Below are 72,089 nucleotides of genomic sequence, written 5' to 3' on the forward strand. Positions count from 1 at the left end.
TCTGACTCCATCTCACCCCTGGCCAATTACTGAGGCTGAAACAGATGAGTCACATCTATGATGATCCCTTTAGCCACGAGCTGATTGCTGACATCATATCCTGACCAGTTTTAATTTTAACTATCAACACCTGTAGAATATAATTCACTGGTTCATCCCTTCTGCTATTTGAACTTTGAGCTATGAAATACAGTCTTAATGAAGCCAATAATCTGCTGCTGACTCTCTCAGCTTCAAACCTGCTAAAGCAAATCTGAGTCCGATACTCCCTGGCTTGTATCTAAACGCAGACGGTGTCTGGGATGGTTCTGTGAGGCAGATTCACAATTTGAAGTAACTAGTCATTTCAACTGATCTGGCAATAATTTTCAAGAATCTGGAAATAATGAATATTTCCATTTTTGTGATTGGACCCACCATTGTCTCACTTCTCCAATTACTCCCACTCCTCTGTCTCCTTATCCATATTTTCACAACATGTTATCAGTTAATTCATTGTTTGTTTTTCTGTACCTTTCCCTGGTGTTGATTTTTTGGGTCCCGAATATATCACGTGTTGGTATTGTGAAGCTCAGAAACAATGAAATGGTATGTGTCAGGCTGTTGCTCCATGTTGTGTAATGGGGTCCAGCAGCTTTGAGACATGCCTTTGAAACTTATCTGTGCCTGTCCACTGAAAGCCTGTTTGTCCCTCTCAGATGATCGTGTGGTCAGTACATGAGGAAACCCCTCGGGTATTATTGCAAACGACCAGGCGTCTAACTTGTAGCTGAGGGGTCCTGACTGGCTCCTGTTACAGAAACGTTAGTGGAGGTGCTGCGGATGGTTCGCTGGAAGTTCTGCTGTGAGCTGCCTCAGACATTCAGGGAGACCTGAGGATTTTGTGACACAACTCTGGATGGAGTAAGGAGAGTGTAGTGACAGCATCTGAGCCTGTAACATGAACAACAAAAGGAGCAGTGAGGAGAAGCTCTAAAATTATGGTGTGAGTGTGTGTGGAGAAGTGAATCTGCCAAATCTGTCTGTGTTTTAACTCCCCCTTAAATACACCCATGCACTCTCTCCCTCTCCTCCCCGCACACAAACACACTCCCTCTCTCTCACATGCACATGCACATACTCCCCTCTCTCACACGTATGCACACCATGTCTCTCTCCCCCTCACGCAGACACGACACCTCGCACTCAAACACACATATCGGCGTGTACGCAAACACACATGCACACATAAATCTGGGGTGAATTTGCATTTGCCGATTTGTAGTTGCACATCCATTATATTTTGCCAAAATATGTATAATTTGTATACAGTCAGTCAATGCGGTATTTTATAAACTCCTACTTTGGAAATGAAATCAGACTGAATCCAGGTGAAGACACAAACAGACTCCAAACAAGACCTCACCGTAAAATACATTGCCTGACCGGAGGGGTCACCTCCTTTACATCGATAATACCTGAAGGTGTCTCCAGGCAGTGATTTGAAATAAATTCTCGGATTTGTATATTAATCAATCAAAATTTTCATCTCCATTCTAACTAATTAATGATTTAGGAGCCATCTTTGATGTATTCAATTCATGCATGTGAGTTGTACAACCCTTTGATCTTTCCTCATAAATTCTGTTTTTAAGGTATTCTCTCTCTATCACCTGATGAAGGAGCAGCGCTATGGAAGCTTGTGTTATGAAATAAACCCGTTGGACTATAACCTGGTGCCGAGTGATGTTTGACCTTGTCCAACCCAGTCCAAAGCCAGCACTTCCATATCATGCTTTTTTATTGGTTAGCGAATATTTTCGCCAAGCAAATACATTTTCCGAACCCCATATGCTCTTGTATTTGTTATTAATCTTTTGTAAGGCACTTTATGCATTGCCTTCTAAAAGTCCAGATATAATACATCATTCGGATCCCATTTGTTCATCTTGCTTGTTGCATTTTAAAAAAAAGCAAATCATTTAAACATGATTTACCCTTAATAAAACCATGTCGACTGTGATGGATTGTGCTTTTACTTTGAAAGTCTCCCGTTAATTTCTTTATAGCTAAAATAAACAATTTGCCTTCAGTCCCAATCGTTTACTCATAACTTTTCATTTCCGAGTGAAGTTGGTTATTCGAAGTTATTCCCTTTCTATAACCTCGACGTTCCCTTTCACAATTCCTGTGTGACAAGCACGAGGCTGTAAAAGATCTGCTCCAATTGCTGTGCAACAAGCATGGGTGGCTGATGGGACTCAATCTGTTCCTGCTTTACACACTCGATGGGCTGAATGTCCTCCTGGTGTTCTGACATTATAAACTCGATGGCTTGCATGACCTGTGCCTATTCCTGGCCAAACCACTCAAGATCTAAATGTCCTCCTCCTGTTGCTCAATGACAGGTTTGAGATGTATGGAAGCACCCTGCTGTTATGCCACGTTTCGAGGGTTGAACTGCGTAGGCAAGCTGCATTGCCCACAGAGGTAGCTCAGTGGTTAGCACTGCTGCCTCCCAGCACCAGATATTTGGGTTCAATTTCAGTCTCGGTAACTGTCTGTGTGGAGTTTGCACATTCTCCCCGTGCTTGCAAGGGTTACGATCGGGTACTCCAGTTTCCTCCCACAGTCCCAAGATGTGCAGGCTAAGTGGAATAGTTATGGAGAATGTCAGGTTGCAGAGACTGGGTTGGGGGGATTGGGGTTTGCATGTGATGGTTTTCAGCGTATCAGTGTGGAGTCGATGGGTCAAATGGTCTGCTTCTACACTATAGCGATTCTATGCATAACACCTTTGTTGCAGAAATCATTTGAGGTAATAATCTCTGAGTTAATTTCAATGTCGTTTCCTCAATGAGGAGATTAAATCTAAGCACATTACTCCAGATGTGATCTCACTAACTTCCTGTACAGCAACAGCAAAACATTACCAGCCTTCTGTAATGTTCCCACTAAGGTTAGAGCAGGCTTAGTTGTCTGGGGTAATACATAGCATTGTTGAAAACATATGGTGTGTTGACCTTCACTTCAATCGGATTTGAGTCCAGGAGTAAGTGTGTCTTACTACAGTCGTACATGGCCTTGGCGTGACCCAATCTCGAACATTGTGCAGTATTGTGTGCAGTTTTGGTCTCCCCTTACCTAATAAAGGTCAAACCTGACATTGAGGGGGAAAATGAAGAGTGACCAGACTGATCTCTGGGATGATAGGCTTGTTGTGGGAGCAGAATTGAGTTGACTGGGCCTGTATTCCATACGGTTTAGGAACATGGTGAACTATGTACATCTCCGACAGGGCGAGACAGTATGGAAGCAAGGATGATAATTCCCTGACTGGGATGGCTAAAACGAGGACCCACATCGTTAGGTACAGACAGTCCAAACTGCACTGAGATGAGAATAAATATCTGAAATCAGAGACGGTGAACCTGGGGAATCCTCGACCACATTAAGCTGTGGAAGCCGAGGCGCTGAATATAAATAAGGATTTCTAGACACTAAAGGAATAGGAAGAGAGCTGGAGTATCGTGTGGCGATAGAGGATCAACGGTCATTACAGGTACTTCTCCGATTATGCGGCATCTGCAATCCTGTGAAACACTGTATTATAGAAAACGATGCAGTATAAACAAGGAGACCAATTGGAAATAGAGGGTATGCTGCGAACATCCAATAATATCAGTAAAAATCAAAACAAAAATAATAGTCAGTCTAACACAAACGATAGCACAGTCTACATAAATCTTTAAAACATATATTGTAATGAATTAGTTCAGTAAATGTAACAAATTAACACGACAGTCACTGACTGCAGCAATGTACCTTTCGAGGAGAAAGTGAGGACTACAGATGCTGGAGATCAGAGTTGAAAATGTGTTGCTGGAAAAGCGCAGCAGGTCAGGCAGCATCCAAGGAACAGGAGAATCGACGTTTCGGGCAAAAGCCCTTCTTCTGGAATGAGGAAAGTCACTTCCATATCAGCCACAACTTCATCTGCACCTCTACACACATCATCTATTGCATCCGCTGCACCCGATGTGGCCTCCTCTATATTGGGGAGACAGGCCGCCTACTTGAGGAACGTTTCAGAGAACACCTCTGGGACACCCGGACCAACCAAGCCAACCGCCCCGTAGCCCAACACTTCAACTCCCCCTCCCACTCCACCAAGGACGTGCAGGTCCTTGGACTCCTCCATCGCCAGACCATGGCAACACGACGGTTGGAGGAAGAGCGCCTCATCTTCTGCCTGGGAAGCCTCCAACCACAAGGGATGAACTCAGATTTCTCCAGTTTTCTCATTTCCCCTCCCCCCATCTTGTCCAAGTCAAATCCCTCGAACTCAGCACCGCCTTCCTAACCTGCAATCTTCTTCCTGACCTCTCCGCCCCCACTCCACTCCGGTCTATCACCCTCACCTTGACCTCCCTCCACCTATCGCATTCCCAACGCCCCTCCCCCAAGTCCCTCCTCCCTACCTTTTATCTTAGCCTGCTGGACACACTTTCCTCATTCCTGAAGAAGGGCTAATGCCCGAAACGTCGATTCTCCTGTTCCTTGGATGCTGCCTGACCTGCTGCGCTTTTCCAGCAACACATTTTCAGCTCAGCAATGTACCTTTCACCAAGCTCTTCACCAGAAAGCGCGCGAGTTGACTGACCACGTGATGCCGACGCAGAATTCCAGTTCTCTCCAAGATTCTCTCCCCGTTTGAAATAAAGTCCCTACTAAATGTTGACTACAAATCCCACTTTCAGGCTCAAGTTCAAGGCTTGCAGACTGGATTACATTCCTGTTTTAGCTGAACTCACTGAGGGTGCATTTTGCAGAAAGAGGATCCTGAGGCAGGAGTTTGCTGTTCAGCTGGTGCCGGGGATGGCATCACGTCACAGTGAGCAGGAGTTCACTTTATGAAGAAAGATGCGCAATGAAGGAGGCTCAGTTTGCTGAATAATCTGCTCCTTTCCCGATGTTTCTGTGCAGTCTGTGGGAAAGCTCTGTCGATGTTGCCACCAGCTCTCAGATGTTAGCAAGAAGGCCTCTGCAGGGTCAACAGGACTGTATTTTCGTTCTGATACTGAGGCTGGGGCCAAGTGGTCTGTCCGGTTTTACCCTTTTTGACCTTGGAGCAGTTTGATAAATTGAGTGTCTTGCTTGGCCATTTCAGGGATCATTAATTATTTATCAAATGTCTGTGCGTCTGGAGTCACCTTTAGGCCAGAGCAGGAAAACATGGGAGATTCACTTCCTGAAAGTACGCTGGGGAAGGAAATTGATGTTTATAATCGACATTGGCTTCAAGGTCACTATTACTGACACCAGATTTTAGATCTCGATATTTTATTAATTGTTTTTAACTTCCACCAGCTTCCAAAGCATTAGCCTGGTCTGGATTAGTAATCCAGTGACATTTCCACAGCAGCACCATCTCCACATGGGGACCTATTGGAAACCACACTGAGCTGGTTATTTCTGTGCTGTTTGACAGCTCTGTCAAAAAGAACTCCAACCAATTTGACTGTCGCGATGGGACTGAGGAGGTGGTAATTGGTCAGATTGTAATTATTCCTCTCTTAGGGAACTGGACAAAGTTGAGTAATTTTCCACATTGACAGGGAGATGTCAGAGTTGGAGCTGGAAAGAAACAGCTTCCCAGGGGCATGGCTTGTTGTGCAGCACAAGTCTTCAGTCCTACTGCAGGAATGGTGTCAGGGACCATTGCCTTTGTCGTATCTATTGTGTTCAGCTGTTTCTTCATGACATATACAGTGAATCAGATTGATTAAAGACTGGCATCTGTGATTCTGTGGGCATCATGGCGAGAGTGAGGTGGATCATCAACTCAACACCCTTCTCTTTTTCACTGATGTAAGGGCTGTTCTATTAAGTAGGATAGCGATATTTGTGGAGTCCACTCCTCCAGTGAGTTGTTTAATAGTCCATCGACATTTATGTCTGAATGTGGCAGAACTGCAGAGCTTCGATATGATCTCGGGATCATTCCGCCTTCTGTATCAGATGTTAGTTCTGCTGTTTGGAATGTAACCAGTTAAGTGCGGTAGATTTAATGGGTTGTCATCAGGATTCGGTACAAATGGCTCTGACCGTGGCATGTTCACCCACACTCGTCACTGAACCATAGATTGGCTTGATGGTCATGGTAGACTGAGTGTTGCCCTGGGGGAATAGTTACAGATTGTGATTGAATACAGTTCTGCTGCTGCTGTGATTCTACAGTACCACATGAATGCCCAGTTTGAGCTCCAATATGTGCAATTCAATTCTACTGACTATCCCCCTGTTCACATCAAGAACCATTCACCCATTAGCACTGTACTTAGTGACCTAACCTGATTTCTGATGTGGTAACACTTCCAGTTTCATATTCTCATTCTGCTCAGCAATCTCCCAGGTGTCAGGCCTCCAATTCGTTACATTACTCAAGCCTTTAACATATTTATCTGGTCACACTCATTTCTGAAATGCCATCATCTGAGTTTGAAGTGAATGTGTTTCCCTCTGTTTCTCTCCCTGACCATGATTAAGAGCTTTGTAGTCTCAATGGTGCCACCCTTACATATTTTCAGAGCCAATGAATGTGTGTACTTTGTGTTATCATTTACGTCCCGGTGTCAGCTGCTCCGTATTGGGCGAGACGTTTCAGCAGCTTTGACACACGCCAGTGGAATTTGTTCAAAAACAGAAATTGCTGAAGAAACTAAGCAGGTCTGGCAGCATCCTGTGATGTAAAAGCAGAATTAATCTTTCAGGTGCAGTGACCCTTCCAGAATGCTCCTAGTTTATCAAGCCATATCTGTATTTTCATTTCCAGTATCCAGAGTTATTCGTTTAATTGTAAATTTGTTCTGTGCCCATTCATTTCTGGAAAAACTCAGCAGGTGTGGCAGCATCTGCAGAGACAGAGAAACAGAGTTAGCGTTTCATGTCCAGTGTGACACTTCTTCAGAACTGAAATGGATTGCAAACTGAGCTTTTCAATCCCTTGACGGAGGTGGGGAGTGGGTGACGGGGAAATGAGAATGTTGCAAAATATAAACGAGCTTTGAGGAGTGGTGAACGAGATGATGTGAAATGGCTTTAAATTAAGATGTGAATGGGGGAAAGAGTTTCACCTCTATTGAGTGCAAGATAAAGAAGACACAATCACACAAGGTCATAGAGAGGCCAAGAGGGAGAATGCATGAAAAATGAAGAACTGCCATAATAAGGTCAGGCTGTGAAGTTATGGAATTGTATATTAACCCCTACAGGCTGGAACATACAAAAGTATAAAGTGAGGGTTCTGTAAAGTGAGCTTGGGTTGTGCTGCATTGGAACATTGCAGCAACCCAGGACTGAAATGATAGCATGACAGCAAGGTATGTTATTGGAATGGGAAGCAATGTGAGGGTCAGGGTTATTCATGCAGACAGAGTGGGAATGATCCTCAAAGCAATTTCTTCTTCGGTTCCTCCCAGTGTAAAGGAGGCTGCATTCGAGCAGGAATGATAAGAGACTGTTTAGAAAAAGTACAAGTGAAATGCTGCTTCACCTGGAAGGTGTGATTGGGGCCTTGGACAATGAGAGGGAAGAGGTGAATAGACAAGTGTTGCAGCTTCTGCAATTGCATGGGAAGGTACCATGAGATGAGTGGGGAAGTGTTCAGGACGGTATCACAGAGGGAATGGTCGCTGTGAAATGCTAACAGTGGACGGGAAGGGAAGATGTGTTTGATGGTGCTGTCCTGCTGGAGATGATGGAAGTGGCAGAGGATGATTTTGTGAATGTGCATTCTAGTGCAGTAGGAAGTGAGGACAAGGGGAGGTAAATCTTTGTTCGAGGAAGGAGGGGACGGAGTAATAGCAGAAGCAAGGGAGATGGGACAGCCACAGCTGAAGGATCAGTCCATTAGAGTTAGACGATTTCTCGTTTGAGAGGAAAGGTGTTAATGCATGAAGCTTCCCACTGGAATGTTGTATCATCGAACAGAAATGATAGAGACAGGGAAACTGTGAGAATGGCATCAATCTCAGTTGATCATGTGTTCAGCCACATACGTAGGTCCCCCCAAATGATTGAAAAGAGCAAGGCATTTCAATTGTAGAATTCTGTCTTATATCTGGTCAAAAACAGAATGTGAAAATAGACCCAGTTGAAGGTCAGTAGATGTGTGGGGGAGACATGTAAGCAGATACTTCATAACGCTCAGCATTGATGGACTCTGGTCAAAAAGAAGATGGTATGAAGATGTGAAGATGAACCACCCGTGATGCACTTAGTCTGTGAAGGATAACTAATTAATCACAAGCTAACGAATTCAGATTGGTAAGCTCTAGCATCGGCCACATTTGGGATGTTTAGTTTTGGAACCCGAAGCAGTTAGTGTAAAGCAAAATGTGAACAAAAATATTCCAAAACTGGCAAGAAATATTTCTTTTTTAAAACTAGCCGCAATAGTTTTTCCAAATTGATTTAAAAACACGTTCATGATGTGTGTGTGACCCTTGGAAGAAAGGCAGGAAATTATATGCGGGACACCTGTAGGATGTGACTGGGGAATTGATTTCAGGGTACAGGCAGAGAATGTAAAACAGTATTTTACATCGTTCCTCACAGGGGAAATCAAAATGAGTTTCAATATTATAAACAATATTGTAGTCGGATGGAAGTGCTTGCACTGTATCTAACAAAACGAACAAGGCTTTTCACAAACAGATAAGACCAAAGGTAAGTCGGTCATTAGCGATTCATAGCAGGTTTTAATAGAAGTGGTTACAGAGTGACTGGTGGCACGGTGTGAAATATTCCATACCTCTGTGGATTACTGGAGTGTTCCAGCAAAACTGGAGAATTTCCAAATTGGCGTCTGTCTTCAAGAAGAGATGAGCCTTCAAATGTTTATGTGCTATCTTTATCTGAATAATATAGCATATTTGATAGGCTTAATGACCTCATGATGCACTTTCAACCTGAGTATTAAAAAAACAATTCTGCTCCTTCCCCTGATGCGTTACACACGGGGTGACGAACATTTTGCTGAAGTTCGTAATTATTTTGAATATTATCTGGAATATTGTACAAACGACATCATCCAGAGAATTGTAGAAACAGCATTCTCCAGAACATTTTCTAAACATGTAGGGGTATTGCGTAGGTGTGTGTGGGAGAGAGAGAGACAGAGAGAGAGAGAGAGAGAGAGAGAGAGAAGGTGCTGTATGCAGTAATGAGAGTGATGGAGCCTTATTCGGGGGAAGGAGCTATAACAGATATTCAGTGAGTGTGAGGGAACAGAGAGAATACGGCGATCTTTATCGTTCCAGAGTGGAGAAGGTTATTGATGCTTGTCCTGTATTGCAGGACATTTCTTCAGTCTGCAGAAATTGCACTGAGCTGGGTGGTGAACTCAGACCATGTTTGGTGGGTCTGGTGCTGTGGCCCCCTCTGGGAAGAGAATGGTACTCCTCTCTACTCGCCCAGCCACCAGGGCCTCCGTGCCTCTGTCGACACACTGTGGTGTAGTTGCCCCTTATCTGCCATGCTCGGGATAAACTGTGCAGGGCAGCTCCGAACTGAGAAAGCTCAACCGTGTGCCCATTGGCCTGTTAAAGTTGGAACCAGTGCCAGGTATCATGGAATATCCAAGGTCATCTGTGAGTGCCTCCAGCCATGATGGGTGGGAGAATCGGGCTGGCATTGAATGAGAGGGATACATTGGGGTGGGGTGGGTAGCTAATGAGGTGAGTTCGATAAGATAGCACCAGGAAACTAGCTCAGCTTCGTGCAGACAATCCCTCTGTCACACTCAATGAAAATGGCACTAAGACAAATTATTACTAGTTTCAGCCCAATGAGTCGAAGATTGTGCTGACCCTGCTTCCAGTTATACAGCTGCAGAACGAATACTCATCCAAAACTGTCCATCATCTTAACTAACACCAATATCCAGTTCACCCATCATTCATGGAAACAGTGACCCATATTGCAAGATGTTTTCGAAACGTTTTCATTTCACAGTTTTTAAGCTACCATCAGATACTTCTCTGAAATTCTCTCTCAATCTCCACCTTATTTTACCAAGCTCCTCCCATTTGGTGGCATTTCAGCTGATTCATGGCCGCTTTCTGGCTGTGATTTTCACGCCCACAGCACACCGTTGTCATGGCACAATGGAGATATGGAGCTGTAAATGGATGGGAGCCGCACATCCTGTCACTTCCAGCATTGGCTGCAAGTTTCCCCACACTGGGCAGGGATGTAACACTGTGTCACTCAGCAATGCAGTGGTTGGTGTGGACAGCTGTACATGCTGGGAAGGTAACTGCTGTAGATTACTGGATAACTTCATTGCTGTTCACTGCAGAGTTCCCCATGCTGGAAAGATACCCAGTCCTTGTTTATAGAACAATGCACTTGTGTGTTCTGCAGGTTTATATATCAATGCACTGTTCGACGGCTAAGAAGTGGACTGGTGAGCTCTGAACATTGTTCGATCCTGGACGTATTGCTGAGCAATACACTGGCCTTGTTTACGCTTAATGATGAGCTGATATCTCATCTGGGCTGATACGTGTGTGGGCGTGATCTTTGAGGTAGATTGAGTATCCAATATAATTCCTGATATAACTATCACTCCTTCAGCTCGGCCCATTTCGTTATTTAACCCCATATATCTGCAACATTTTGCCGATTAAGTTATTACCAAGTGAAACGTGAATATGTGTCGCTCTTGTTATGAAAATGGAGAAGGTGACTTGGACCGATTTTCTTTTTAATACTTTAAATCTAAATGTGAGGGGCTGTGTTTCAGATACAATTCGCTTGGTCAAGATATTCAAATTAAGCAAAACACAATTTACTCAAACACTGTTTGGTTGAAAGGACCACAAGGAATGGACCGTATCTACACTGTCTATGACACTGTAGGAGCCTCTCAAAAATGCCTAACCCCACCTAAGCCGTTAAATTATGTATGATAAATGTCAAATTAAACATAAATAAATCAAACAAAAGGATGCAACAGGCCTGGTGATCAGACACAAATTACCTCGAGACCCCAGCAATTTCTACCTTGCCAAAACACAGTAGAATCATCAAGCTTGTGAAGAGAAAGCATCATCTCTCTCCCTTAGCTCTATTTTTACAACTGGAGATGTGCCAATAACTCAATAGTCAGCGATGGCAACATCCCAAGTAGTATTGTGTTATATCAGGGTAATCGTGAAAGGGGTTAACTGGAGCTGTTTGTTCAGTGACTGTGATTAATATCAGTCTTCCTGGACCTAACTGTGTCACTGGAGGGCTTCCCTTTTCCATAATTAGGGCTTCTTTCAACTTGTTATACCATAGTATTTGGGGCAGTCTAATCCTCAACACGATTGGAATCAGCAGCTGCAGAGAGAGGCAGAGATCATAATCTGAAAACATTCGAATGTTCCAACAATGGATCAGAGTCTGAGAACATTAGACTGGAATGTCCCAACAATGAACAGGAGTTTAACCTCGGGTCTTTACTGGCTTTCTCAGGATTGGTCATGGCTAGAGTTGCGGATACAAGCCGTACTGATGATTATTCAAGCCGGGTACTATCCCATCCTCGCTATTATTGGTGTTCCTGGTAAGCCTATCTCTGTCAATTCTACAAACGATGGTGAAGATTATTGCTATTCCAGTTAATTATGCTTTACAAATATATGAAATTTTAGTCAAAAATTCCACTTCCTTTGCATGCATTTCCAAACTCTTCACTCACAAACATCTAAGAAGGAACAAGACTGTTCGGAAACTTGAATCTCTTTTTTGCCCTGAACTGTTTTATGTCTCTATATTCTCTCTGTCATCAAATCCGCCGACACCCCAGTCTCCAGCTATGCCTCAGTGCCGTTGCTGAATTGGCTATCATTTACCCCTTCGTTAATGATTTTACGGCTCCAGTTCTCTTCTGACCACTTTTCCAGTTACAAATATTTTGACCACAAGCTTCTTCTTGTCTCTACAGTTACTTCACAACAGGGACACTGCATCAGAGTAGTAGTGTCACTGACCGTGTAATTCAGAGGCATAGGTTATGACTCTAAAACATGGTTTGAAATCCGACCACAGCCGATGTCTAAACATAAATGCGAATGACAAAGGTTGGAATGAAACCTAATTTCACTCATGGCAACCATAAACCATCAGGATTTCTTTTCTTATTTTAATGATAACCTTTGGTAAAGAAACTTAAGTTTTTGCCCTGTTTGGACAAGGTGTGGTTTCAAACCCACAACAACGTAGTTGGCTCCATATTGCCTTCACAAATGTCCACGTGGTCAAGGGCAGATACTGATGGCCAACAAATGCTGCCCTTGCCAGTGATGCTTGCATCCCGGGAAACAACAACATTAAAGGCGGCATTACCATAGAAAAGTGGATGCTGGAGTTCTGAAATACCATTCTCCAGCGTCTGAAAGAATGTTGGAGATTCTCAGCAGGTATGGCAGTCTGTCGGAATGGAGAAAAACAGATAACGTTTAGACTTCACTGAACATATCAAAACTAAATGCAACTAATAAAGAATATTATTTATATCGGGGATGGTTGGAAGGGTGAATGGGAGGTTTGTGTTGAGTGGGTGGAGAAATGTCCAGCATGAGGGGGGAGAGAGAGAGAGAGAGAGAGAGAGAGAGAGAGAGAGGGAGGCTGATGATGGACTGGAAGGAAAATAGGATGGGAGGTTATTTGAACCTTTCCCCTTTTCCCATATTCCTAAATATGACTTCCAGCTCGGGATGTCCCTGCTTGAATTGAGTAATGTTCCCCGTGTCTCTCTTCTCTGAGTATGGTAATCAACTCCATCGGCAATACTCGTGCTGAGATACAGAGAAACACAATCTTATATTGTCAAAAGTTTCTTTGGAATTTGGAACTGTTACTGTGGGACTGTGTAGAGATGCAACGGCTTTCTCAGCTAGGAAGAGAAACTGAGGTGACAGAGGCATTTTCAACACTGAATGGGTGCACCACTGAATGGAATTGACTTGCTGCTGTCATTGGATAGTCAGTGGTGTTTCTGTGGATGGTGTTCTCAGGTTTGTATTGTCAGTTGCTGCGTTCATTCATGGAGACCCGAGGACCTGTTGACACCACTCTGGACACTGCACTTTCAGTGTATCTGGGTCCATGGTAAAGAAATGGAGCTGAGACTACAGAGAAGGGAAGCTGTGTGAACAGGGTGGTGCTGGGCACTGCACATTCCTCCCTGGGATTTCCAGGAACATTTATCTAAGTTGGACCCATTCCAATGAAAAGTGCGAAACCAGTTTGTTTCAAAACTGAGGTGGTCACTAAACTGTGTCCCCTCCTTCATTATAACCTGTAGCCTCACACCAGCGACAGGACTGTACGGGCTATCACCATGAAGTGAACTGGATTGATTCTGGAACATTCCAGGCAGGAGTGGGTAATACATCCACCATCTCTGAAGTGCAGTCCTCTGATATATTCACGAGCTGTCAGAAACCACCTGCCTGCTGAGAGGAATTCATTGGTTCCATCTCCACTGTGGAAGGTACAGAAACTAACTTCCAGAAATACTAGGGAACGGGGCACTAGTAAAAATGAGAAACTGCAAGAAATTAGAACTAATGAAGAGTATGTTTTTTGAAAATCTAAATGAATTGAAGTTTCATGAGTTACTGAATCTGATGAGCTGCATCCCAGAGTATTGAGGAGGTGACAATAGAGCTAGTGAAATAATTACTGAGTATTTTTCAAAGCTGAAAAGGATCCTGCAGACTGGAAAGCAGCTCTTGTAAACATAAAACAGGATGGAGAGGGCAAACAGAAAACTAAATAGCTTGATGTCAGCTATGAGAAAATTATTGTAACCTTTTATAAGGAATGTGACAACGAGACACTTTGGGAATAGTGACCTGATTTGGTAGAGTCGGCCTAGATTCAGGAAAGGGAAATGATCTTTGATAAACTTCTTGGAATTTGTGGAGATTGTCCGCTGTGACATCGACAAATGAAAACCAATGGGAATGGAGTATTTAAATTTTCAGCAGAGTTTTGACATATTTGAATACAGTTGAGTGGGGAATGTTAAGTTCATTGGGTATGTAGCAGTGAAATATATACCATATGTATTAAAAATTGGATATTGGAGATAATGAAGGGAGTAGAATCTTTCTCTGGACTGAAGGCATGTTGGATATCAGAAGGATCAGTGTTTGGGCAATAGCTGTTCACAAGGCATAAAAACTGAATCAGAAGTAGAACAAATATTTTCGTTCACATTTACTTTTTTTTCAATGGTGAGAGATCTGGAAGTGCTGTTGTTGAAAAGGACCTGGATAACCTTGGTCATAAGTCACCAACGTTGTAGGAAGTAAGTTTGGCTTTTCATGCAAAATGATTGATGTACTAGAGTTGGTATATCTTTCCCAATGATAGTGTTTTGTTGAGAGAGTATTTGGTGCATTGTCTACAGATTTGGCCTGTTTTATAAATAATGATCTCTTTGTCACAGAGAGAGTGCAAAGGAGTTTCACCAGACTAAACCCTGGCATGATGGTCTCATGAGGAGAAAGTGCAGGATCTATGTGTTTAATTTGTAGCGCTGTGAGAGAATGAGAAGTTGAAACTTGATGGTTACGGACGGACAGTCATTACATCCCAAACAGCTGAATAATGTCAAAATTCCATACTATTCATTGGGTGTTTGATTCCCAATATTTATATGCCTCTGCAGAGCCCCCATTTCGATTAGCAGAAAGATACAGGCTCTGAACGAACTCTGGACACTTGAATGCACAGTTACTGTGTGACACTGTACTGAATGTCACTTGGTACACAATCCTGTCAGCAGTCACAGTACCTTCATTCTGAAAGAGTTAACAATTCTGCACCAGCTTCTGATCTCCATAGAGACTCTGGGTCTGCTTTCTTGAAGATGGAAGACATCTTGGAGAATGGTTAATAAAGTTGGCGTCGTTCCTACTAACGGAATGCCATGTGAAAGTAGAACATAGGTAGTATGAGTAATTAAGCCATGTGAACCAGGTTGGAACAGTCCATTGTTCAGTCACTGCTCCATTTGTTTGTGATGTTGGAGCATCTCTGAACCTTCCTGTTCCTGTATTAGTGACTTGAGAAGCTGAATGACGTCTTCCTGTTCCTTATGTAAGTGACTCCGGGTGTGAAATGGTCCCTTTCTGATCCTATTTAAGTGATGTGTGGGAGTGAGCAGATTCTTTCTCCTCCTGTGCAATAGGCAGGAGGGACTGAATGAGCTACCACGCGTCCTGTCCAATAGTTTGATGGGCTAAATAACTTCCCCATATTCTTGTGAACACAGATTGTGGTGCTGAATGTGCACCTCCGTTTACTGGGGAAATGTGCAGTGTCTGCCATTGCTGTTACTTGAATGTTACCCAGGCTTTAAAAGCATGAACTTGAATGGTGTCCAGTTCTAGTTGCACATGAACACTGACTACTTCAAGAGCTGAGTAGGGACAACTTGTTCTGAACATGATGTAAACTTCTGCAAATATCCCCATTTCTGCTCGGTTTGGACTCAATGGGCTGAATGGGCTCCTCCCATACTGTAGGTATTCTATAATGGCAGACTAGAGATGCCTGGGCTGAGGGAGCTATCTTGAGGATCTCCTACAAATGTGTCCCATGGCTGGGATGACTGATGTCCGCTGGTGATAACTATCTTCCCTTGTGCTGTGAATGACTCCAAACAGTGGAGAGGTCACAATCGGTTCTCATTAAGTGCGATTTTGCTCAGGCTCCTTGATGCCATCTTCAGTCTAATACTGCCTTGAGTTCAGGGCCAGTCTCTCTACCTGAGCCCATGTGTTCTCTCTTCTGTTCATATCAATAGGTCATGGTGTAGAAGCAGAGAATGTTTTCTTCAAACAGAGGGTAGTGAATGTCAGGAATTCTCTTACACAGAGAGTTAGGGGAGCTAAATCACTGAAAGGTTCCAGTGGTGTTCTGCAGGGATCAGTTCTGGGACTTCTGCTCGTTGTGACTTTTATAAATGACTTGGATGAGGAAGTGGAAGGGTGGGGTAGCAGGTTTGCTGATAACACGAATGTTTATAGAGTGGTACATAGTGTGGAGTGCTGTTGTAAGTTGCAATGCTACATTGAATAATGCCGAGCTGGGCTAAGAAGCGGCAGGTGGAGTTCAAATTGGAAAAGTGAATTTGAATGCAGAATACAGGGTTATAGGCAGGATTCTTGGCAGTGTGGAGGAATAGATGGATCTTGGGTTCCATATCCTTCGATCCTTCAAAGTTGCGACCTACATTGACTGGGTTGTTAAGAGGGCGAATAGTGTGTTAGCTTTCATTAACAGGAGGATTGTTTTTAAGAGCTGCGGTGTTATGCTGCAGCTCTATATAGCCCTGGTTAGACCACACTTGACATATTGTATCCAGTTCTGGTCACACAATTATAGGAAGGATACGGAAAATTTAGAAAGGGTGCATTGGAAATTTACTAGAATGCTGCCTGGACTGGAGGGTAGGCCTTATGAAGAAAGGTTGACAGAGTTATGGCTTTTATCATTGGCGTGAAGAAGGCTGAGAGGTGACTTGATATAGATAAACAAGATTATATATATATATATATATATATATATATATATATATGTGTGTGTGTGTGTGTGTGTGTGTGTGTATGTATATGTATGTGTATTTATATATTTAAAAAAATAGCCAGAGACTTTTTCCCAAGGCAGAAATGGCTGTCAGGAGGGTGCATCATTTGGAGCAAAGTTTTACGGAGATCTCAGAGGTCGGTTCCTTACACGGAGATTGGTGGGTGCATGAAATGCACTGCCAGTAGTGTATTTTGTCAGGTATATTAGGAACATGTAAGCGACTCTTACATAGGCACATGGGAGGATAGTACAATGTCGTGTATGTAGGCTAACCTGATCTGAGAGTAGGATAAAAGCACGATGCAACGTCGAGGGCAGAGGTGCCTGTACTGTCCTGTAATGTTCTATGTTCTATCTTCTATGAAACTATTTAAAGAGTGGGGTAGATGAATTTTGACCTGTCAGAGAGGTGAGAGCTATGAGGAATCGGGCATTAATGAGGATTTGAGACATAGAGCAGATCAGCCATGATCTTAGTGAAGGGCAAGGCAGAATTGGGATTTGAACGATTTGCTCCTGTTTCTGATGTACTCCCATTCTGTTATTGGAAGGTTAGTGAGTGTTACTTTCCTGGAAGGTTTGTTATTGAATATTGCAGTCAGGCAAACCAGAGGATTCTGCAAGCCATCTTTAGGTGAGTTCTGGGGGCTGTATTCACAGTGAATCTGGGTCTACAACATGAACAAGGAATGGGGCACAAGTTGCAGAGAGGGGAAGCTCTGTAAAGAGAGATGAGGGGTGTCTTTCATATCCAGTATGCGTTTTCCAGTTGTATTTTCCAAATCTCCCAAACCGTGTGGTGCTGAATGGTATAACTTGTTCCTGTGTACTAGGTTAGAGCAGTAAGTGGAAATCAACTATTCCTGTCTAGCAGGTTTTAGGGGCTGAATGGAACCAGAGACATGGGACTGAGGAGCAGGAGTGGGTGATTAGACACGCTGAGACTTCTCCACCAGACACAAAGATTGTGGCTGATCAGGTTGTGGTCTCAGCCCCACCTTCCTCTCTATATCCCATTATTACTTCTCTACTAACTCAGCTTTGAATAAATTTAAATAAAGAGGAATGTCAAACTTCTGGGGAAGGGAATTCCCACTTGAAAGGTCATTTTAGAATTTTCCCCATCCTTCTGATAGAATCAGAGAGTCATACAGCATGGAAACAGATCCTTTGTTCAGCTTACCCATGCCGACCAGTTATCCCAACCTTACCTAGTCCCATTTGCCATCATTTTCTCCATATCCCTTTGAACCATTCCTGTTTATGTATCTATCCATATGTATTTTAAACATGTAATTGAAGCCGCTGTCAACATTTTTTCTGACAGCACTTTCCCTACACTCACCATCTTCAGCATGAAAACGTAACTGCTAAGGTCCGCTCTAAATCTTTCCCCCAAACCTTCTACCTATGCCGTATAGTTCTGGACTACCTACCCTTGGAAAAATACATTGGCCATTCAGATGATCCATGTCCCACAGGATTTGAAAAAAAAAACTATTTCATGTCACCATTCACCTTCTGCCAGTCCACGGAAAGAGGCCTCAACTTGTTCATCCTTTCCATGAAGCTCAAACCCTCCAGTACTGGAAAATCCTTGTAAACCTTTTCTGTGTCCTCTCAACATCATCCCAACAGGAGAGCCAACAGAATTGTGCACAGTATTCTAAAAGTGGCCTCACCAGTGTCCTGTCCAGAGCTAACGTGCCACACTAATTCGTGTACTCAATATTCTGGCCAATTAAGGCAAGCGTGCCAAACATGTTCTTCACCACCCTGTCTATCTGCGACTCAACTTTCAAGGAACTGTGAACCTGTACCCGTAGGTCTCTTTGTTCAGCAACATTCTCCAGTGCACGACATGGTTTAACTTACTAAAAATGCAAAAATCTCACAAATATCTAAATTAAACTCCATCCACCAGTCCCTGGGACTTTGATGGGGATAAGGGTGCCGCTGTACTCTGAGTTAATCTTCTTCACTGTCCGCTGCACCACTTTGTTGATGTTATCTGGAAACTTACTAACCATGCCTCTGATATTCAAATCCTAGTCATTTACATCCATGATGAAAAGTATTGAGCTCAGCACTGATTCTTTCAGCACGCCGCTGGCCTCAGTCTGGAAAACAATCGTTACCTTCAAGACAATTTTGTATTCAATTGGTTAACTTTTCCTGGATTCCATGTGACCTACTCACTTACGATGAGGAGCCATATTAAACGCCTTGCTGAAGCCAGTGTAAACAATTTATACCACAGTGCCTTCATCAATCTTCTGTGTCACGTTCTCAAAATACTCAATCACATTAATGAGACATGATCACCGTCGCACGTAGCGATGTTGACTACCCCAAACCAGTTCCTGTCTTTCTAAATGTATGTAAATCCTATCCTTCAGATACCCCTTTAACAACCTACACTACACTGACGTTAGGGTCACTGAGTCGATAAGTAATTGTGTTTTTGGATCACTGTTCCCTATTTCTAGTCCCACTCCTCCACTGATCACAAAATAATTCAACTATAATTATGTTGTGATATGGCCAATGATATAGTTCTCAGAGAGTGATAGGGTCAGTGTAAGGAACAAGTCAGACAGATTTCTTTAATCTGCTCCAACAACATATTTACGAATAAAACAAAGTTACTCAAACTATGATGGAAAGAAGAATGATGAGTGGATATTGCAAATATGCACATTGGTATTTCCCTTTGAAAAATACTGAGGCACAAACACACACACACGTGTTTGATAATAAACTGGAAATGAAAATCTCTGCCATGTTAACTTGAAAGAACTTTGTCCAAATATTACTGGAACTCATGACAAAAGGAAAAATAATATTTTGGCCAAAATGTTATCCTACTTGTAGAGTCAGAGAGTCCTACAGCATGAAGACAGGCCTTTGGCCCAAACTGTTCCATGCTGACATAAATGTCTATCCATGCTAAACCTATTTCTCTGCACTTAGCCCATATGCTTCTGAACCTTTCCTCTCCATGTATTTGTCCAAATGCCTTTTAAATATTGTTAATGTAAATGCCTGAACCAAGTCCACTGACAGCTCATTCCATATACATACCACCTTCTGTGTAAAATTTGCCTCTCTTGGTCTCTTTTTTTTACCCTCTAAACGTAAACTGATGTACTCCAGTCCTCGATTCCAAAACTCTGGGAAAACAAGACTGAGTTCATTCGCTATATCCATGCCTCTCATGATCTTGTTCAGATATTTTTTAAGAACCCACCCCCAGCACAGCCCGCCGCCCCCCACCCCCTTTCAATCTCCATAGAGGGACAGAATTGCCTCCTCCTGTCTCATTATAACAATTCTGACTGGCTGAAAGGGTTATTCCTGTCTCTCTCTGTAACAGCCTCGAGATATGAACTGGAAAGACCACAAGTGGATAGGAGCAGAAGTAGGCCATTCGGCCCCTCCAGCCTGCTGCACAATTTAGAAGCATCATGGCTGGTCTGACTGTAGCTGACCTCCCCCTTCCTATCTGTTCCCATTAAATATTGACTCTTCTGTCCATCAAAGGTCACTTAAGGTCAGCCTTGAAAATCTGCAATGACCCAGTCTTCACTATTCCCTGGGGATGACCGCGCCATAGGTCACACAGTCTGAAGGAGAAAGGAACAACATTATCTCAAATGTTAATGGAAGACCCTTTAATTTGAAAGTATGTGAACCTCACAGCAAGTTACCTCCTCTTTTCAGAAATAAGCGCAAAGCAAATGGGAACAGTCATAGACCATTCAACCCCTCAAAACTATCCCACAGTCCCATTGACTGTTCAGTAAAGTATTTATCAATCTCAAACCTCCGTTGCACCCTCGGGAAAATATTAAGGCCATACAGCATAGGGAATTGAAATATGGCCATTTCACTCATCAACTCTACTTTGCTGTTAGCTGCTGCCTGACATGTTTCTCAACACAATTTTCCCACCTTCTCACTGTAACTCTGGATCCATGTTTTAATAAAAAATATCTATCTCTGTATTAAAGACATGGCTTTGGCTGTGTAGCCGTGTGTGTGTGTGTGTGTGTGTGTGTGTGTGTGTGTGTGTGTGTGTGTGTGTGTGTGTGTGTGTGTGTGTGTGTGTGTGTGTGTGTGTGTGTGTGTGTGTGTGTGTGTGTGTGTGTGTGTGTGTGTGTGTGTGTGTCTGCTTAATGGCAGGAGACACAAAATAATATTCTGTTGATACATCACATGAAAGAAATTGGTGACATTGAAATGAAGCCACCATCATTAACCATGAAAAGCCTATCTGCTTGCCTGATGTCCTTTCAAGAAGGCAATGGGTCATTCTTCCTTGGTCAAACCTATATGTGATTGGAAACCCACAGCAAAGTGTTTTACTATTTACTGTCCTGTGGAACAGCTGAACCAGCCACTCAGTACAAGATCGGCATAACACGTTAGCCTGACCAAGGCTGCACACATCTCGTGAGGGAAGAACAAAAGGAAAGGTAGGTCCCTTCCTCTGCCTCTTTCCTGGATGCCTTCAGCTCATTCCCATTCAGGTAGATGACCATTCCCCATTTTAAGTGCATTCTTTCTTCGTCTCTCCCCGAGCATGATGTTCACCTCTGGTGCTGCCTTTATTGATGCTGACATACAGATGTAAGGAATTTCTGAATTCCACACCGTGTGCAGGGCGTTGAGAAGGAATGAGGTTTTTCATGGCACAGGAAAGAACCGGAGATGTGTAAGTGTGGAAACCCAGTTATTGTGATCAACATGGAGAGTGTTGTTGAAGCAGTCTATGGGACATTGCGGGCCGATTTTCTCTCTGGTTTGTAAGGAATGATCACCTTGCCACAGAGAGCGTGCAATGGAGTTTCACCAGACTAATCCCTGGGAAGGTAGTACCCTGAGGAGTGAGGGGAGATTAATCTCTAGTGCTTCGAGAGAATGAGAGTTGATTGCATTGAAACTGGAGGGGGAGGGACAGTCACTCAAGATGTACTAAACAGGCACTGGTACGGTGATAAATTATATGTCTTCTTTATTACTCAGGTAATTCAGTCTTCGAATAAACTCTCCCCACATTGATACAGTGCAGTTGGTACGTGATTCTGCACTGAACGTCACGTTAGCCATAATCCCGACAACAGCCACAATACCTTCATTCGGAAACAGTAAACTATTCCCACCAACTTCTGACGTCCACGGAGAACATGGACATGTCTTCTCGGAGATTGAAGATGCCTCCTTGAGACTAGACACAAAACTTTTCGCTTCCTTCCTCAGTGCCAGCAAACCACGTTGAAGTATCATGTGCACCACAGGCAAAGGAGCCACGAGCAACATCGTGAAGCCATCTCTGAGTACAGTATCTTCTCCATTGGTTTGTTATATTGGAGCATCAATGACAGCCTCCTAGTCCTGGATGTGTTTCAATGGGTTGAACGGCCTTCATCTGGTCCATGGAGCAGGTTCAAGCGTCTAACTGAGCTCTCTCCCTCTTACTGCTTAACAGCTTAATGTGCAGACCAGACCCCTCCTCTTACTGTGCAACATGCAGAAGGATTGAATGCACTATCCCTCTTTTTGTTCAGTAATTTCGATGTGATGAACGAATTCTAGATATCGGTGTGCAACAAGCTTGAGGTGCTAAATGAGCTCCTCTTTTAACTGTGGAAATGTGCAGTATCTGGCTACCAATCACAAACATCTTCCTTTGTCCTCTGAAAGACCCCAAACAGTGGGAAGGTTAGGCTTGATCCCAATTAAGCTAAAATAATTAGGTGGCCCCGATGACATCCTCAAACACTGCCTTGATATCAAGATCATTCACTCTTCCCTGAGCCCCTGTGTTTGCCTCTTGTTTCAATCAATCGGTGATGGTGTCTGCGTCAGGAGTGATTTCCTCTCACAGAGGGAAATCAATATCAGGAATTATCTGGGCTAGAGAGTTAGGGGAGCAGCATACAGAAGAAGTAGATAAGATTTTTGACCTGACAAAGAGCTGAGGGTCATGAATAATGGGACATTAAAGAGGAATTAATGGGACTTGCAAATGGCGGTGATCCTGCTGAACTGCTGTGGACAGCTCTGCCTAACAGCCAAGGCAAAGTGGTGTTTTTTTGCCATCCCTGGCCGATTTATTTGGTGGAATTGTTAGTTTAAAACCTTACAGAACACATACGAAAGGATACGAAAGGGAAAAGGAGCAAGCAAACAGCATTAGGGAAGACCCTTCCCTGCAGCACCAGGCATTCCAGAGACTGCTGCAATAGCAGCAGCCTCTCCTGAACCCCCCGGTGACCTAACGGACTCACAGGAATTGGCTGTGACGATGGAGAGAGTTACTTTGAAAGTTAGCGTTGCGATTGAAGAAATCCTTGGGGAGATTCCTGCCCAGGTCCAACCCATTGCATCCAATCTTGCGAAGCATGAGCTGGATATCCAGTGGCTCGGGGAGAGGCTGCAGGAGGTGGAGGTTCCAACTAAGGCCTCGAAAGTTGCGATGGAGTCCTCATCCAGTCGGTTCCAGGTGCTGGAGCAAGAAGTCTGGGCCTTCCGAGACCATATCAATGACGTCGAAAATCGAGGTCGGAGGATAAATCTCCGAATTGCCAGGCCCCCTGAAGGTGAGGAAGGTGAGCAGCCAGTCAGTTTCATTGAAAGCTGGGTGTCAATCTTTTTGGGCCTTCACGTCGAGTCCAGCAGGCTTCAGATTGAAAGGGATTATTGGGTGACAGTGCACAGGGCAGGGCCGGTGCAGCGCCCCCGATTGTTCCGACTGCACTTCTATGCATATGAAAACAAGCAATACGTCATAGAAGTTACCAGATCCGTGGGAAAACATCTGCAGGCGTTACTGTACAAGGGATCAAAAATCATGCTTCACTGGAATTTCTCTGCAGCTGTTATTGGAAAGAGGAAATCCTTCGATGAAGTTAAAAAGAGGCTGAGGAACCTGTGCATCCAATACTCCATGAGATACCCCCCAGTACTTCGTTTCAGCCACGAGGGCTCAGTTTATACATTTGACTCAGCGGGTAAGGCTAAAAACTTTGTGGAATTTTTAAAATAGACGGATTGGCCTGACAAATTCGGTTAGCGTTTATTATTTTTTCTATCTTTCCCCATGTTTTTCCTTCCCTTTTTTATTCATTTCTTTCTCCCTAATAATTTCCTTTTTGGAAAGGGGACAAAAGACTTTGGAATAAGTTGTTACTTTTTTTAATAACTAGATTTTCTGATGGGAAATCTTGTGGATGTTCTTTGTTGTCTCTCCCCCTTTTTTGTTTGTTCTGCTTCTCTTTTAGTCACAAGTAGGGGTGACATGCAGCCAGGGACGGGTGGAGTGCTCATCCTGTCTTTGTCTTTTTTTGTTGATTTAAGGCTCATCTTCTTGGTTTTCTTTCTGGACTAAGGCTGGGGCACAGTCCAGGTTTGAAGAAGATGTGAAGGAGGAGATGGGCAGGATGGGTGCCCCCTATGGGAAGGGGGAAGAGTCTTCCATTCAAGGTTTTATTGTTGGTTTTCTTTGTAGTTTGTTTGGTAGGAATAGTTGTTAATAGTTATGATAGAGTAGTTTTTGTATATATATGTTTTCAATTCTATGAATCTTTATTTACTTATGTTCAGCGCTTTGTAAGCAGGTTTCTCCCTCTGAGGGGTTCAAGGTTGCCTGAAAGGGGATATGGCTAAGTGTCTAATTAAATGGTGCACCTGGAACATTAAGGGAAATCATTCGCCTGTTCAAAGGAAACAAAAGTGCTTTCTAGCCTTAAGATGGAAAGGGTTGATATCGCTTTGTTGCAGGAAACCCATCTTGATGTTGCGGAACACCTGAAATTACAACAGGGAGTTTTATGACCGGATATTCTTTTCTTCCTTTACTAATAAAAGCAGGGGAGTGGCGGTACTTATCCAGAAAACTCTTCCGTTCACATTATTAGAGCAAGTCAAAGATGAGCAGGGACGGTTTGTGATACTTAAAGCCCTGATACATTGGAAGGAAGATAGCGTTTTAGATGTCTACTGCCCTCCAGTGCATCGCCTCAAATGTTTGATTAGCGCTTTCTCTGATTTGAGTGCTTTTGGAACACGGCACATTATTATTGGTCGATTGTAATTGTCTTTTGGATCGACAGTGGACAGGATGCTTTGTGGTTCCCCCAAATATTTCTTTGCAAGCCAAGCAGGTGGTTGACTTTTGCAAGAAGTTGGGGCTGGTGGATATTTGGAGATGTCTTCACCCTACCGGCAGGGACTTCACCTTTTTCGCAAACCCACATAAATGTCACATGAGGATCGACATTTTTCTCGCTCCCGCAGCTCTTCTGAAATCGATTATGGATTGTAAAATTGGGAATATAGCTACCTCTCATCACACGGCAGTATATTTGGAGATAAAGGCCAAGAGTGAAGGGCAAGGTTTGCAGCATCGGCGTTTCGGCCCTTTTCTCCTTAAGGGTTCCAAATTTGAGCAATGCTTTTTGAAGGAATTTCAGGAATTCTTGACTATCCACTCAGGCATGGCTCGTAGTCCGTCCTTGCTATGGGAGACTGCTAAGGCCTTTGTTTGGGGAATTAGGTATTTCCTATTTGGCAAGTCATAAATAACAGAAGGAGGAACAGCAGCGTCTACTTGAGACGCAGTTGAAAGCTGCGGAGGCGGCACATTTTTCACGGCCTTTGGTCACTAACCTACAGCAGATCACTGCCTTCGGGCTGCCTTGAATTTAATACCCGCACAAAACGGAAAGTAAGACTTGCTTTTCCTAGACAAAGGCTGTTCAAATATGGGGAAAGGTCAGGGAAGTATTTAATATACCTGACTGGGAAAAAGCGTGCTCCCCAATCCATTGGTGCAATCAGAGACAGCGCCGGGGTCCTTACATACGATGCTAAAAAGATTAATGGGGATTTTCAGTGCTTTTACTTTGAATTGTATCAGTCATAAAGTTGCGAGGACAGGAGGGCTAAAATGGAGACCTTTTTTAAAACCTTGTCCTCCGAGGGGTAACCTTAGAACAGGCTGCTCTCCTTAATGGCCCCTTGACAGTTCGGGAAATACAGGAAGCAGCAAGACAACTTCAGAGTGTGAAAGTGCCTGGCCTTGATGGTCTTCCGGGTGAGGTTTATAAGAAGTTTATAGGGGCCGATGTTAGAGATTTCCAATCACTCCTATATGCATGAATGACTATCACCATTTTTGAGAGAAGCTAATACTTCCTTAATTCTTAAGAAGGAGAAGGTTCCTGAGGATTGTGCTTCATACAGGCCCATCTCCCTATTAACTTCAGATTGGAAGATTCTGTCCAAGATCCTGACGCTGAGATTGGAAATGGTGTTGCTTCATATTATTAAATGGGGCCAGACAGGCTTTATAAGGGGCAGTAGGTCCTCTCATAATATTAGAAGGCTGCTGAATGTGGTCCAATTTGTCAGCAACGATCGATTCAGGGGTTGGTGATCTCCCTAAGTGGAGAGAAAGCATTTGACTGGATGGAGTGGACGTATTTTTTATGTCTTAGAACAGTTTGGATTGGGTGAAATCTTTGCTAGATGGGTGGAGGTTTTATATCGCCACCCTGTGGCCGCGGTTATCACCAATGGGGTGAAGTCTGGGAATTTTACGATTGGTCGGGGTAGTTGGCAAGGTTGCACCCACTCACTGTTGTTTTTTACGCTGGAGATAGAGCCGCTGGCAGAGGCCATTCGTCAGAGCGTCCATATAACCACTCTGGAGTGGGATCCAGGCCACACAAGATTACAATGTATGCGGATGATGTCCTTCTGTTTTTATCGAACCCGATGACCTCCGTACCTCATTTGTTATAATGTATCAATTCATTTGGGGCTATTTCAAGATATAAGATTAAGTTTGCAAAATCGGAGGATATGCCTTTGGGGAACCTTAAGGATGTGCCAGAAGTTGAAGGTGGCCCTAAGTTCCCTTTAAGTGGTCACAGGCAGAGTTCCGGTACCTAGGCATTTTTATTACCCCCAAGTTTGATCTGTTATTCCGGACTAACTTGGTTCACTTGCTCGACAATATCAGGCGAGATCTTCAGAGATTTGAGGCTCTTCCAATTTTATGGCAGAGCCGAATATCTCTCATTAAGATGAATGTTCTTCCTCGTTTACTTCATACCATGTGCATGCTCCCTATATGTTTTTTCCTGGTCAACGCTGTGGAAACTTATAGGGTGGTTTGGTTTCTTTGTCTGGTATCATGGGCGGCCCCTCATCAAACTTACCAACTTGCAGTTGTCACATGGAGGGGGAGGAGTTGATTTCCCAGACATCGGAAGGTATCAATGAAGTTCCCTGCTGTCCTGCGTCTGCGAATGGATGGGTAACGATCCAAACTCAATATGGCTGGATATTGAGGCCTGAGCTGAAAATGTGTTGCTGGTAAAGCACAGCAGGTCAGTCAGCATCCAAGGAACAGGAGAATCGACGTTTCGTGCATAAGCCCTTCATCAGGATATTGAGGCCTCCCAAGCAAAGTGCCCTCTTATTAATCTGTTCATCATGGATAAGATGAGGTCAGTTATGGACCACTGCCGGAACCCCATTGTCATTATTACAGTCAGGCCTTGGAGGGCAATGCGTCAGAGTGATCTATGACTTCGCCATTTACACCCTGGTTCCAACCAGGGATGATGGACTCAGGGTTCAAACTATGGGCAACGAGAGGAGTTTCTAATTTGGGAGACTTCTTTGAGGGGGAGGTTATGATGTCTTTTGAGCAACTGAGCTGCAAATACGGGTTGCCCAGCAGAAACTTTTCCTTTTTTTTCAGGTTAGGGATTTCAACTAGAAGAAGACTACACTTCTCACTAAGCCCTATAAGCCTGATGCAGAGATGTTGTTGCTACATTCACAAGCGTCGAGTCGTCGAGTGGTGAGAGAGCGGCGGTAAAAGAGGCCTAGGACCTCCATGTCCTCGGCTGAGTGGGAGAGGGAGTTGAAATGTTTGGCCACAGTGCGATGTGGTTGATTGATGTGGGTGTCCCAAAGATGTTCCCTAAAGAGATATGTGAGGAGGCGTCCAGTCTCCCCAAAGTAGGGGAGACCGCATCAGGAGCAACGGATACAATAAATTATATTGGTGGATATGCAGGTAAAACTGCGATGGATGTGAAAGGCTCCTTTGGAGCCTTGGATGGAGGTGAGGGAGGAGGTGTGGGCGCAGGTTTTGCAATTCCTTGCGGTGGCAGGGGAAGGTGCCAGTGTTGTTGGGGGCTGTGGACATGACCAGGTAGTCAAGGAGGGAATGGTCTTTGCGGAAGGCGGAAAGGGGTGGGGAGGGAAATATATCCCTGGTGGTGGAATCCATTTGTAGGTGGCGAAATGTTGGCGGATGATTTGGTTTATGCGAAGGTTGGTGGGGTGGAAGGTGAGCACCAGGGGCATTCTGTCCTTGTCACTGTTGGAGGGGTGGGGTCTGAGGGCGGAGGTGCGGGATGTGGATGAGATGCGTTGGAGGGCATTTTTAACCAAGTGGGAATGGAAATTGCGTCTCTAAAGAAGGAGGCCATCTGGTGTGTTCTGTGGTGGAACTCGTCCTGCTGGGAGCAAATGCGGCGGAGGCGGAGGAACTGGGAATATTGGATTGCATTTTTGCAGGAATTGGGTGGGAAGAGGTGTAATCCAGGTAGCTCTGGATGTCGGTTCGTTTGTCCACTCTAATCTAGAATCTGGTTTCCAGCATCTGCGGTCCTTGTTTTTACCGAGGATCTACACAAGAAGGATGGAATGGGCCTGAACTGACAGCAATCTCCTGGCAGGCAGGTTTGCTATTGTAACGCAGGAGGGTTTAAATTAGTGTGGTCAGTGTGGTGGGGGTGGTAGTGGTGGGTAGATGGAGTGAGAACCAGAGCAGAAGGTCCACAATTCAGTGACTGAGAAGGAATTAAAGACTAAAACCAGTGCAGCTAAGACCAGCAACACAGAAGCAGAGGGCACTGAACACAATGGGATTTGCAACCTGAAGTGTGATTAGTTTCATGTGAGGAATCTAGCAGGTCAGAACTTGGAGCTTGGGTGATTGCATATACTGACAATGTACATATTACAGAGATTTCTTCAGAGAGGGACAAGAGAGCAAACAATCCAGTGGGTCCAGATATAGTTGTTGGAATATGCAGTGAGTGGCTTGAGACAGTTGTTTAAAGTTAAATAATTATTCAGCACTCTGTCGAAATCAGACCATGTGTAATGCAATGTACAGATTGAAGTGACAAAGGAGGAAACCCGATTTGTCTGTTTACAATATTTTCTGATTTACTGATAGTCTTTTGTAATCTCCTGTCATCGGAAAACAGCAGCAGAGAATTTACATCAGAGAATTCCAAACCAAATATCCCGTCAGTCAGTATCTGATGTGTTTGGCTGAAGTGTATTCATTTCAATGCAAGGATTATTATGGGTAAACAGATGAATTTAGAGCCTGAATCCGTACATGGGACTACGATGTTGGAAACATTATAGGGACTTGTTTGAAAAAGGGACAGGACTGGCTGTTCAACTTTCCAGGGTTTTGCTGTTTAATATGAGCTAGAGGGGAAGGTAAAAGAAAGGGATGAGTTGCATTACTAATCAAGAAGAATGTTACATCTGCACTTAGAGAGGACATACTGGAAAGCTCATCTATTAACGCAACATGAATAGAGCTCAAAGATAAGATGGATGCAAGCACTGTGTTAGGATTACACTGTAGTCTCTCCAACAGCCACCAAGAGATTGAGGAACAAATATGGAGGCCGATTACGGAAAAGTGTATGAAATAGAGTTGCCATAGTGAGTGACTTTAACATCCCAATATTGGCTGGGAGTCCCTTAGAGCAAGAGACTTAGATGGGGTAGAATTTGAGAAGTGAATCCAAGAAAGTCATTTGCAGCAGTATGTGGATATTCTAACTACAGGAGGAGCCATACTGGACCTCGTATTAGATAATGAGTCTGTCCAGGTGACTGACCATTCAGTGGAAGATCATTTTGGAAACAGTCATCACAACGCCCTCAGGTTTGAGATAGCTACGAACATGGACTAAGTCATGACCTTGTGGAAGTTAATAAATTGGCAGAAGGCAAATTACGCCAGCATAAGGCAAAAGCGAGGGGCTATTAATTGGGAGGAGCTGTTATCAGGCAAATCCACATTTTGAGTGGTGGAACTCTTTATTAAATACTGATTGCAATATCGTCTGGTAAATGTCCTTCCAACTGTTCGAATTTTAATCTATCTGTTTGAACAGATATTTGCAGGACACGACATTTCAGAAAACAGGAAGAGACAATGTATGATTTTGTACTGTGCCCTTCGCAGGACCAGCTTGTTTTTTCCAGGCGCTGAAAGTCTTTATTGTGCGTCAGAGAACCTCAAAATTAATACAGCACAGACGGAGGCAATTCAGCCCATTGTACATCCACAAACTCTCCAACTGCACTATCTGAAAGCAGAGAGAGTTATTTGAGACAGACAGAGAGAGAGAGAGAATAAAACAAAAAGAATGTGAAGGGAGATCAACAGAGTGGATAGAAAGCGGAGCGACAGACTGAGTGAGCGGAACGGGTGTTAGACGAGAGTGAAGTTGGGTAGATCAACATGAGAAAAATAGACAGAAGATGGAAATTTTATTTAGAAATTCCTCTGGACTGCAAACCCTTTGTCTGGTGCCATACCCTGTGAGCACTATGCTGATACTGGCTGCCTTCCCAGATCATTTATCACCAATAACATCACAGAGCTGGGTTGCCGGCAGTTAAACAGTATCCAATAGACCAACTGATTGGTTACAGGGAGAAGGTGCATTAACTTAAATAGACTTGGCGAACAGCAGCAGGAACTGGTAACACCCCGAGATACTGTGTGTGGGACTGGACCAGAGAATCTCAGTGAGGGAGATCACTGACAGAGGGGAAGTCAGCATCTCAGCTGTGGGCCGAATAATGATTGATAAAGTTTGCACAACACTTCCATGGTTTTGTAATTCACATTTCAATTTATATAGCTCAAGGTCATGAGTGTATTTTAACAATCTTATCTGTTTGTATTTTCCCAGATTTTGGACTGTAGGAAAAGTCATTTTGTCCCTGTATTTCGTGTTGCATAAGCATATTTTATTATTGGGGAAGAAAGGACCTGTTCTGATGGGATGATCTTCATCTGAACAATGCTGGCGCCAGAGTGCGAGCAAATCACATAACTAGGGCTGCTGACAGAGCTTTCAACTTTTTCTTGGTTTTGGGTGGGGTTTCAGTTTTCAGGGAAATTAGAAAACTCGAATTAAAAGACGACGTAACAGTGCAGAACGCAAGAGGGGTTATTAAAACCTGTAGCACACGCACAAATAGGACAGACTGTATTGGAAATGTAAACAATCAAACTTCAAGCACACTGGACAGACAAATGACACTGAGAGGAGGGACGGTTAATACAGGACTGAGAGTGTTATATCTGAATGCATGCCGTATAAAAAACAGGTTAATGACCTTGTGGTGCAGATTGAAATTGGCAGAGACGTGCTGCAAGGAGATCAGGATTGACAGCTGAATATTCAAGGGCATACATCCTATCAAAAAGACAGGTGGAGTGGGGGAGCGGTTGCCTTATCAGGAAGAATGAAAATAAATCAATCATAAGAATTCTGGTCTCCTTGCTATCGGAAGGATGTTGTGAAACTTGAAAAGATTCAGCTAAGATTTACAAGGATGTTACCAGGATTGGACTACTTCAGCTACAGAGAGACGTTGAACAGGCTGGGGCTGTTTTCACTGGAGCATCAGAAGCTGAGGGGTGACCTTATCATGGTTTAGAAAATCACAGGGGGCACGCATGAGATACACATACAAAGTATTTTCCCTGGGTTGCGGGAGAAGTAGAGGGTATAGGTTTACGTTGAGAAGGGAATGATATAAAAGGGACCAAAGGAGCAAGTTTTTTCTCATGCACAGGGTGGTTTGTGTATGGAAACAACTTGGTAGGAAGTGGTGGACACTGCTCCCATTCCAACAATTAAAAGGCATCTGGATGGGTATGTAAATAGGAGTGGTATGAAGGATATAGGCCAAATGCTGACACATGGGACTAAATTAGGTTGAGATATCTGGTAGGCATGGACGGGTTGGACGGAAGAATCTGTTTCCATACTGTACATCTCTCTGACTGTATGACTTAAAGTAGGGTCAGATGGCACAAAATCAGTGTGGGTAATATTGAGTATCACCAAAGATTGAAAAAGAAAAACATAGTTGGTGTTATGTTCAGGATTCTGAAAAGTAGTCAGGAGCTGCGGCACAATACACACCAGGAGATAGAAAAGATGGGTAGAAAAATGAAGTACTGTAGACATGGGAGATTCCAATACATTGGGGGACTGGGAAAATCAGTTTGGTAGTGTTTTGCAAGAAAAACAATTTGTGGAATATCTTCGATAGGGTCTTTTGGAGCAGCATCCGGTGGAGCCCACTCAGGAACAGGCAAAACTGGATTTAGTTTTGAGGCAGACTATTTAAGAGAACTTAAGGTGAAGGAACACACAGGAAGCAGTGATCATAATATGATTGAATTTATTCTGCAATTTGAGACGGAGAAGATAGAATCAGATATAATGGTATTTCAGCTGTATAAAGGCAACTACAGAGGCATGAGGGAGGAGCTGGGTAGAATTGACTGGGAGAGGAGCCTAGCATGAAAAACAGTGGAACAGCAATGACAGGAGTATCTGGGAGTAATTCAGGAGACACGACAGAGATTCTTCCTGAAAAAAAAAGCATGGTATGGGGGTGGGGGGAGGGGGGGAGGGGATGAAGGTTGACTAGGTTGACTAGGTTAAAAATCACACAACGCCAGGTTATAGTCCAACAGGTTTAATTGGAAGCACACTAGCTTTCGGTTCGCCATCCCTTCATCAGATGTTTGTGTCGGAAGTCAGGGACAGAATAAAAGCAAAAGAGCAAGCGCATAATGTGACGAACGGCAAAAGAAAACCAGACACTTTGGAAGCTCACAAATACCAACAAAATAATAAATATTAAAGGAGGAGATTAAATATGAGGATAAGCTTGCCAATTAAATCAAGGAAAACTGTAAGATTTTCTTTAGATATATAAAGGGCAAAGGCGAGACAAAAGTGGGCATTGAGCTGCTGGAAAATGGCACCGGACAGATGTAGTGGGGAAGAAAGAAATGGCTGAGGACATAAATAATTTCCCAAAAAGTCAAGAGTGTGAAGAGACAAAGCTCAGTACGTCACACATCGCCAAGGCAAACAGGGTAGAAAAGCTAAATGGGCTGAAGATGGATAAATCACCTGGAACAGAAGGACTAAACCACAGAGCTCTAAGGGAGAAAGCTCAGAGGTAGTGGAGGCGTTAGTGGTGATCTTTCATAAATCATTAGAACCAGGGATTATCCCAGAGGACGAGAATAGCGCTAACGTAAAATCTTTGTTTAAAAAGGGAATAAGGCAGAAGACGGAAAATTCCAGACCAAACAGCCTAACCTCAGTCGTTGTTAAGATCCTGGAACCGATCGGGAAGGATGAGATTTCTGAATTCTTGGATGTGTATGGTAGTATATGACAAAGTCACATGGTTTCATTAAGGAGAGATCATGCTTGACACATCTGCATGAGGAATTAACGAGCAGCGTAGACCAAGGAGAGCCAATGGATGTTATTACCCAGACCTCACGAAGGCGTTTGACAAGTGCCTCACAGAAGGCTATTGATTATGATAAGGTTCCGTGGTGACAGAGGCAAGGTGCTAGCATGGATAGAAGCTTGACTGCTTGGCGAAAAGCAGGTAGTGGAGATAAAATGGTTCTTCTCAGGATGGCAGCCGGTGACAAAATATGTTCTGCAAGACTCAGTGTTGAGTCAAACTTTCACATTTTACATTAATGATCTAGATAATGGAACGGAGGGCATTCTGGCTAAGTTTGCAGACATTATAAATATATGTAGAGGGACAAGTAGCACTGAGGAGGCGGACAAGCTGCAGAAGGATTTGGACAGGTTAGGAGCAGTCGCAGATGGAGGAAAACATGGGCTAGTATGAGGTCATGCACTTTGGTGCGAAGAATAGAGTCACGGACTATTTTCTAAATGGGTTGAAAATTCAGATGTCTGAAATGCAAAAAGTCTTGGGAATCCAAGTCCAGGCGTCATTCAAGGTAAACTTGCAAGTTGAGTCAGTAGTTAGGAAGGCAGATACAATGAAGGGATTTGTTTCGAGAGGAATTGAATATAAAAGCAGGGATGTACTTACAAGGTCAAGCCCACATTTAGATTATTGTGTGCAGTTTTGGGCCCTATAGCTCTGCAGATATGTACTGGCCCTGGAGCGTGTTCCAAGAATGGTCACTGGAATGCTCCCATGAATGAAAAGCTTAACATATGAGGAACGTTTGAGGGCCTGGGTCGATATTCGATGGGGTTTAGAAGAATGAGGGGGGATCTAGCTCAAACTTGCAGAATACTGAATGACCTGGACAGAATGGATTTTGGGAAAATGTGTCCTTTCTTAGTAAACACTAGGATCCGAGGCACAGACATAGACCACAGCGAAGACCTTTTAGAACAGAGATAACGAGTAACTGCTTCAGCCAGAGCATTGCGAGTCTATGGAATTCACTGCCACAGAAGGCTGTGGAGACCAGGTCATTGAGTATGTTTAAGCCTCCGTAGGATACGTTCTCGATTGTAAAGAGGATCAAGGGCTATGGGGAGAATGGGTTTGAGAAATTCATCAGCATTGATTGATGTTGGAGCAGATTGGATGGGCTGAATGGCCAAGTTTCTACTCCTATGTCTTGTGGTCATACAGACATTAGTAATATTGGCTCTCCTCAGTCCTCATTGTAGATTTATACTTGAATCTCTTCTTCAAATGATTTATGAAGAGAAACGTTCTAATACTGATGAATGGGCAATATCATGTTCCCTCACTCTCGTCTCAGCGTCCCCCAATTCCATCAGTTTTCTCTCTCCTCCCCAACCGCATAATCACATTGAAGTCCAATAAGTGGCACTTCATCGCAGTTGATTGGCATTAATAAATCAACAGCATGACCCTCACCTGTCCTCTCTGATCTTGGAGCAACAATTTGAATTGCATTTGTCAGGGATAATTCTCTGTTAACATATCCATGCCATTTGTCTGTTATAACCCCATGTTGTTTTCGGCACATTTTCCTGTCAGATGATCGACTATAAAAGGTCTGTCAATATTTTATTTATATTGTATTGACTGATCACTCGTTGCAGACTGTATGTTGCCAATTATAAACAGAGAAACTCAATTATGTTCTGAGAATCCTCTGTCATTACTCGCATATCCAATTCAGATTGAATGATAACACACAATCAATCTACCGTCGCCAACATTCCTTCCCTCAGTCACCCTCACATGTCCCATTTCCGAATTTGTAACTTTTATATGTTATTTTGAAATTTAATAATAACCTTATTGAATTGAAAGGGGTTAACTGGAGCTATTTGTTCAGCAACTGTGATTAATATCTGTCGCTGTGGATCCTAGATGTGTCACTGGAGGATTAGCCTCTTCATCAAATAAGGGCTGCTTCGATGTGATAGCCGATTGTATTAACAGAAGCATCACCGACAGCACGAATAGGGATCAGCAGCTCCAGAGAGAGGGGAAGGAGAGATCAGAATCTGAGAACAATAGACTGGAATGTTCCAACAACGGATCAGAATCTAGAACATTATACTTGAATGTTCCAACAATGGATAGGAGTTTATCCGATGGTCTTTACTACCTTTCTCAGCCTTGGACATCATTAGCATCGCGGATCGAAGATATCCTTTGGATTATACAAGGTGGTTACTATCCCATCCTCGCTATAGTTGGTGTTCCTAGTAAGTCATTCTCTTTGTGTATTAAACCGGGTTGAACTGTGTTTCTGCTCATGTTAGGCAAATTTTGGAAAAGGAAAAATTAGTGTCTTCACTAACAATCAAAAACTCCATTCGTGATAAATTCTATAAAGCAAATTACTATTTATAAATTGCTCATTGATATGCGAGAAAGAATAGGACTGTTCTGAAACTCCATAATCCTTAAGCTCTGTACAGATCTACATTTCCATATCCTCCCCACTCACTAATCCTGCCCAGTACCACCATGACGATGCACCGGTCTACTCCTCAGCCTCAGTGCAACTTCTGAATAAACTTCTTTATTTGTGTCACTATGGAATCTGGATTCACCTGTTTACAGTCCCTTCTAAACACATGTCCATGACAAGATAATTGTACTTGAGATGTTTAACTTGTTCTCTCCATATAATCTGTCAGACAGGAAGATAGTGCATGGTGCTCAAGTCATTGACTCTTAATGTAGAGGCACAGAATAATAATCTGTTGATGTCTCATGAAGCAAAATGATGGAATTTACAAGAAACCATAATTATTTGTAATAAACAGAAGCCCATCTGCTTGCACTATGTCCTTTAGAGAAGGCAATGGGTTATCCTTCCTTGGTCAGGTCTTTGTGTAACTGCAAACCCACAGCAATGTGGTTTACTCATTACTGTCCAATGGAACAGCTGAACCAGCCACTCAGTTCAAGATAGGGATAACATGCTGGTCTGACCAGGGCTTCATATACCTCGTGAAAAAGAACAAAAGGAGATAACTCACTTCTGCTTCCTGTTTCCATATTCTTACAGCTCATTTCCATCCGGTAGGTGACTATTCCTTATTTTAGGTGTATTTCATCCCATAGAGTCTGTCCCTGAGAGTGATGTACACCTCGATAGGCACCTCTGGTGTTGGTTTTATTGACATACACATGTAAGGAAGTTGTAATTTTCGCATCAGTGCAGTATATAGAAAATTATTTGTTTAACGCCATAAGAAAGAAATTGAGATGGCGAAGTGAGTGAAAGTAATTATTGTGTTCATCCCTGAGTGTTGTTGAGGCAGTATTTGGGGCATTGTCCACAGATTTTCTCTCCTTGAGAAGGAATGATCTCCTTACCACAAAGAGACTGCAAAGGAGTTCCACCAAACTAATCCCTGGGATGATGGTATCATGAGTGAAGATTAATCTGTTGCACTGTGAGAGAATAAAATGGGATTGCGTTGGAACTTCAGGGGGATGAACAATCACACATGATGTTCTAAACAAACACTGATACGGTGAAAAATTCCATGGCTTCTTGTTTTTTACTAAGTTTATGAAATTCTAGATACTTTTAGTACCTCTGAGAACATTCCCCGCAACCACCCCCCACCTCCCATATCAATGAGAGAGAGCAGAAATACAGACTTTGAATAAAAACTCCACATAATAATACAGTATATTTGGTGTGTGATCCTGCACTGAAAGTCATGTTATCCATAATCCCAACATGAACCACAATACCTTCAATCTAAAACAGTTAATTATTACCACCAGCTTCTGATCCCCACGGAGTCTGCCTTCCCGGAGATGGAAGATGTGTCCTTGAGACTTGACAGAAAACATCTGGCTTCCCTCATCACTGCCAGCAAACCACGTTAAAGTAGCAAATGCTCCACAGACAATGGAGCCAAAAGGAACATCATGATTTGCTCCTGTGATTTGTCATTTTGGAGCATCAGTGACATCCTCCTTTTCCTGCATAAGCCTTTGAGAGGCTGAATGGCCTCTTCCTGGTCCCGTGGAACAGTTTCGAGAGACTGTCTGGGCTCCACCTGTTACTGTTCAACACTTCGATGTGCTGACCAGACCCCTCCTCTTCCTATGTAACAGGCAAGAGTATCGAATGTACTGCGACTCTTCCTGTTCAGTAGTTTCGATGGGCTGAATGCGAGCTCATATTCGTGTGTAACCAGCTTGAGATACTGAATAAGCTCCTCTTTTAACTGTGGAAATGTGCAGTGTCTGGCCGTGCTATTACATAAATGTTACCGACACTTTAACAGCACAAACCTGACTGCTGTCCAGGTCTTGCTGTACATAGACACAGACTGCTTCAGGAGCTGAGCGGGGAAAATGTTCTGAACAATGTGTGATCTTCAGAGACCATCCCCATTTCTGACGTAATGATGGGGAAGGACATTGACGACGCAGCTGAAGATAACTGTGTCGAGGAAGCTACCCTGAGGATTTCCTGTCGGGATGTCCCGGGACTGAAAGGATTGATGTCCACCGATCTTGAAAATCTTCCTCTGTGCGATGGCTGACCCCCCCCCCCCAGTCGTGAGATTGTGGCTGATTCGTATTAAATTTAATTTAATCAACGTTTCTTGATACCATTCTGAGTCAACTCCGGCCTTGATATCAGGGTCTGTCACTCTTACATGAAGTGCTGTATTCACCTCTTTTTAACATACAAATAGGTTATTGTGTATGGTTGGGGAGTGTATAACTTTCTCACAGAGGATAGTGAATGTCAGGAATTATCTGGTCGAGAGAGTTCGGGGAGCTAATTCACTGCAAGTATTTACAGAGGAGGTAGGTGGGTTTTTGATCTGCCATAGAATTGAGGGATGTGAAGAATTGGGAAATAAAGCAGAGTTGCAAGCAACAGTGGATCATCCATAATATTATACAATGTCACGGCAGGCCTGATCATATGAATTGCCATTCGATCCTGTTCCTTATGTTCTCATATTCTGTAATTAGAAAGTTAATGTTTGTAATTTTCCTGAACATGCCGATATTGGATGTTGCAGTTAGAGAGAGCAAAGCATTTTATGAATCATCTCTGAGTGAGGTATGGGGACTGAATTCACAGTGAATCTGGATCTGCACTATGACCAACAAATGAAGCACAAGTTGCAGAGAGGAGACACTCTAAAATTAGACCAGAGGCATCTTTTGAGCCCCGCCTGGGTTTTGACGTAACATTTTTCAACCCACGCCAAACTGTGTGTGACAATTGAGAGGGACAGAAGAAGATCCTGTATAAATGTGGACCCGGTATTTCCAGCAAGTGGCCTCCATCTATGCAAGAGCTGTGAGGGGCTGAATGGAATATAGGAATACGGGACTGAGGAGTAGGAGTGGGCCATTAGGCACTTTGTCTTTGCTCTGGCACGCACTAAGATCGTAGCTGATCTGATTTTGGTCACAGCAGTACATCTGTTGTCCGTGCATCATTTTCCTACATTCACTTGTCTCTCAAATATTTAACAGACACAACTTTGAATAAATGTAAGCATCCAGGCACCACACACTTCCGGGGAAAGGAATTCCCAATTGAACAGCCCTTTTAGAATTTGTCATTCGTGCTCCAATCAATGTTGCAGGGTCAGTGTTTCCTTTTGCATTCACATGAATGTGAAAAACACACACACACACACACACACACACACACACACACACACACACACACACACACACACACACACACACACACACACACACACACACACACACACACACACACACACCGTAAGGAAAAAACAGAAATATGAAAGCCTTCCAGAGTTTCATAATAGTTGAACTCATAGCAAGTGGATAGATGATAGACTGTCCCAAATGCTATTCTGTCTTCTGAAGTTATTGGATTAGATTCCCTACAGTGTGAAAACCGGCCCTTCAGCCCAACAAGTCCACACCGACCCTCCAAAGATGAACCTACCCAGTGCCATTTCCCTCTGGCTAATGCACCGAACACTATGGGACAATACATAGGGTAGTGGCAGCAGTATATCCCTGTAACAGCATCGAGGTTGGATTGAGGGAACAACACATTGGGTAGGGCCAGCAGTATATTTCTGTAACCGCATCGAAGGGTGGTTTGAGGGAACAACACATAGAGTGGGGCAGCAATATATCACTGTAACAACATCGAGCGTAGATTACGAAGGCAACACATGGCGTAGGGACAGCAGCATGTCTCTGTAACAGCCTCGAGGGTGGATTGAGGGAAAACATATGGAGTAGGGGCATTCAGTGCCACCAGTCAGAATGCTCATGACTGATCCTTCGGGTCCTTCGTTCTGGTGAGTTGTTGTCTGAGCGTGGCTGTTGGTTTGTGTGCCGTTATGAGTCCTAGGGGTTTCAGTAGTCTGGCAGTCAGTTCCGAGATGCTCCTGATATATGGTAGTGTGGCTAGTCCTTTTGGTTGTGGTATGTCCTCGTTCCGTGATCTTTCTCTTCGGCTCAACAGCCACGCTCAGACAACAACTCACCAGAACGAAGGACCCGATACCCAACATGAGCAAGACGAATGTAGTGTACACAATACCATGCAAGGACTGCACTAAACACTATATAGGACAAACAGGAAGACAGCTAACAATCCGCATACATGAACATCAACTAGCCACGAAACGACACGACCAGCTATCCTTAGTAGCCACACACGCAGACAACAAGCAACATGAATTCGACTGGGACAACACTACTATCATAGGGCAAGCCAGACAGAGAACAGCCAGGGAATTTCTAGAGGCATGGCATTCATCAACAAACTCCATCAACAAACACATCGACCTGGACCCAATATACCAACCACTACAGCGGACAGCTGAAACTGACAACCGGAAGCGGCAGGGACAGACCACTATAAACACCGGAGGAAACATCAAAGAAGCGCTTCGCAGGAGGCTCCCAAGCACTGATGATGTTGCCTAGCCAGGGGACGAAACGTTTGCAACAAAAACTTCCAGCTCGGCGAACAGAACCACAACAACGAGCACCCGAGCTACAAATCTTCACCCAAACTTTGCTGGTCATTTCTTCAGACCATGTCAGCGTCGAGGTGACCCTCCCCGAATGTCTTGTCCAAGTCCTTCACTAATAACGCCACAGACTCTGTCCCTCATATTACACAGAATCAGTTTGGGTGGATCTTACAAATAGGAAGGAGAAGCAAGCATTGGTGTATTATGTATCTAAACCAATGCTCTCGTGCAAATTCTGTGCATTGTATACTCTGACAATTAGAGCTGCAAATATTGTGGGTGCTGCAGTATTATTGAATGATCTCAAATTGCATCTAAACTGCATTAACTAAGTGACTGCTAATGTTGTGAAACATAAATTCCATAAGCGTATAACGGATTTGTTGAAGAGTATGTTGTGACTCAAACAAGAGAGCAGATAATTTTGGATTTGGTTATGTGTGGTCAGAAGGACTCATTAGTAACCTTGCTCTGAGGACTAGAGACGTTAATATGTTGTATTTTACACGGCGCCAGCAAACAATATAGAACGTTTGAGCATGAAGTGGTAGACACGCAATGGTTGTTAGAGTCATAGACTCATGGAGCCCTGCAGCATGGATACAGGCCCTTTGGACCAAAGTGGTCCGTGCCGACCAAAATGTCCATCCCGCTAATTCCATTTCCCTGCCTTTGCCCCTTATTCTTCTAAATCTTTCAGATCCGCGTATTTGTCTAAAAGCCTTTTGAACGTTGTTAATGTACGTGCCTCAACCAAACCGCTGCCTGCTAATTCCGTATGTCTACCAACCTCTACGTAAAAACGTTGGCGCTCAGGATCCTTTTTATTCTTTCACCTCTAAACTGATGTCCACTAGTCTTTGATTCTCAAAACTGGCAGAAAGAATGAGTGCATTCACCTTATCCATGCATCTCATGATTTTATAAATTTCTATACGATTTCCCCTCAGTTTCTTACACTCAAAGGAAAATGTTCTGGCCGGTCCAAACTCTCCCTGCAACTCAGACCGTCGAGTACTGGCAATATCCTTGTAAATTTCTTCTGTCCTCTTTCCAGTTTAATGACATCCTTCCTATGGCAAAGTGAACAAAACCGAACAAAATACTCCAAGTGCATGCCTCACCAGCGTCCTGTCCAACTGCAATATAACTCGCTAACTTCTATACTCAATGCCCTTACTGATGAAGGCCAGTGTGCCAAAAGCCATTTTTACTGCCCTGTCTACGTGCAACTACTTTCAGAGAACAACGGACGTCAGTTCCAAGGACCCTCTGTTCCTCTACACTCCTTCAGGTTTTAACATTCACCACGAATCTCCAACCTGGATTTGACTTTCCAAAATGCAACACCCCACATATGTCTCTATTAATCTCCATTTCCCATTTCTCGGCCCACTTCTCCAGCTGATAAAGGTCCTGCTGCAATTTCTGATAACCTTTCTCACTGTTCACAGTATTGCGTATTTTATTGTCATCAGCCTAATTACTAATCATGCCTTGTCCATTCTCATTCAAATCATTGACATAGATAACAAACAGTAATAGGCCCAGCACCGACCCCTGAGACACTCCACTAGTCACAGGCCTCAAATCCAACAAGCATCCTTCCAGTATTAGCCTCTGCTTTCTACAATCAAGGCAATTGAGTATCCAATTTGCCAGATCCCCCTGGATTCCATGCCATCGAAGCTTTCAGAGCAGCCTATCATGTGGAACCTTATCAAAGGCCTTTCTGAAATCTCGATAGACGTACCACCATCTGCATGAAAACGTTGCCCCTTAGGTTTCTTTTATATCTTTCCCCTCTCACACTAAACCTATGCTCTCTAGTTCTGGACTCCACGACCCCGGGGAAAAGACTTTGTCTATTTATCCTATCCATGACCCTCATAATTTTGTAAACCCCTTTAAGGTCACCACTCAGCCTCCGACACTCCAGGGAAAACAGCCCCAGCCTGTTCAGCCTCTCCCTATAGTTCAAATCCTCTAAGTCTGGTAAAATCCTTCCAAATCTTTTCTGAACCCTTTCAAGTTTTACAACATCTTCCCAATAGAAAGGAGACCAGAATTGCACACAATAATCCAATAGTGGCCTAATCAATGTCCTGTACAGCCGCAACATGACCTCCCAACTCCTGTACTCAATACTCTGATCAATAAAGAAAATCATATCAAACGACCTTTTCACTATCCTATCTACCTGCGACTCCACTTTCAAGGAGCTATGAACCTGCACTCCAAGGTGTCTTTGTTCAGCAACACTTCCTAGGACCTTACCATTAAGTGGAAAAGTCCTGCTAAGATTTGCTTTCCCAAAATGCAGCACCTCGCATTTATCTGAATTAAACTCTATCTGCCACTTCTCAGTCCATTGGTCCATCTGGTCCAGATCCTGTAATAATCTGAGGAAACCCTCTTCGCTGTCCACTACACCTGCAATTTTGGTGTCATCTGTAAACTTACTAACTGTACCTCTTATGCTCACATCCAAATCATTTATGAAAATGACGAAAAGCAAAGGACCCAGCACCGATCCTTGTGACACTCCACTGGTCGCAGGCCTCCAATCTGATAAACATCCCTCCACCACCACCCTCTGTCTTCTACCTTTGAACCAGTTCTGTATCCAAATGGCGAGTTCTCCCTGCATTCCATGAGATCTAACCTTGATAATCAGTCTCCCATGGGGAACCTTGTCACCATCCCCGCCCCGCGAACCCTGAGAGGAACACAATGACTTCACCCCCATTCCTCCATCACCACATCCACTCCAGTTACAAGCTCCGCCCACACTCCCATCTCCACACCCACACCGGTTCCCAGCTCCCAGCCCTGCCGAGCTTTCATTATCCCTTCAGACCTGTCCCTCATGGAGGACGAAAGATCAGTCCGTGGCAAAGGATTCACCTGTATCAACTTCCGCCCACGCATCAATGAATTTAATACATCCTGAGACGGCAAACACTTCTTCCGCCAACTCTGGGCTTATTTTTACAATCAGGACTCCCGCCCACCTTCCCAGGACACCTTCACCCACCTCCAACACGCTCCATCCACCTGGACACCCCGTGCCAGCCTATTACCCGCCCTCGACCATTTCATTTCCATTTGCCGCTGGGATGTTAACCACCTCAACCTGTCTACCCCGCTCCCCACTCCACCCTCTCACCCTCACTGCGTGCAGCACTCCACTCCCAATGTTCCAATCCTGACCTCACCATTAAGACAGCAGACAAAGGGGGTGCAGTGGTAGTCTGGCGCACTGACCTCTACAGCGCTGAAGCCAGACACCATAAAGAAGACACCTCTTCCTACCACCCCCTTGACCATGACCCCACTCCATCACAAAACCGTCATCTCCCAGACCATACAGAACCTCATCACTTCAGGAGATCTCCCACCCATAGCTTCGAAACTCATAGTCCGGGAATCCCGCACTGCCCAATTCTACCTCCTTCCCATGATCCATAAGCCTGACCTCCCTGGCCGACCATATATCTCAGCATGCTACTGCCCCACTGAACACACCTCTACCTACATCGGCACTGTCCTATCTCCACTAGTCCAGGAACTCCCCACATACATTCGAGACACCACCCACGCCCTTCACCCCCTCCAAGACTTCCCTTTCCCCGGCCCCCAACGCCTCATCTTCACCATGGATATCCAATCCCTCTACACCTCCATCCGCCATGGCCATGGCCTGCAAACCCTCCGTTTCTTCCTCTCCCGAATTCCCCAACAACACCCTTCCACCGACACGCTCATTCGTTTGGCTGAACTGGTCCTCACCCTCAACAATTTCTCCTTCGAATCCTCCCACTTCCTCCAGACCAAAGGGGTAGTCATGGGCACACATATGGGCCACAGCTATGCCTGTCTCTGTTGGCTACGTAGAAAAGTCCATCTTCCGTAGTTACACCAGCATCACTCCCCACATCTTCCTCCGCTATATTGATGACTGCATTGGTGCCACATCGTGCTGCCGCGAGAAGGTTGAGAAATGCATCAACTTCACCAACACATTCCATCCTGCCATTAAATTTGCCTGGAGCACCTCTGACATCTCCCTCCCCTTTCTGGACTCTCTATCTCCATTAATGACGACCGACTTGACACTGATATTTTTTACAAACCCACCAACTCCCACAGCTACCTGGATCACACCTCTTCCCACCCTACCTTCTGCAAAACTTCAATCCCATATTCCAATTCCTCCGCCTCCACCGTATCTGCTCCCATGAGGACCAGTTCCACCATAGCACACATCAGATGGCCTCCTTCTTTAGAGACAGCAATTCCCCTTCCCACATGGTTAAAGATGCCTTCCAACGCATCTCATCCACATCCCGCCCCTCTGCCCTCAAACCCTACTCCTCCAACCATAACAAAAACAGAACGCCCCTGGTGCTCAAATTCCACCCTACCAACCTTCGCATAAACCAAATCATACGCCGACATTTCCACCACCTCCAAACGGACACCACCACCAGAGATATATTTCCCTCCCCACCCCTTTCCGCCTTCCGCAAAGACCATTACCTCCGTGAATACCTGATCAGGTCCACGTCCCCCTACAACCCACCCTCCCATCCTGGCACCATCCCCTGCCACTGCAGGAATTGCAAAACCTGCGCCCACACCTCCTTCCTTACCTCCAGCCAAGGTCCCAAAGGAGTCTTCCACATTCATCAAAATTTTACCTGAGCATCCACCAATATCATTTATTGTATCCTTTGCTCCCAATGCGGTCTCCTCTACATTGGAGAGACTGGGCAACTCCTCGCAGAGCGCTTTAGGGATCACATCTGGGACACCCGCACCAATCAACAATACTGCCCTGTCGCCCAAAATTTCAACTTTCCCTCCCACTCAGCCAAGGACATAGAGGTCCTAGGCCTCCTTCACTGCCACTCTCTCACCGCCCTATGCCTGGAGGAAGAACGCCTAATCTTCTGCCTCGGAACACTTCAACCGCAGGGCATCAATGTGTACTTCGCCAGTTTCCTCATTTCCCCTTCCCCCCACACCCCAGCTCCAAACTTCCAGCTCAGCGCTGTCCTCATGACTTGTCTTACCCGCCTATCTTTCTTTCCACCTGTCCACTCCACCCTCCTCCCTGACCTGTCACCTCCATCCCCACCCCCATTCACCTATTGTACTCTATGCTAAATTTCTCCCCACCACAACCCTCCTCTCATTTATCTCTCGACCCTGCAGGCACTCTGCCTCTACTCTTGATGAAGGGCTTTTGCCCAAAACGTAGATTTTCCTGCACCTCGGATGCTACCTGACCTGCTGTGCTTTTCCAGCACCATTCTAATCTAGAATCTGGTTTCCAGCATCTGCAACCCTTGTTTGAACCATGCCGATCACCTTACTGATGTCCATATAGATCACATCTACTGCTCTGCCCTCATCAATCTTCTTTGATACTTCTTTAAAAACTCAATAAAGTTTGTGAGACATGATTTCCCATGCACAAAACCATGTTGACTATCCCTAATCAGTCCTTGCCTTTCCAAATACATGCACATCTTGTCCCTCAGGTTTCCTTCCAACAAATTGCCCACCGCCGAGTTCAGATTCACCGGTCTATTGTTCACTGGTTTTTCATTACTGCCCTTCTTAAACAGTGGAACCACGTTTGCCAAGCTCCAGTCGTCTGGCACCTCACCTGTAACGATCAATTTTACAAATATCTCAGCAAGAGGCCCATCAATCATTTCTCTAGCTTCCCACAGAGTTCTCGTGTACACCTGATCAGGTCCTGGGGATTTAAACCATTTAAAGACATCCAGCACTTCATCCTCTGTAATCTAGACATTTTGCAAGATGCAATCAGTCCTTGCCTTGCCATATACATCCTGTCCCTCAGATTCCCTCCAACAACTTGCCCACCACCGAGGTCAGGCACACAGATCTATAGTTCCTTGGTTTGTCTTTACCACCCTTCTTAAACAGTGGCACGTCATTTGCCAACCTCCAATCTTCTGGAACCTCAACTGTGACTATCGATGATACAAATATCTCAGCAAGAGGCCCAGCAATCACTTGTCTTGCTTCCCACAGTGTTCTCGGATACACCTGATTTGGTCCTGGGGATGTTTCCACCTTTAACCATTTCAAGACATCCAGCACTTCCTCCTCTGTAATCTGGACATTTTGCAAAATGTCACCATCTATTTCCCTACCGTCTGTATCTTCCATATCCTTTTCCACAGTAAATGCTGATGAAAATATTCATTTAGTATCTCCCCATTTTCTGTGGCTCCACACAAAGGTTGCCTTACTGATCTTTGAAGGGTCCGATTCTCTCCCTAATTACCCTTAGGACCTTAATATATTTGAAAAAACCCTTTGAATTCTGGTTAATTCTATTTGCCAAAGCTATCTCATGTCCCTTTTTGCCCTACTGATTTCACTCTTCAGTCTACTCCAATTTCCTTTATACTCTTCGGAGGTTCACCCGATCGATCCTGTCTATACCTGACATATGCTTCCTTATTTTTCTTAACCAAACCCTCAATTTCTTTAGTCATCCAGCATTCTCTATACCTATCAGCCTTCCCTTTCACTCTGACAGCAATATACTTTCTCTGGATTCTTGTTATCTCATTTCTGAAAGCTTCCCATTTTCCAGCCATTCCTTTACCTGCGAACATTTGCCTCCAATCAGCTTGCGAAAGTTCTTGCCTAGTACCGTCAAAATTGGCCTTTCTCCAATTTAGAACTTCAGCGTTTAGATCTGGTCTATCCTTTTCCATCACTATTTTAAAACGAATTGAATTATGGTCGCTGGCCCCAAAGTGCTCCCCCACTGACACCTCAGTCACCTGCCCTGCTTTATTTCCCAAGAATAGGGAAAGGTTTGCACCTTCTCACATAGTTACACCCACATACTGAATCAGAAAATTGTCTTGTACACACTTAAGAAATTCCTCTCCATATAAACCTTAAACACTATGGCAGTCCCAGTCGACGTTAGGAAAGTTAAAGTCCCCTATCATAACTACCCTATTATTCTTACAGATAGCTGAGATCTCCTTACAAGTTTGTTTCTCAATTTCCCTCTGACTATTTGGGGATCTATAATACAATCCTAATAAGGTGATCATCCCTTTCTTTTTTTCAATTCCACCCAAATAACTTCCCTGGATGTATTTCCAAAAATATCCTCCCTCAGCACAGCTGTAATGGTATACACTTATTAAAAATGCGACTTCCCCTCCTCTCTTGCCAACCTTTCCATAGTTCCTGTAGCATTTGTATCCAGGAATATTAAGCTGCCAGTCCTGCCCATCCCCGAGCCATGTTTCTGTAATTGCTATGATATCCCAGTCCCATGTTCCTAATCATGCCCTGAGTTCATCTGCCTTTCCTGTTCAGCCCCTTGCATTGAAATAAATGCAGTTTACTTTGTTAGTCCTACCTTGCCCCTGCCTGCCCTGACTGTCTGACTCGCTTCTGTTCTCAACTGTACCAGTCTTAGACTGCTCTCTTTATTCACTATCTCCTTGGGTCCCAAACCCCCCTCCCCATCCCACCCCCACCTTACTACTTTAGATCCTCCCAAGCAGTTCTAGCAAATTTCCCTGCTAGTATATTAGTCCCCTTCCAATTTAGGTGCAATCCGTCCTTTTTGTACAAGTCACTTCTCCACCAAAAGAGATTCCAATGATCCAAAAATATGAATCCTTCTCCCATACACCAGCTCCTGTGTCATGCATTCATCTGCTCTATCCTCCTATTCCTGCCCCCACACGCTCGTATCACTGGGAGTAATCCAGATATTACTACCCTTGAGGACCTCCTTTTTAAAATTCTACCCAACTCTCTGTAATCTTCCTTCAGAATCTCAACCTTTTCCCTTCCTATATCGTTGGTTCCAATGTGGACAATGACCTCTTGCTGGTCCCTCTCCCCGTGAGAACATTCTACACCCTCTCTGAGATATCCTTGATCCTGGCACCAGGGAAACAACACACCATTTTGCTTTTCCTCTGCTGGCCACAGAAACGTCTGTCTGTACCTCTGACTACAGAATCCACTAACACAATTGATCTCTTGGAAGCCGACGTACCCCTCGTTGCATTAGAGCCAGCCTCAATACCAGAAAATTGACTGTTCGTGCTTCGTTCCCCTGATAATCCATCACACTCTACATTTTCCAAAACAGCATGACTGTTTGAAATGGGTGTATCCACAAAAAACTCCTACCCTAGGTGCCTACCTCTCTTACCCTTCCTGGAGTTAGTCCATCGATGTGACTGTATCTGAGAGTTTTCCCCCCTTCCTATAACTGCCATCCATCACATCCTGTTGCTATTGCAAATTCCTCATCGCTTCTGTATGTTTCTCCAACCGATCCACTCTATCTGATAAGATTCGCATCCAACAGCATTTAGGGCAGATTTCATCCGCAGTAACCCTTAAACTCCCTTTAAACTCTCTTTAAACATGAGGCTTTCCATAGTTTTTCCACAAGGTATCACAAAATAAAGATTCTCACACAAGAGAGAAACTTATAGTATGACGGATAAGCATTAGCATCGAAAGACAATTGGTAAGCACATAGAAATTGGAGATTCAGGCTTCATTGATCATCATGAAAAAAAAATGTATCTACTGGAGTACCACAAATATCAGTCCGATGGTAAGAGCTGCTTACAATCTATACTGATAGCTTGACGGCGGGAGCTGAGTGCAATATACATCCGAGTTTGTGGATGACACTGACAACCAAAAGGCAGGCTGTTATTTCATGGAGAGGACTCCCAAAAAAGGAGCGGTACAACGGATTGGACTGTTCCTGTATATGAAACGTAACGTCAGCATGCTGATGCAGAAATGTTGGTTCATTAGACTGGTTCCTGGGATGAAAGGGTAGAATTCTTGAACAACTCAAAAATGCCGAGGCGATTCTTCATTGTGGTTTCAATGAATGAGGGTGACATTAATGAAACGGACAAGATACAGAGGGGGCTTGACAAGGTAAGTTTTGAGAATGTAGTTCCACACCAGGGCAGAGTCTCGAACTCAGGGATGTAGATCCAGAAAAAGCAATATCGATTTCAAACTGAGCTGTAAAGAAATGTCTTCTTTTAGAAGTTAGTGAATGGCTGGAATTTCCTAACCCAGAGTTGTGTGGAAGCTGGGTCACTGAATGTATTTACATGCGGGGTTGATTGGTTTGTGATATTTCAGCGTATTGAGGGATGCAAAGGGTTAGCAGGAAAGTGGAGTTGAGCCGTGGAGTAGATCAGCCATGTTCTTATTGAATGTCAGAGAAGGGTTGAGGGGCCAAATAGCCTGCTACTGTTCCTGTTTCTTACGTTCTTATTTATGCTTTTGGAAAATAACTGGTTATTTTCATGATGTAAAATGTTGCATTCAGGGACAGCAGATAATTTGTCTGAGTTGACCCTGTGTGATGCATGGGGGCTTTATTAACTGCGAATCTGGGTCTGTAATATGAGCCACATCTGGAGCAGAAGTTACAGAGAGGGGAAGCCTGGAAACAGGGATTTGGGGGAAGGGGGTGTCACTTCCTGACCCAGCCTGGAATTTCCAAGTACATTTCCCAAACTGCACCAAACCAGCGGAGTGGCCTCAGTCTGCTCCTGTACTGCAGGAGCAAAGGGCTGAATGGAATATCAGAACACAGGGCTGACGGACACAACTGAGCCATTCGGCCCTTTGACACTATTCGACCAGTCAATAAGGTCATGGCTCATCCCATTGTGTTCCCAGCTGCACTTTCGTCTCATTGCACCATTATCCCTGATTCACCTATCTATGGAAAATCAGACAAAGTCAGCCTCGATATAATATAAAGATTCAGCCCTCCCAAACTTCTGGGAAAGAGAATTCCCACTAGAATGAATTCCCACTTTGTGAATTTCTCTTCACTCCAGTTCTGACTGAGGTTGGAGGATGTCACTGTTTTAATTTCTAGTCCCACTCCTCCACCGCTCACAACAAATTTTAAATGTAACCAGGTCGGTGATATGGCTGAAGATAAAGGTTTACGACTGGGCCAGGTTCAATTATCAGAACAAGTCATTTAGATTTTGTTAGTCAGCTACAAGTAATTAATAGAATTAACTGAGGAGCATGATGGATATGTGGTTAGCACTGCTGGCTTAGATCATCAAGGAGCTGGGTTCAATTCCAAACTCAGGTGAGTTTGAACACTCTCTATGTATTTGTATGGGTTTCCTTTCAATGCTCCAGTTTACTCCCAGAGTTCAAAGGTGTGTTCCGCTCGGAGTGGATTGACTATGCTAGATTGCCCATTGTTGAGAAAGCGTCCTCTTCATGGTAACCTCTGTCAGTGTGGGGGAATTGAACCTGTGATGCTGGTCTCCCTCTGCATCACAAACCAGCCGTCCAGCCAACTGAGCGGTAGACTGTGTGATTGTTACAGACAGTCCCAGATAAAGTGGAAAAGAAACTTCATAACAAAAAAAGTGGTACATTTCAAATAACGTTCAAGATAACAGTTGAGGATAAAAAGTCCTGTACTCGAAATTATATTTCAGAACGGGACAAGTGTTTAGAAGCTGATGTTTTGCTGAATACTATACCGTGAGACAACGTGAAATAGCTAGAATTAATAATTGTGATTGGATATAAAATAAGTGCATATGTAGAGAGAGAGAGAGAGAGAGAGAGAGAGAGAGAGAGTGAGATGAACAATCGTCGTGTTAATACCCCTTATTTGCCATGCGCGGGGTCAACTGTGCGGGGTCCTCCAAACTGAGAAAGTTCAACAGTGTGCCCATTGACCTTTGAAAGATGCAACCAATGCCAGTGATCACGGAATATCCAGGGGCATCAGTGCAATGGTGACTCCCTCCAGCCATGATGGGTTGAAGAAACGGCTGGCATTGAATGAGAGGAATACTATGAGATTGAGTGGGTAGTTAATGAGGTGAGTTCGATAAGATAGCAACAAGATACTAGGTCAGCCTCGTACAGACAATCCCTCTGTCACAATTAATAAAATTGTCACTGAAACAAATTATTGTTAGATGCAGCTCAATGAATCGAAGACTCTGCTGACCCCACATCCAGTTACAATGTTGCAGAACAAATGCTCATCCAAAACTCTCCATCATCTTTTTTGACACCAATATCCCCTTCAGCTACCATTCTTGGGAATACTGGCTCATGTTGCAGAATGCTGTCGAAATGTCTTCATTTCAGCATTCTGAAATCTATGACCTTACATGAAAGTGTCTCTCAAACTCCCTTTCTTTTTTTCCCCAAAATCCTTTTGATTGTTGGTAGCTAAACTGATTTCCCCACCATCTCTCTCTGGCAGGGACGAGGGAATACGGACTAGGCAACAAGGACTCTGTATCAGAGTGATAATGTAACCAGACGGTTTATTCAGAGGAAAGGGATGTGCTGCCCATAAAATGTTTAAACTCCTACCACAGCCGATGTCAGAGCTTAAATTCGAATGACAAAAATTTGAATGAAACCTAACTTCACTCATGGAAACCAGAAACCGTCAGGATTTATTTTTATTATTTCACTGACAGTCTTTGGTAAAGAATCTTAACATTATTGCCCAGTCTGAACTCAGTGTGACTCCAGACCCACAACAAAATTCTTGGCTTCATTTTGTCTTGACAAATGGCCACGTGGTCAAGGATTATTAGTGATGGACAACAAATGCTGCCTTTGCCCGTGATGCTGGCATCCTGGAAAACAACAACTTTAAAGATGAAATAAACCAAGGAATGGTGGATGCTAGAGATCGAAAACAAAACTCTCCGGGTTCTGAAAGTGTTGGAGAATCTAAGCAGGTATGGCAGCCTCTGTCAGGAGAAACGCAGGGAACGGTTTGAGTCCAGTTACCATGCTTCACAACTGAAAGCAAACTGTGAAATAATATTATTTATCCTGGAATCGGGAATGGTTGGGTTGCAGAGAGAGGTGGGAGCCAGGTTTAAATAGAATGGACAGAGAAATGGCCAGAAAAAGAGACGAAAAAAAATCAAAAGTGAGCAAAGGGATTGCTGATGATGAACTGAAAGGAAAACAAAATGGCAAGTTATACTCACATTTCCCCATTGTAAACCTGTTGTAAACCTAAGTATTTAAAATACGACGGAGAGGTCAATCAGAAAAGTAAATTGTAGTTAGCTTGGTATCAACTGTGAGAAAAACAATGGAACCTTTTGTGAGGAATGTGACAACTTGACACTTGGAAAAAAGTGACATAATTTGGTCGAGTCAATCTAGATTCAGGAAAGGGAAATGATCTTTGATAAACCTGCTGGATTTTGTGGAGGTTGTGCGTTGTGACATCGACAATTGAGAATCAATGGGAGTGGGCTATTTGCATTTTCAGCAGACGTTGTCATGGTTGAATACAGGTGAGTACAGAATGTTACAGCCCATGGGTATGTAGGGGTGGAATACATCGAATGTCTTAAAAGTTGAATAATCGAGAGAATGAAGAGAGTTGTGTTTTTATCTGGAGTGAAGGCTTTGGGGTATCAGAAGGATCAGAATAAATAAAATGTTTCAGATGGGAACAACATATATCATCATTCACATTTATGTTCATTAAATAGTGAGAGGTTGGGAAGTGCTGATGTTGAAACAGACCTGGATGTGCTTGGTCATAAATCACTGACAGAATGTTTAATCAGCAAGAAGTAAATGATATGTGGCTCTTCTTGTAAAATAATTAAAGTACCAGAGTAAATGAATCTTTCCCAATGGTATTGTTATGTTTAGAGACTATTTAGGGTATTGTGTACAGGTTGGAAATGCTTTATAAATAATGATCTTGTGAGCGATACAATCCAAAGGGATTTCACCAGACTAAACCCTGGCATGGTGTTACCATGAGGAGAAACTTGTGTGTAATATGTAGCACTGTGAGGGAATAAGAAGTTGAAACTTGATGGTTATGGTTGGACACTCCTGTCCCAAGCAACTGAATAGGGTGAAGACTCCATCCTTCTCATTGGATGCTTGTTTCCCGGTAGTTTCCATGCCTATGCAGAGCCCCATGTCTATTGACAGATAAGTAAAGACTCTGAATGAACTTTACTGCACAGTTGCTGTGTGACCTTGCACTGAATGTTACATTGTCGGCATCTGCAATACCTTCATTCTGAAACAGTTGACCATTCCCCACCAGCTTCTGACCTCCATAGAGACCATGCGTCGAACTTCTTGGAATAGACAACACGTTGGTGAATGGGTAAAAATGTTGTCTTCATTCCCACTGCCAGAAAACCATTTTATAATAACACATATGTACTATGAGTAATGTAGCAATGTGGAACAAGTTAGAGCAGTCTATCTGTGCAGCCAATGCACCATTTGTTTGTGATATTGGAGCATCTCTGACACCTTCCTCTTCCTGTGTCAGTGACCGAAGAAGCTGAATGACCATTTCCTATAGCTTTGTAAATGGCTCCATATTTGAAATGGCCTCTTTCTGATCCCATGTAAATGATGCATGGAAGTGAGCGGTCTCTTTGTCCTCCTATGGGATAGCCAGCTGGGACTGATTGGGCTATCCCTTTTCTTGCCGAGTAGTTTTGATGGGTTGAATGACTTGCCCATATTCTTGTGAAACCAGATTGAGGTACTGAATGGCCTTTTTTCTTTTTTCTAGGGAAACGTGTTTTGTCTGTTACGTGAATGTTCCCTAGACTTTAACAGCACAAGTTTGAATATTGTCTGTGTCTTGTCGCACATGGACACAGATGGCTTCAGAATATGAGTGCTGACTTTTTTTTTCTGAACATTGTGTAGTCTTCAGTGAATATCCCCACTTCGGATCGTTGTGAACTCAATGGACTGCTTCCATACTGCAGGGGTTCCCCGCTGGTCAACTGCAGATGCCTGGGCTGAGGGAGATACCCAGAGAATCTCCTGCAGAGTTACGCCACGGCTGAGATGATTGATGCCCACCGATAGTAAATACCTTCCCTTGTGCTGTGAATAACTCCGAGCAGTGGAGAGGTCACAATCGATTCTCATTTATGCGATTTTGCTCAGGCTCCTTGATGCCATCCTCAGTCTAATACTGCCTTGAGTACAGGGCCAGTCTCTCTTTCCTGAGCCCCTGTGTTCCCTCTATTGTTCATATCAATAGGTCATGGTGTAGAAGTAGAGACTGGTTTCTTCAAACAGAATAACGTGATTGTCAGAAATTTTCTTACACAGCGAGTTAAGGGAGCTAGATAACTGAAAGGGACCAGTGGTGTCATGCAGAGATCGGTTGTGGGACCGCTGCTTGTTGTGATTTTTATAAATGATTTGGATGAAGAAGCAGAAGGGTTGGTTAGTAAGTTTGCCAATGACGCGAAGGTTTGTGGAGTGGTACATAGTGTGGAGGGCTGTTGTCGGTTGCAATGGGGCATTCACAGGATGCAGAACTGGGCTGAGAAGTGGCAAATAGAGTTCAACCTGGAAAAGTGTTAATTGATTCTCTTTGCAAGCTCGAATGTGAATGCAGAATACAGTGTCAAAGGCAGGATTGTTGGCAGTGTGGAGGAACAGATGGATCTTGGGGTCCATGTCCATGGATCCCTTGCGTTTGCTACCCAAATTGTGATAGGGTTGTTAAGAAGGCATATAGTACTTTAGTTTTGACTAGCAGGGGATTGAGTTTAAGAGCCGCAAGGTTACACTGCAGCTCTATAACGCCTTGGCTCGACCACACTTGGAATATTGTGTTCAGTTCTGGTCTAGGAAGGATGAGGAAGCTTTAGAGAGGGTGCAGAGGGAACTTACCAGGATGCTGACTGGACTGGAGATCAGGTCTTATGAAGAAAGATTGAGGGAGTTAGGGCCTTTCTCATTGGAGTGAAGCAGGATGAGAGGTGATTGGATACAGGTGTACAAGATGATGAGAGGCATAGATAGAGTGAATAGCCAGATACCTTTTCCCCCCAGCAAAAATGTCTCTAACGAGGGAACGAGGATTAAAGTGATTGGAGGACGGTTTCGGGGAGATGTCAACATTCGGTTCTTTACACAGAGAGTTTTGTGTGCATGGAATGCACTGCCAACAATGTTAGTCGAATCAGATACCTGAGGGACATTTAAGAGATGCTTGGATAGGCACATGAAAGATAATGCACGAAAGTATGTCGATGAGTCGAGAAGGATAAAAGATCAGCACAACATCGAGGACCGAAGGGCCTGTACTGTGCTGTAATGTCCTATGTTCTCTGTTCTACGAAAGTATTTAAAGAGGCTTTAGATGGATTTTGACCTGTCAGAGAGTTGAGTGCAATGAATAATTAGGCATGAAAGAGGACTTGAGACCGAGAGAAGATCAGCCATGATCTGACTGACGGGCAAGGCAATGTTGAGGGGTGAGGGTAGGGAGCGAACAAGTTGTTTCAGTTTCTACGTTCTATTATTGGAATGTTACAGGGTGTTATTTTCCTGGAAGTTTGGTTATTGAATGTTATAGTCAGGGTGTCCAGAGGATTTTCAGAGCCATCTCTGGGTGATGTGTTCGAGCTGTATTCACAGTAAACCTGGTTCGATAACGTGACCAACAAATGGAGCACATTTTGCAGAAAGGGGAATCCCTGTAAAGAGAGATGAGGGGCCTCTTTGATACCCAGTCTGGGTTTTCCAATTACATTTTTCAAAGCACCTAAACCGTGTGGGAAAGTATTGAGGGACTGAATGGTCTCCTCTGTTTCTGTGCACGAAGTGATAGCAGTACGTAGCCTCCCAGTGCTCTTGTCTAGCAGGTTTTAGGGGCTGAATAGAACACAAAAACATGGGACTGAGGAACACTAGTGGGTCATTACACACTGTGAGCCTTCTCCACCAGGCACTAAGATTGTGGCTGATCAGGTTGTGGTCTCAGGCCCACTTTCCTGTCTGTATCCAATTATCCATGACTCACTTCATGGACAAATACTTAACTAATACATCTTTGAATAAATGTAAACAAAGAAGCACCACAATCTTTTGGGGAAGAGGATTTCTACTCAAAAGGCCTTTAGACATTTTCCTGATCCATCTTATCGAATCAGAGAATCAGACACCACGGAAACAGACATTTTTGTCCAAATTGTCCATGCTGACCAGACATCCTAATCTGATCTAGTCCCATTTGCCAGCATTTTGCCAAGATACCTCTGAACCATTCTTATTTATGTATTTATCCAGATATATTTTAATGTGTAATTATACCCGCTTCCATGGATGCTCTTGTACTCTGAGATAATCTTCCTCACTGTCCACTGCACCACATTTTGCTGTTATCGGTAAACTTACTAATCATGCCTCTGATATTCACATCCAAGTTGTGTATATACATGATGAAAAGAAGTAAGCTTAACACTGATTTTTTCAGCACACCACTAGCCACAGGCCTCCAGTCTGGAAAATAATCTGTTACCTTCAAGACAATTTTGCATCCAATTGGTTAAATTTCCCTGGATTCCATAGGACCTAACTGCTTTAAATGTTCAATTTAATGCTGTAACTCAATTAGTTTAGCTAATGCAAACATATTTCCATAATCACATATTTACTCTTGTTTTGTTTCAATTCTCTGATGAAACAACGTCTCTGCCAATGCCACTTCAGCTTCCTCGTCTTTACATTTATGATCTCTCCTGTTTCAGCTGGTGACATTGGGACCTTGTTACCCCACATTCAGGAAAGATTCCATGATAAGGCTCTTGCATTGCTTCAGTTGCCTGTGATTCCACTGGCTTTTCAACCAGAGCAGGCAGCACTTCTACCGATGAATCAGCTATATACATTCCAAGGACAAATTGTATTCCTGGAGCTGAAAGTTTGTCCAATACTCCCACCACAATTTCGCGACACTTTACTGGACACTCCATCCCCACTTTACATAACTGTGTGCTTTTTGTCTCACATGAATTCACTTTAGCAGTACCTTTTCTGGAAATAGTCCTTCAGGAATACACACCTTCGCATCTTTCAGCATCCCACACTGAGAGGATCCTGTGTCTCTTAATAGTGCATTCTCTTTATCTGCTACCCCTGACTTATGTGAATACACTTTCCCTTTGCAGGTATATTTTATAAGCAGATCTGGCACTTCCTCCTTGACCAACCTCAGATCAACTTGTACACTGTGATGCAGTTTTCTAGCCTCGAATTTCTGTTTCTGCTCCAATAAAACTCCCAGGCTGATCCTGTTTTCTTACATCTGTCTGTTTTTTTCCTAGCCCACCAACAGAGTGATTTCCTGTGACCTAATTGATTGCAACGAAAACATCAGAGCTTTTTAGCTCCTTTGTCCCCTTCAAGGGTTTCCTTTTTACGCTGTGGTAAGTTATCCTTCTGATCTTCACTGAGATCTACATATCCATTTCCACGTGAGGATTTCTCGATCCCTCATGAACTGAAATTGATTCTGGAAGCCAAAATGTGTTTTATGGAAAAATTCATAATCATCTTCCTCTTCAGCTGCTAACCTTGCTGTTTTCACTCTCTGCTCTTACACAAGAGTTTGCACTACTTCAGGCAATGAATCTTTGAATTCCTCCAAAATATTTATCTCTCTAAGTGCATCATAGATTTGCTCGATTTTTAAAGTTCTTATCCATTTATCAAAATTACTTTCTTTGACCCGTTCAAACTCAATATAGGTTTGACCAGGGTTACTCCTAAGATTCCTGAAATGTTGTCTATAGGCTTCTGGCACAAGCCCATATGCACTTTCTTCACCTCCTCATACTCCCCAGATCCTTCCTCTGATATTGTTGCGGATACCTCACTAGTTCTACCTACAAGTTTCGTTTAGATCAACAAAACCCACGTGGCCGCTGGCTACTACAATTGTTTAGGCACTTCTTCAAATGCGATGCTAAAGATTTCTATATCCTACTCATCCAATTTAGACAAGGCGTGAATATACTGAAAAAGTATCTCACCAGGCTTTTGACTATCATGGGTTTGCTCATCCTCATGCTGCTCCTCACTAAGCTTACCTTCAGCCTTCATCTCCATAGTTTTCAGCTGACTTTCCACTCTCAGTGTCCATCTCTGAAGCTCAAACGCTCTCTCTTTTTGTTTCTCTCCTGCTAAAACCATTCGTTTTTTTCTCTATCCTGGATAAAACCAATTCGTTCTCTTTGTTTTTCTTTTAATTTTAGTCGTAACGCAAACTGTTTCATTTCAGCTTCTGACTCAAGCTGCTTTATTTGCGATTGAAGTTTAGTCATCTCTACAGACCCCAATGGAGTTTCCAGCAAATTGGAATGCTGAACTATTGCGGCAATCATAGAACATAGAACATAGAAGAATACAGCGCAGTACAGGCCCTTGGGCCCTCGATGTTGCGCCGATCCAAGCCCACCTAAACTACACTAACCCACTATCCTCCATATACCTATCCAATGCCCTCTTAAATGCCCATAAAGAGGGAGAGTCCACCACTGTTACTGGCAGGGCATTCCATGAACTAACGACTCGCTGAGTGAAGAACCTACCCCTAACATCAGTCCTATATCTACCCCCCCTTAATTTAAAGCTATGCCCCCTTGTAATACCCGACTCAATACGCGGGAAAAGGTTCATACTGTCGACCCTATCTAACCCCCTAATCATCTTGTACACCTCAATCAAGTCACCCCTAAACCTTCTTTTCTCTAGTGAAAACAGCCCCAAGTGCCTCAGTCTTTCCTCATACGATTTTCCTTCCATACCAGGCAACATCCTGGTAAACCTCCTCTGCACCCGTTCCAATGCCTCCACATCCTTCCTATAGTATGGCGACCAAAACTGCACACAATATTCCAGATGCGGCCGTACCAGAGTCTTATACAACTGCATCATGACCTCAGGACTCCGGAACTCAATTCCTCTACCAATAAAAGCCAGTACGCCATATGCCTTCCTCACCGCACTATTTACCTGGGTGGCAACTTTCAGAGATCTGTGTACATGGACACCAAGATCCCTCTGCTCATCCACACTACCAAGTATCCGACCATTAGCCCAGTACCCCATCTTTTTGTTATTCTTCCCAAAGTGAATCACCTCGCACTTAGCTACATTGAATTCCATCTGCCACCTTTCTGCCCAGCTCTGCAGCTTCTCTATATCCTGCTGTAACCTGCCACATGCTTCCTCACTGTCAACAACTCCTCCGACTTTCGTATCATCCGCAAACTTGCTCACCCAACCTTCTAACCCCTCTTCCAGGTCATTTATAAAAATGACAAACAGCAATGGTCCCAAAACAGATCCTTGCGGAACACCGCTAGTGACGGCACTCCATGAAGAAACTTTGCCATCAACTACTACCCTCTGTCTTCTTCCATCCAGCCAATTCCTAATCCAAACCTCCAACTCACCCTCAATGCCATATCTCCGTATTTTCTGCAGTAGCCTACCATGGGGAACCTTATCAAACGCCTTACTAAAATCCATATATACCACATCTACCGCTTTCCCCTCATCAACCTCCTTCGTCACCTTTTCAAAGAATTCAATAAGGTTTGTGAGGCACGACTTGCCCTTCACAAAACCATGCTGACTATCCTTGATCACATTATTCCTATCCAGATGTGCATAAATCCTATCCCTTACAATTCTCTCTAAGACTTTGCCCACAACAGAAGTGAGACTCACCGGCCTATAGTTACTAGGGTTATCCCTACTCCCCTTTTTGAACAAGGGAACCACGTTTGCTATCCTCCAGTCTTCTGGCACTACTCCTGTAGACAAAGAGGACATAAAAATCAAGGCCAATGGCTCTGCAATCTCCTCCCTTGCTTCCCAGAGAATCCTAGGATAAATGCCATCAGGCCCAGGGGACTTATCTATTTTCACCTTTTCCAGGATTTCCAACACCTCTTCTCTACATACCTCAAAGCCATCCATTCTACTTATTTGTGACGCAGTATTCTCATCGACAACAATGCCCTGTTCCTGAGTAAATACTGAAGAAAAGTATTCATTCAGTGTCTCCCCAATCTCTTCCGCCTCCACACGCAACTTCCCCCTACTATCCTTGACTGGACCTATTCCTACCCTAGTCATTCTTTTATTCCTAACATACCTATAGAAAGCCTTAGGGTTTTCCCTAATCCTATCGACTAAGGACCTTTCATGTCCCCTCCTTGCTACTTTTAGCTCTCTCTTCAGGTCCTTCCTGGCTACCCTATAACTCTCAATCGCCCCAATTGAACCTTCATGTCTCATCTTGAGATAGGCCGCCCTCTTCCATTTAACAAGGGATTCCAATTCCTTATTAAACCACGGCTCCCTCGCACGACCCTTTCCTTCCTGCCTGACAGGTACATAATTATCAAGGATACTCAATAGTTGCCCCTTGAACAAGTTCCACATATCATTTACACTCTTGCCTTGGAGTCTACTTTTCCAAGCCACACATCCTAAGTCATGCCTCACCGCATCATAATTTCCCTTACCCCAGCTATAATTCTTGCCCTGTAGTACACACTTATCCCTCTCCATCACGAGTGTAAAAATCACCGAATTATGGTCACTATCCCCAAAGTGCTCACCTACCTCTAATTCTAACACCTGGCCTGGTTCGTTACCCAGAACCAAATCCAGTATGGCCTCACCTCTTGTTGGCCTGTCTACATATTGTGTCAGGAAACTCTCCTGCACACATTGAACAAACACTGACCCATCTAACGAACTTGAGCTACAGCTTTCCCAATCAATATCAGGAAAGTTAAAGTCCCCCATAACAACCACCCTATTACTGTCACTCATCTCCTGAATCACCTTCCCAATCCTTTCTTCAATGATTCTAGGACTATTAGGAGGCCTGTAAAAGACTCCTAACAGGGTGACCTCACCTTTCCTATTCCTAACCTCAGCCCAAACTACCTCAGATGGCAAGTCCTCATCCATTGTCCTTTCCACCGCTGTAATACTATCTTTGACAAGCAATGCCACACCTCCCACTCTTTTACCCCCACCTCTGACCCTACTAAAACATTTAAATCCCGGAACCTGCAACAGCCAATCCTGTCCCTGTTCTAGCCATGTCTCCGTAATAGCCACAACATCGAAGTCCCAGGTACCAACCAACGCTGCAAGTTCACCTACCTTATTTCGTATACTTCTTGCATTGAAGTATACACACTTCAAGCCACTTCCCTGTTTACAGGCACCCTCCTTGGAAATTGATGCCATGTTCCTCACCTCCCTACACTCCAGGCCCTGCACCCTGAAGCTACAATCTGGGTTCCCATGCCCCTGCCGAGTTAGTTTAAACCCCCCCCCAAGAGCACTAGCAAACCTCCCCCCAAGGATACTGGTTCCCCTCAGGTTCAGGTGTAGACCATCCTGTTTATAGAGGTCCCACCGTCCCCAGAAAGAACCCCAGTTATCCAAAAACTGGAACCCCTCCCTCCTGCACCATCCCTGAAGCCACGCATTTAATTGTTCTCTCTCCCTATTCCTCGAATCTCTATCACGTGGCACGGGTAACAAACCAGAGACAACAACTCTGTTTGTTCTAACTCCGAGCTTCCAACCTAGCTCCCTGAAAGCCTGTCTAACATCCTCAGCACTCCTCCTACCTATGTCGTTGGTGCCAATGTGGACCACGACTTCGGGTTGCTCCCCCTCCCCCTCCAGGACCCGGAAAACACGATCAGAGACATCACGTACCCTTGCACCTGGGAGGCAACATACCAAACGTGAGTCTCTCTCGTTCCCACAAAACCGCCTATCTGTGCCACGAACTATCGAGTCCCCAATTACTACTGCTCTGCTCTTCTTCACCCTTCCCTTCTGAGTAACGGGGACAGGCTCCGTGCCAGAGACCTGAGCCCCGTTACTTACCCCTGGTAAGTCATCTCATCTTTCCTCACATTAGGAGGGAGCTTCAACTCTACCTTGTCGACTCATTCCCATAGCTTGGACTTATGTGCATTTGCGAAACTCCCAAGGTCGATTCTCCCATCTCCAAAACATCCTTTATAACTGTAGGAGTTATTGCTATCTGAAGTTCTGTTTACACACCAAATCCACACACGAACAAAGAGACACTAAAACCTTCCACTCGCTGCCTTAATTCCGCAAAGTCCCCCCAAACTGTTATGGACCAGGCCCGACCCCTCAAAACATTTTTAAGCAGATAGACCAGACGTAACTTTGGTATTTGTTGAAGGTTGGTGTGTAGTGGTTATTAACAGAGTGAATTAGCTGGTCAGACTGCTGAATTTTAAACCAACAGACTTTATTCACCAAATTACGGAATGAAGCACATGAACTGAAACTAGAATACCCATTTAACGTATAATATCCAACCGAGAGACTATCCCGAGTTTAAGATATTGTTCCAAAATACTTGCAACAATCCCAATAAACAAACGCTTTATCACAAACAGTAAATCTGAGACAAAAAGCTTACAGGTTATGAGGTCGGAAGGACAGAAGGAAGGGGAGAGCGTCCAATTTCAACAGTCACCCTGACTCAACTAACCCCCAAACTGAACCAATCTACCCAGGTAGAGAGTTGGCCACGTCCTCTTGATTATACAAGTTTTTATTTAAAGACTTGAAAGCGTTCTGCCTGATTAGATATAAACAAAAGGACCCCAAATGAACCTTTCAAAATTCCGACATACAGGAGTCTTAGGTCGTTTAGAACTTCTCTGAAGAAGAACAATCAAGGATAACATATCTTTGTAAAAGGACAGGCTTTGTGACAACACACCACATTTGGCTTTGGACTGAATTCAAACAATGAAGTCAATAAAGTGTGTTAAAGTGCTTGTGAGTTTATATAAAAAAAGATGCTGAAGCATATTGAGTGTTGGAGATACGAAAGTGCCTCATTAGATCAATTAAAGGAATGCCCAGACAAATCCACATTTCTTGTGTATTGGAGTGCAAATATATCCACTGTAAGTATATTGGCTGGTGCCTGTTCTAGTCGAGGAGAGATCGGCACGGTAACAACATCCAGATTGTGGATTTTGAGGGTGGTGATAGTGGGAGGTTCAGGCGGTTACAGTATTGCAAACGGGCAACGGAGCAGAATCATCTAGCCTGGGATAAGAAAACATCCACTATTCTCTCTCACAACTAACTTCACGGAAGCAATTGATGATTTGACCAATACTCAGCGATGCCAACAATCAATCCAGTCCAGTTATTTTTGTGAACTGAAGGAACCATACTGAAAGGTGTTAACTGGATCTGTTTTGTCAGTGACTGTAATTGATGCCGGACTCCATGGATTCTAATGATGCTACTGGATGGTATCCCTCTCGTGTTAGTAAGGGGCTTCTTGCAATGCTTTATGCCATTAAATAGCAGATGCATCACCTCCAACGCTCACAGGGATCAGCAGCTGCAGAGACACGAAAAGGAGAGATAAACATCTGAGAATAGACTGGAATGATTCATTCATTGATCAGAATCTGAGAACATTAGACTGCAAAGCTGCAACAATGGACAGGAGTTTATCCTTGGGTTTTTTCTTGTTTTCCTGGCCTTGGTCAACATTACCATATCGGGTATTAGGTGCACTGATGATTATCCAGGTGGGTTACTATCCTATCCTCGCTATTGTTGGTGTTCCTGGTTAATTTCTTCATCTCTATCCATTTATTAATCTCTTTAACCATGGCAAACGTCTTTGCTATTTCTGTTATCTATATTTGACAAAGACGGAAACTATTGTCTTCAGTTTCAAATGCAAATTCCATTCATTCCCCACAAATTTCAGAACCGGCCACACCCCCGCCCTCACCAGCATCTGAGAACGAGACTGTTCAGAATACTGAAGTACCTTTTTTCCCTGAATTCATTTACGTCTCGGTATTCTGTCCATCACCAAACCTATCCACTACTAGCTCGATTATATCCCCAGGCACCATCATGGCATTAATGCTGACGCTTAATAAACCATTATCTATGATTTGGTAAAGTTCAGACGCTATGGTTCCACCTCTCCTCTAAGCACACTTTCAGTTGCAAATATTTTGATCACAACCTTGTTCTTGTCTCTAAAGTAACTTAATGACAGGAACACTGTGTCAGAGCAGTAATGTCGGAAGAAATGCAATTCAGAGGCACAGGTTATTGCACAGAAAGACACTCTTCCACACCCTACCACAGATGATGTCAAAAAGTAAATTCAAATGATAGGAATTGGAAATAAAAGCAAATTTTACGAATAACAACTATAACATCTCCAGCACTTTGTCAATGCGTTTATCTATTTCACTGATGTCCTTTGGTAAAGCAAACTAGCGTTATTACCTTGTCTGGCGTAAGACTGATATCAGACCCACAGCAATGTGCTTGGTTCTGTACTGCCTGAAAGAATGACCTCACAGTAAAGGGCATTTGGTAAGGTGAACAATGCTTCCCCTGTCAGCGATGCGGACAAAATTAAAGATTAAATACAACAAAGAGTGATGCAATAGTTCAGAAACAATAAAGAACGAAAAATGCCAGAGTAACTGAGCAGATTTGGCAGCCTCGGGTCGAGAGGAAAACAGAATTGGCAATTCGATTCTAGTGACCATAGTTCAGAACTGAACACAGTTGGGAAATAGTGTGATTGATGTTGGTGACTGTGACATCTGTTATGAAGGGGAGAAGAACTGCGTTGAATAGATGGAAAAAGAGAGAGAGAGAAAGAAGCAAACAAAGGGATTGTTGATGATTAGCTGGGATGGAAATTAAAAATGAGATTAATCTTATTTATTTTTCTCCTGTTCCCATAGTTCTGAAAATCATGACCATGTAAGGTATACATCAAAGTTCCTGTGTGAAGTGATTTATGTCGATTTTTCTCTCTTCCCTGAGTGTGATCGTCTTCCTTTATTCATTAGTGGGATGCTAGCCCTGGATTTAATTCCCTTTCCCCATTGTTCTTGAGAAGGAGTTGGTGAGCTGCCTTCCTGAACCACTGCAGTCCATGGGCTGTAAGTAGTTAGTGCTGAGGTCCATGCGTATCATTTATTTGAGGCTTCGAAGTGAGTGATGTAACTGAGTGGCTGGCTTGGCCACTTCAAACTGCAACTGAAAGTTGACCACATTGCTGTGGGTATGGAGTCACATGTAAGCCCGACGAGGTGAAGATGGTAGATTTCCGTCCCTAATAGGCGCGGACAATCGACAATGGTTTCATTGTTTCATTTGATTCTTAACTCCTGATATTTTATTGAATTCAAATTCCAACATTTGACGTGGTGGGATTGGGATCCGGAGTGTGATTCCTTGGATTAATATTCCAGAGATAAAACAGCTAAGGCATCGCCTCCTCAGCATCACCAATCAACTCGAATGGCAATAGTGGTGTTGTTGTTGGTGTGACTTTGTTTCATAAGGCAAATAAATGATTTGGCAAAACATACCATCCTTCTCATTTTGTATTTACAAGAAGGCGAGGTGATGGGAAGTGCTCTTTGTGAAATGGAGCTGGATGTCCATGTGTATGAGTCACTAACAGAATTCATACGGAACAGCCGGGTGCTAGCAGGTGGGACTAGATTAGGTTGGGATATCAGATCAGCATGGACGGGTTGTACCGGAGGTCTGTTTCCATGCTGGACACCTCGATGACTCTATGACTCAGCAAGTAATCAGCACAAGAAATGAGTAGTGTCCTTCATTGCAAAATGATTAAAGTATAAGTGTGAAGACGCCGTCCTGCAGTTGTAGAGTGTTCTTGAGACAGTATTTTCTCTCCTTTATAATGAATGATCTCCTTGCTACAGAGAGACAGTGTAATGGCGTTTCCTCAGACTACTCCCTGCGGTGATGGTACCATGGGGAGAGTGTGAAGGAAATTAATGTTTAATCTTTAACACGATAAAAAAGAATAAAAAGTGATTGCATTAACACTTGAATATTATGAATCACCACTCATTATTTCCAAAACAAAACATTGATAGCATTAAATATAACATGCTTTCCGTGATACGTGTCTTCACATTTAGACAAATACAAAGATCGGAAAGATTTAGAAGGATATGGACCAAACACAGAGAAATGGGGTGAGCATGGATGGACATTTTGGTCAGAATGAACTAGTTTGGGCTAAAGGGCCTGTCTCCTTGCTATAGGATTCTGTGACTCTATGATCATTTACAGAGTTCTGTCGATCCCCCATGTTGGTTGAGAGAGCTGCAGGTTCTGAATGAACTCTCACTGTCTCGATGTGCGGTTGGTGTGTGACTCTGCACTGAACGTAATGTTGTTCACAACCTGTCAGCAGCCACACTCTGACAGAGTTCGGCATTCCCACCACCTTCTGACCTCCATACAGGACACTATCCTGTCTTCTTTGTCACAAACCAATCCTTTTTTTTTTTGCTAAAAGCTGTTCATTGGCTGAAGGAGACTCTGTCCTTGATGTTTTCGGAGGGGCAATAAACGGAACGGGCTCCGATCAGTCTGGTTTTGTACAGACACGAAAAGGATTTTCACAGGCCTTTTATTTATATGTAAACAGATGAAACTTCAGGCCAAAGTTGTTATGCTTTAGAAGTGACCTGTATAATGATTGAGGAGTGGTCAGCTCTTTTAGCTGAGCTAGCTGAGTTGAGCTGAGCAGAGCAGTTTTCAGTTGAGTCTTGAACTGGAAGTTCAACAGGTTAGAATAGTAATGGCTCGTTCAGTCGCCAAACATTTCCTGGGTGTGTATGCAGTGACTTTGAAAATTTTACAAAAAGTGAATAAGACCAAGTTGCAAGAATTAGCGGAAAAGCTGGAATTGAAACTGACTGCTTCTGTGAGGGAAGGAGAGATAATTACGGCAGTGGGTCGTCAATTAAACTTTCTGTAGAAACGATCAGAGTCTATGGAGATGACAAGAATTCAGTTGCAAATGAAGCAGCTTGAGTTAGCTGCAAGAGATAAGGAAAGGGCAGCATAAATGAAACATTTGAGTTACTATTAATAGCAGAAGAGAGGGAAAAAGAGGGAGCAGCCGAACAGTGAGAGAAAAAAAAGAAAGAAAGGCAAAAGAGAGAGAAGCAGGAGAGAGAGAGAGAAAGAGAAAGCTTTTGAATAGCAAAACTAACATTTGAAAAGGAAAGTCAGTGTAAAAGGCTGGATATAACGGCTGAGGGTAGGTTTAGTAAGGAAGACAGTGAGGATGAGCAAGCCCCGGTTGTCAGAGGTATAGTGAGAAACTGTTTGAGCATGTTCAAGCATTGCCTAAATTTGATAAGAAGAACGTGATGCATTTTTCACTCATTTGAAAAGGTGACTAAACAAATGCAGTGGCCAGAGACAATGTGGACTTTGTTGATCCAAACGAAACGTGTAGGTGGGACTGGTGAGGTATTCACATCCGTATCGGAGGAAGTATCTGGGGAGTATGAGGAGGTTAAAAAAAAAACATTTTATCTGCCTTTGAGCTTGCTCCAGAAGGCTATGGACAACGTTTCAGGAATCTAAGGAAGGATCGTGGTCACACCTACATTGAGTTTGAAAGGATCAAACAGACTAACTTCGATAGTTGGATACGAGCTTTAAAAATCAAACAAAACTATGATGACCTTAAAGAGATAAGTATTTGGAAGAATTCAAAAATTCACTGTCTGCAGTAGTGCAAACTCATGTGGAAGAGCAGAGAGTGTAAACAGTAAGGTTAGCAGCTGAAGTGGCTGATGAGTATGAACTGGTCCATAGACTTGGTTGAGCTTTCAGATACAGTTCCAGTCCACAAGAGATAAAAATTGTAGCAAAGAGATATCCTTACGTGCAAAAGGAAAGGTAGATCTCAGTCAAGATCATAAGGATAATTTACCACGGCAAAAAAAGAAAACCTTGAGGGGGACAAAGTAGTTAAAAAAACTCTGGTGTTTCCATTGTAATAAAGTGGGCTACACAAAATCACAGTGTTGGTGGGCTGGGAGAAAACCAGATGTAGGAAAACCAGATAACCACACCAGCCTGGACGTTTTGTTGGACTAGTAACAAAACGCACAAGGGAAGATAGATAACTGCCTCAGAGTGTACAAGGTGATCAGAGGACCTGCCAGATCTGCTTAAAAAGTCTACATGAAAGGGTAAATTTTATTTACATAGGCCAGAAGTAATTTTGTAAGGAGGTTCCAATACTAATTGACATAGGATCTTTTCAGTCTGTAATGCTGAGGGGTGAGGATATATGTACTCTTGAGAGACTATTGCCAGAAAATGTGCTTGTAACAGGAATTCATAATGAGACAAAAAGTGCTCATTTATGTAAAGTGAGGCTAAAGAGTCCCGAGAAGTGTAGATAATGTGTGGGAGGAGTACTGGACAAATTCCCAGCTCCAGGAATAAAATTTGTCTTTGCAAATAATATAGCTGATTCACCGGTAGGCGTGCTACCTACTCTAGTTGAAAAGTCAGTGGAACTGCAAGCAACTGAAGACCTGGAGAATGTTTATCCAGAAATTTTCCCTGATTGAATGATTACAAGATCGAAGGTGCACTGGTTGAAGTAGGATATAGGCGCAGATAAGGAAGCTGACGTAGAGTTATCCAAAAGTTGTTTTTGATCAGTTAAGTGGAACAGAGAAGGAGCAAGTAGGAAAACATGCAAGCATTTTTAGCTCTGCTAAGCGCATTGATTTGCAGCAGAAAGATGAGGAGTTACATCAGTTATATCAAAAGGCATTTAGCAAGAAAAAGAATGACTGCATTCCTGTGTGTTATTAATTAACATATGATGTCTTAATGCGGAGATTAGCACACATCGAAGCAGATCAGACGTGGGCAGAAATTCATCAAATTGTTTTGCCTGTTGGATATAGAAAGGAGGATGCTGCGAGTGGCTTATGAGCTACCACGTGGAGATCATTTCGGGAGAGGACAATACAGGCTGAAGTACAAAGATATTTTCACTGGCCTGTACTACACAAAGATGTAGTTGAATTTTGCCAGACGTCTCAAACATGTCGCACAGGCAGTAATAAGACCTGCAACTTCAATACATATTCCAGCATTTGAGGAACCATTCAGAAGAGTCTTGATAGATTGCGTCGGCCCCTACCTCAAACACAAAGTGGGAATAAGTAATTATTAACAATAATGGATGCGTCGACTAGATTTCCAGAGGCAATCCAATTATGCACCATCACAGCTAAAAGAGTTGTAGAAAAAAAAACTTAATGTTTTTACTAGATACGGACTACCAATAGAGATCCAGACAGATCAAACCTCACATCTGAACTATTCAAGGAGGTGATGAATAACTTCGGAATAAAGCAATTCAAATCTACTGCGTACTATTCGGAATCACAGGGAGCATGAGAGAGACGGCATCACAAACTGAAGACCATGTTGAAGGTTTAAGGTCAGGATTATCCAGATGATTGCAAAAAGGAAATTCTTTTTGAACTATTTGTGATCAGAGACGCACAGAATGAATCGAACAAATTCAGTCTATTTGAATTAATTTGCAGGCATGAAGTAAAAGGACCATTAACATTGGTTAAGGAGATATTAATAAGTCAGAATTCAGAGACCACCCATTTGGACGATGTGTCAAATTTTAGGGAATGATTAAATAGAGCTGGGGAGTTGGGTAGACAGTATTTAAAAGTATCGCAGCATACAATGAAACAGGAAGTGGATCAGAAATCACAAACTCGCAATTTTGCAATTGGGAATAAGGTCTTGGTGCTACTTCCGGTGACAGGTGAGACTTTAAAACCAAATTTTAGTGCACCATATCAAATGGGGAACAAATTGAATGAGGTGAACTACTTGGTACGGACTCCAGACAGAAAGAAATCTCACATAGTATGTCATATGAATATGCTCAAAAGATATTTTGATCGGAAGGAAAGCAAGAGGAGAAGCTGTTAATGATTACAGCACAGAAGGAAGAACCAAGTTCAGAGGATTCTGAATTGGACATTCCTCAAATCAATTTGAACGAGAAAGTTGTAAAAAATTGGGATGAATTATTGAATTACCTTCAACAAGAAAAGCAAAGTGACCTGAAAGAGTTTTTACAATATCATGGAGAGATATGCGGAAATAAACTGTGAAGTACAAACATAATTGTGCATGATAAAGATACAGGAGATGCTGTTCTGATTAAGCAACATCTTTACAGGTACGACCCTCCACAATTGGCACAGGTTCAGAAGGAGATAGAGTGAATGGTCCAAGATGGCATAATCGAAGTGAGTTACAGTGACTGGAGCTCACGTATAGTCATGGTGCCAAAGTCAGATGGTCCCCAACGGTCATGTGTGGACTATCACAAAATCAAAGCCGTTACAAAGCCTGATTCATATCCAATTCCATGTTTGGGGAACTGTGTCGAAAAGGTGGGAGAAGCTACTTACATTTCTAAGTTGGACTTGCTCAGAGGCTACTGACAAGGTCCTCTGTCAGAGAGAGCAAAGGCAATTTCGGGGCTTTCATAACGCCAAATGGACATTTGGTATGAAAAACGATCCAGTCACATTTCAGAGGCTGATAATAAGGTCATTGCTGGATTACCCAACTATGTGATATATGTTAATGATCTGGTGATTTTTAGTCACTCATGGAAGGAACATTTAGAGCATTTATCGAACTTGTGCGATCAACTTCAGAAGGCAGGCTTGGTGGTAAACCGAACTAAAAGTGAATTTGAGAAGGCCCAAGTCACGTTCCTGGGTCACGTTATTGGACATGGACAAATTGGCCCATGAGTTACGAAAACGAAAGTAGTTGGGGAATGTTTCACAACGTCGACAAAAAGATATATGCAGTACTACAGTTCCTGGGATTGAATGGATTTTACCGAAAGTCTGTGCCAAACTTTAAACAGTGCGGCTGCTCCACTCACCAAATTGTCAAGGGCAAGAACTCTCAGTGGACAGAGGACTGTCAAAAGGCGTTTTACAGCCTAAAGACTGTGTTAACACTAGCCCCAGTATTAGCTACACTGGATTATACGAATCCTTTCAAGGTGGCTATCGATGCCAGTGATGTGGGTATTGGTCCGGTGTACCTGCAGGAGGATGATGAGGGAATAGAAAGACCTATCGGGTATTTTTTTGGGAAGTCGAACGTTCATCCACAGAAATGTTCAACGGTGGAGAAAGAGACTTTAAAGTTGGTGTTGGCATTACACCATAACTGTATTTATATTACCAGCAATGCATCTGAGACAATCGCATACTCTGATCACAACACATTGACATTTGTGGAAAATATTAAGGACAAAAATGCCAGACTGTTTAGATGGAGCTTGTTGCTGCAGCCATTCAATCTGACCATTGTGCATGTGGCAGATCGCGAAAACGTGAAATCTGATGAGTTATTGAGACTCGAATGAGATACGGAGGTGTTCGGTGGTGGGTGTACCGCGGCCTGAATTTGTATGAGTTTGTGCATGTTTGAATGTTTACAGTTAGTATAGTGCATCTGTCAGTTTTGAGACTACTAACTGGGTTTGAAGGATTAAAAATGCAGCCATCTTTTAGCATTGATGGTTCTTTTTTTAAGGGGGGGGAGACATGTCACAAAGCTAGTCCCTTTTTTGTCGAAAAGTTGTTCCTTGGCTCAAGGAGAATCTGCCCTGTTTTTTTTTCAGAGGGACAATAAAACGTGCCAAGCTCAGATCAGTCTGGTTTGGTACAGAGATGAAAAGGATTTTCAGAGGCGTTTTGCTTATATGGAAATAAATGAGACTTCAGGCCAAAGTGGTCATGCTTTATAAGTGACCAGTATAATGAATGGAGAGTGGTGAGCTATTTTAGCTGAACTAGCTGAGATGAGCTGAGCAGTTTGAAGTGGATTATTGAACTGGGAAGTTCAACTGGGAGCTGTGTGGAAACTCTCTCTCTTTTCTGACCTTCAACTTCAACCTGGAAGTATGTGTTCCGT

The sequence above is a fragment of the Chiloscyllium plagiosum genome, unplaced genomic scaffold (genome assembly GCF_037043375.1).
Source record: "Chiloscyllium plagiosum isolate Xiang-an unplaced genomic scaffold, Cpla_swu_hap1 HiC_scaffold_37, whole genome shotgun sequence".
Lineage (NCBI taxonomy): Eukaryota > Metazoa > Chordata > Chondrichthyes > Orectolobiformes > Hemiscylliidae > Chiloscyllium > Chiloscyllium plagiosum.